Source organism: Microtus pennsylvanicus, chromosome 12 (assembly GCF_037038515.1).
Source record: "Microtus pennsylvanicus isolate mMicPen1 chromosome 12, mMicPen1.hap1, whole genome shotgun sequence".
In the NCBI taxonomy this organism is placed as follows: domain Eukaryota; kingdom Metazoa; phylum Chordata; class Mammalia; order Rodentia; family Cricetidae; genus Microtus; species Microtus pennsylvanicus.
Genome location: NC_134590.1, coordinates 16,831,803 through 16,899,100, shown reverse-complemented (window position 1 = coordinate 16,899,100; position 67,298 = coordinate 16,831,803). Strand labels below are relative to the sequence as shown.

At 37.4% G+C, this 67,298-nt stretch overlaps 2 protein-coding genes and 1 long non-coding RNA gene across 4 annotated transcripts; 2 read left to right on the top strand and 1 right to left on the bottom strand.

Moving 5' to 3' along the window:
• The first annotated feature begins 9,703 nt into the window (after positions 1-9,703).
• Positions 9,704-13,581, top strand: Csn3 (casein kappa). 2 transcript variants are annotated; one of them, XM_075944020.1, is made up of 3 exons: positions 9,704-9,760; positions 10,184-10,213; positions 13,129-13,581. In XM_075944020.1, exons 1-3 carry the CDS (start codon positions 9,704-9,706, stop codon positions 13,579-13,581), a joined length of 540 nt encoding a protein of 179 aa, XP_075800135.1. The 2 variants fall into 2 exon arrangements, with proteins under 2 accessions (XP_075800135.1, XP_075800137.1); XM_075944022.1 differs by lacking the exon at positions 10,184-10,213.
• A 7,331-nt stretch (positions 13,582-20,912) lies between these two features.
• LOC142833141 (uncharacterized) lies at positions 20,913-33,799 on the bottom strand. Its single transcript, XR_012907331.1, has 4 exons — positions 33,626-33,799; positions 26,354-26,478; positions 21,947-22,145; positions 20,913-21,279 (listed from the first exon to the last, which is right to left on the bottom strand). It is a non-coding gene; the product is annotated as an uncharacterized LOC142833141 (long non-coding RNA).
• Positions 33,800-62,124: 28,325 nt separating this feature from the next.
• Cabs1 (calcium binding protein, spermatid associated 1) lies at positions 62,125-63,303 on the top strand. The gene has a single exon (XM_075944413.1). It carries the CDS (start codon positions 62,125-62,127, stop codon positions 63,301-63,303), a length of 1,179 nt encoding a protein of 392 aa, XP_075800528.1.
• Positions 63,304-67,298: the final 3,995 nt, after the last annotated feature.

The window sequence follows — 67,298 nt, the reverse complement described above, 5'->3', positions numbered from 1 at the left end:
GTGTGTGTGTCTGTATATATGTATATGTGTGTGTGCGTGTGTCTGTATGTGTGTGTGTGTGTGTGCCTTTACCTTCCCTCATTGCCTTATAACTATAGAAAACTTTACTTTGAATTCTAAGATTTGGAAATACAGTTATCTCTAATTTTCTAAGCCGAGATAATCAAGTCAATCATAATTCTACAAATAAAAAGTGTAAGTAATTTAGACCTTTTAAGTTTTCTTCTTCATATAGAAAGGCCCCCTTGGAAAAGAGCTGCATCAAGCAAGGCCTTTCTTTTTTCTCAACAGGCCAGCAACAGTGATGAAGACTTCCCAAGAATAGATTTTCTCCCAAACTGGTATCCACCTGGTGCATACCCACAATATGGATATCCATTCTACCCATGGCCTTATCTCCCTTATCCCATCCCCTTCTCTCCCTTTGCAACTCCACCTACTAATGCGAAGTAAATGAGAGAGAAGTCACGGTGTGAGTGAAGATGAAGCGAGAGGTGAGTATGATGACACAACCACCTTGGTTGTTCGGGTGCCTACCTGTGCATGGGACTGCCTCGCTCAGCGGAAACAGATGTTACCCTGTCCCTAGACACTGGGATCCCATATGTTTCAGCATTTTCCCCTGGTAGAAATCAGTGGTAACAACAGTGGCGATACATCCTATGTCCCCTTAAGATTCAAAAATACAGCAGTTTATAAAGTCATTCAAGGTGATACAACGAAAGCAAGCCTATTATCATATTTTTGTTTGAACATTTTCTATTAATACAAGACCTAGGTAAAGCAAAATTTTAATATGAAGCTTAGACTGGATGAACTTATGAATCTACACCCTAAAGGAAGGTTCATCCTAGTTCCTAGAAAAATAACAAACTTTTTAATGCTAAAAACCCAAAACAATGTTGCAAATATAACAGTTAAAAAAAACCCTACAGCCTCGCACTTCAAACAGATATACTGTCATCTCAAGATACCAGAATTAAAATGGTGAGTCTGTAAGTCTTGGATGGATTGGAAAAGTATGTGCTATATTGAGGACTAAATACAGACCCATAAGATTATTTTAGTTTCTCATTATAATACATGTACACATATATAACAATGTGTGTATTTAACACATGTGTACACACACATACGGAAAGGCGCCAACATCTTCCTACTCAGCATTCATGGACCGAATGCTTTCCAACTCTTAACTATATATATTTTTATTACAACAGATATGCAATATATGTATATATGTAAATATGTTTTAAAAGCTCCCCTGAGAATAACACATGTGGATTAATAACTATATATCTACTATTTATTTCAGGCTACTTTGAAATTGAATGTGAGCCACTTCTTTGATGGATCAATGTTCCTGTTAAAAGAGAAAAATAAATGCAATTGAAATAGCATATGATGTTGTCTCTTTAGAATTCTTTTAACCAAGTATGAAGGGAAGGATCCTATGTCTTTAACACTTTTACATGACTTCTTTTTTAATTTTTCACTTAATTTGTTACATTAACAAAGTATAGCATTTTATTAATTTTTGCAAACTTTATACATGCATACAATATATTTTGATCATGTTCATCTTCCCCCCACTCCTCCTCACTTCTCCCATATCCATCTCCCAACTTTATATCCTCTTCAGTTTTTTAATAACCCACCAAGTTCAGTTTGTGTTATTCATAAACTCATGGGTATATAGCCATGCCCTGGAGCCACACCCTTAAAGAACAGTGAGTCTCCTCCTCCTAGAAGCCATCACCTGCCCATAGTGTCTTAGTTTATTACATTAATAAGCTAACATTTTTATTAATTTTTGTCTTATTTTGGTGTGAAGACTTGTGAGTCCCTTTCTTTCATGCTGGAATACTAAGTAAAAGAATACATTGTCTCTAAACTCAAGAAGCCAGTAATAGTTAATACCTAAATAGTGTTAATGTCATTCTCACAAGTTAAAAGAGCTTTCAAATTACCACAGAGTTGCATTTTCCCAAAGCTCTTTTTTATTTGGCAAAACTGAAGATTATAGAAGTCCTATGGACTTTTCATGCTCATGAACCTAGCATATGGCAGAAATGCAAAGTCAGATCCCAGGACTCCTTTGTGTTGGCTTCAGTAGCACTTATACTAAAATAAAGTCTGAGTCAGGGTTAGAGACTAGTTAAATCTATATTTTTTACTTCATTTCAGGAAGAAGTGACTTTTCAGAAGATAACTGATAGAATTAACACATCAGCTAGCTGTCACTTGGGCTCCAGTATTGCCTCCAAAGCACAAATTGAACTTCATTTCTGATCCGCTCAATGACCACTGAGAGTTCTTTATTGACTACAATGCAAAATCCATTTCCCCCACAGGCCCTCAGATCCTTCCACATGGTAACTAATAGTAACCCCAAGCTTCTTCCCAAAACCTTCTGCCACCACTTGGCTTCCATATAGCTCCAGCTCAGAAAATCCAGGAACAGCCAATTCCTATAATCAAGCTTCATCACACAGCTGTGCCTTCCCCATGGTGATTTCTCCTCAGGAAGTGTGCAGCCTCTATTTCAGCATTAAGATTTAATTTCTCTTTTATCTTTCAAGAATCGAGCTTCATTTTAATGAGCTTCATTTAAAAAAAAAACTCAGTCTGTCAAAAAAAATTCACCACTTTGACCTTGTCCCACAGTGTTTTATTTCTGCCCTTTATAAATCTGAACATGCTACACCTAGGAGAACATGCCACCTAGTTTTTTGTGTCCTATTTAAGCTGCTGGAAAATGACATCAGTGCAACTGTACACCAATGCTTAGCTGTTCAATGACTGGTAAATGGAATATATTGGCAAGAACCACCAATTCCTACTTTTCAAAAAAGTCCCTTTGCATCTCTGACATATATCAGTGTGGACGGTTGTAAAAGGTTCATTCTCTCAGGAAATGAAAATCTTAATCAGTATTTAAAAGTTGCCTATTTTCTTCTCAATTACATTGCCAGCACAGCCAACTTGGTAAATTCTTAGCTACCCATATTCTGCTGTAGAAACTCTAGGGACCATAAAATACTAATTCATAAATAAAATGTCGGTCTGAATACAATTTAAAAATATCATTAAATATATATGTACTAGAGATTCAAGTTCCTAAGGATCTTAGTTTAACGTGTTTATTTTTCTATAACAAAACTTTGTGAACTTTACAGAAAGACAACAATTTGTCCTGTTCCTTGTCACTTCCTACTAATCTCACGATGAACACTTGAAAAGCAATGCCCCCATTATTTCCATTACTACTTCATAACTGTAATTCTACTATTGTTATGAATCGTAATGTAAGATATCTGATATGCAACCTCTGTGCAAGGGTTGTTCATCGCCCAAAAGGGTCACTACTCACAGGTCGAGAACCATTTCTCTATATATTCTCTAAAGTGAGATAGTCTGTCTTTCCATTAGAGCCCTTGGGTCTTCTTTTAATAAGAACTACATGTGTGTAACTGCTGATTGAAATGAAGCAACTGCAGAACAGAGAACTTGATATTGAACTTCAGTCTTAGAGATTTAATTTCCGTGAGAATCGTGTCCTTATTTTTTATGATATTCACTTACAGTGAGGGTCTCTGAAGCATATACCTTTTATAGTAAAATGCCAATCATTCTGCTGTCATAAAAGTTGTACAACAGAAATCTGAAAGAGTCCTTTATAGTACAGCTGTTGTTTGAAACACTGTACTTAGAGAACACACTTTTTTGAGATCATTGCTGAGAATTCAAAAGTGCAGCAGTATTTTGAGAAGTCAAATTAAAAACAAAAAATAAAAATATATTAATATGACTAGCACTAAAAATAGAATAATTATAGTGGATATCAGATGTAAGACAAAACTAGCAAGAGGTTACCAACAAAAGTGCCTATGAGTAAAAATCATCTTTCCACTTACTTCAAATTGTTTTTTACATTGCTTGAAATATGATCCTTATAGCAGCCTCCTACCCAAGCCTGCTGAGAGAACAGTTATATGGATGGACAGTCACTATGAGATCAGGATCCAGATGAAAGAATGCTTTTTTTTTAATTTTTTGAGACAGGGTTTCTCTGTAGCTTTGGAGCCTGACATGAAACTAGCTCTTATAGACCAGGCTGGCCCTGAACTCACAAAGATCTACCTGTCTCTGCCTCCTGAGCACTGAGATTAAAGACATGCGCCGCCACCGCCCACCTTCAGATGAAAGAATTCTAAGTATAGACTAAGAAGCCCCTGGCTATCTTCTCATAGTATATGGTTGTTCTGCCTTCAGAATACAAAGATATCACATGACTGAGGGTGGTGAATTTGTTTCAGACTACTAAATAGCTGTAAATGGGGACTTATTCCTTGGAGATTTAAGGGTGTGAAAGTCTTATATTCTTTTTTGCTTTTCTTTGAAGACCACTCTAACATCAATATAGATACACATTTGAGTTTACTTAGTTCAACTCAAAACCTATCAAGGATCATGCAAAGCTCCTCCAACCTAGATTGCCTTTTGCAAGAATATCCAATGACCAAATGCCAATTGCCTTTGAATAAATATTGGACCATGCACTTCATAACAGCAGAAGTGATGGGTTTATTCAGTTAACATTTTGTTCAAAATGCCCAAAACATGACCTGGATAAGCATGAGAAACAGAGTATAATACCCAGCTTCGCAAGCCCCTCCTTGGGCTGGATTAGCATTTGAAGAGGATGGCTAATTCACTGCAAAAATGCTTTTCGGTGGAGAAGTATTCCCAGAACCTGGAGGTGTTCTTGACACATATTCCCCTACTGAAGTGATATTTCTATAAAACATCTGAGTCTTCGATATTTTTGAAACAAATAACAAACATCTTAAAACTAACATTGTTCTTGATGGCTGAGAAATGACAGAGTAGAATACAGTGTGATCAGAGTTTGAGGATGACAGAATTTGAGGCGCAAACACCCACTTTTATCACTTGACCGCATATATCCAAAGGAAAAAGGATATTTTAACCGTCTACATAGACAGGCTGGTGATATTTCATGAGCAACACCCTAAATAACACAAACCAACTTCTAAGAAATAGAAAGTCTGGACTTCCTATGTATAAGCTGCACACGTATTCTAGGGATCAGAACAATGTTCTCAACTCTCTAAGTCAAGTCATAGTTCCCTGAAACAGAAATACGTGAGAACTCTACAATGCTGACATTATGTCTTGCTTCCATTCTGGCAGTGCAACAAGGATTCTGGCAAGCACTTCTATCTAAGGAAGTTTCCACAAAGTGAAGTCGCTGTGAGTTACTACCCCCCCCCCAAAAAAAAAAAACAAAAAACAAAAAAAAACCCAGAACTAAAGAAAAATATTCTTTCCCGAGTTATTTAGGCAACAAAGTGCATGCTTAGCTACATTCTACCCAAGTATTAGTGGCATTGGCTGCTTTGCATCCCATGCTTTAAACCAGAATAACCTGTCCTTAGAACAGAGTAATTACTCCCGACACTTTTGTGGTCCAGTAAAAACAAGTTTCTTTTTTTTTTCACATGAATTAATTAATGAGTCTGCCAGTGCGCATTCAGTGGTTGAACCATGAGTGTTATGAGGAGTACATGCTGAACCCAAAGTGCAAATGATCAGCCTTCACGGTGATGAAAATGTTTCTTGAATGAATTTGAAGGCAAAATGACCAACATGGATCATACAAAATATAAAGTCACTTGAAATCAAAGTTCTTAGAGTACAAACACAATGTGAAAAATAACTCTTGAAATCAAAGTTCTTAGAGTACAAACACAATGTGAAAAATAACTGTGGCTATGCTTTATTTTAGCAATAGCTTTAGATTCTGCTAGATGAAATGAGTAGGCTAAGAATGCAATTAGTATATTTTTATACATTTTCTTATACTTTTGGGAGACACAAAGCATTCATTATTTTAGGGGTTTGCTTCATTTTGTTTTGTTTTCCTCCATCCTCATGACTAACAACCCTATTTCCCGCTCTGCAGTGCCCTGACTAGGACTGACCTGTAAATGACCCCGTTGACACAAAGTCTTTCCTTCTTGTCATCATCTCATTGGGTAAGAAGTAGGCGGGAAGAAGAGTATGGCTGCTGGTACTAATACCCTATAATTAGTCTCGGCTATTTATCTTGAGTCTTCTCTGCAGCTAAGAAGCCAAGCAAGACCTTCTACCAAGCAAGAGTTGAGTGCAGGTAAAGGTAATGGTCCTCAACTGCCCAGCGCAGTGATGTAGAGCATTTACTTGTGATAGCACCAGACTTATTTTGGAATCACACTTTTTCCCTATTAGCCCTGATTGCTAAGCTTAAATACATCTAGGTATCATTTCAATATTAATTCCTAACTTAGACATTAGACTTCAGTGTTATGATCATAAATTTTTAACTATACTTTAAGTCTGCGTTTGATACTGTCAAATTATACAAGGCACTGTATATATACTATATATATATACAAATATAAAAGATATTCATAAGAAACCTACCATTCCTGTTGGTAAATTTCTCAGGAAACTAAAACTATAATTAATTATCGAGATTTTTCCAATAATTATCTTTAAATCTTACTGATACTTAAAACTCATAATTTATTTTATTATAGTGTAATTATTATATTTTATTTTACTATAGTGTATTAAAACATGCCTTTCAATGCTGAATTGATCCATAATTTCACAAATGATATCTCCTTAGCAAGTGACAGAGACAAGCACAAGCTCTTAAAGCTTGTATCTTATACATACAATAGAGTCTTACCTTTCTACTGAAAAAAACTCTTATCATTTAATGTTAAATATATATAATGGTATATATGTGATATTATATATAATATTGTATTTATAATAGCATGTTAAATATAAAATAAATAATATATTTTTTCAATTTATTCATATTTATTTCTTATTGAATTTTATTGAGCTCTACATTTTTCTCTGCTCTCCTCCCCTTCAACCCTCTCCCAAGGTCTTCATGCTCCCAATTTACTCAGGAGATCTTGTCTGTTTCTCCTTCCCATGTAGATTAGATCTATGTATGTCTCTCACTGTTTTTTAGGTTCTCTGGGATTGTGATTAGTGGGCTGATTTTCTTTGCTTTATGTTTAAAAACCACTTATGAGTGAGTACATGTGATAATTGTCTTCTGGGTCTGGGTTATCTCACTCAAAATGATGTTTTCTAGCTCAATCCATTTTCCTGCGAAATTCAAGATGTCATTATTTTTTTTCTGCTGTGTAGTATTCCATTGTGTAAATGTACCATATTTTCCTTATCCATTCTTCGATTGAAGGGCATTTAAGTTGTTTCCAGGTTCTGGCTATGACAAACAGTGCTGCTCTGAACATAGTTGAGCACATGTCCTTATGGCACAATTGAGCATCCTTTGGGTATATACCCAAAAGTGGTATTGCTGGGTCTTGAGGAAGGTTGTTTCCTAGTTTTCTGAGAAATCACCATACTGATATCCAAAGCGGCTGTACCAGCTTGCACTCCCATCAGCAATGTAGGAGAGTTCCCTTTACCCCACAACCTCTCCAGCATAAATTGTCATCAGTGTTTTTTATCTTGGCTATTCTTACAGGTGTAAGATGGAATCTCAGAGTTGTTTTGATTTGCATTTCTCTGATGGCTAAGGATGTTGAACATTTCCTCAAGTGTCTTTTAGCCATTTTAGATTCCTCTGTTGAGAATTCTCTGTTTAGGTCTGTACTCTATTTGTTATTGTATTATTTGTTCTTTTGATGACCAATTTCTTGAGTAGAATATATTTTTAATTATTTAAAAGGAGTTAAAATGATTTTAACAAGAAAATATTCAGGTAATCATTTGAAAAAGTAGTCAGGAAATAAGGAATTTAATAAGGAATTTCATCCACTTAATAAACATTTTGCTTACTTAGGTTACACATGAGATGTTTACAATCCAGTGATCTCTTAGAGGTGGTTCTGAAGTCACTCTAGCAAGCAGCTTTTCGAATCCCCTGAGGCTTCTATCAGAAGCAGCAAATAGTCTTTCTTTTCCACTCTGCAGGGTGGGGCCATCCAAGTCTTGATTCTGTGACTCTTATAAAGATGTTTCCCATAACTCAAGTTTACACAAGTATAGCAAAAATAATAGATTCAGTAAGACACAGTATTCCTTTCACAAATACAATATAGAGTAACATACTAGAAGTTTGAAATGTTATTATCTAAGAACTATGAAAATTAAATGAGCAGATGGGCAATGTGACTCTTTTAGAAAAAGACTGATTTTTAAATAGCTCAAAGACATTAAAATTGTCATATATATATATGTATATATATACTTATTATATACTTATTAAAGAAGTAAAATTAATCATATCACTTTCATTACTGGAAAAGTGAATTTAGACTATGACAAATGCTCCCCCCAGTTCCATCCCATGTCTGATATATTAATTAACGGTCACAAAATGTTGGAAATAACCCAGCTTGATGTCCTATTTCTACAGGTAACAAATGCAAGGCCTAGAAAGAGGACACTGAAAGCCCACGGTTACTCAGGCAGGATAGCACCTAGGTTCAAACTCTGCCTGCTCCATACTGAACTGTTTTTTGCTCAGTCATGCCTCACTGTTTACCACAGAACACTGAGATCTTTACTTTTAAATTCTCGACTTTGTAACATTATTCCTCCTGTCACCTCAATCAAAATGTCTATGCATGTTCCCCAAGTTTGCCCTAAATTTGAGATGCTCTTTCCCTATCAAATTCTTTTTTTTTTTTTGGAATTTTATTTTATTTTTATTTATTTATTTATTTATTTATTTATTAAAGATTTCTGCCTCCTCCCGCCACAGCCTCCCATTTCCCTCCCCCTCACCCAATCAAGTCCCCCTCCCTCGTCAGCCCAAAGAGCAATCAGGGTTCCCTGCCCTGTGGGAAGTCCAAGGAACCCCCACCTCCATCCAGGTCTAGTAAGGTGAACACCCAAACTGCCTAGGCTCCCACAAAGCCAGTACGTGCAGTAGGATCAAAAACCCACTGCGATTGTTCTTGAGTTCTCAGTAGTCTTCATTGTCCGCTATGTTCAGCGAGTCCGGTTTTATCCCATGCTTTTTCAGACCCAGGCCAGCTGGCCTTGGTGAGTTCCCGATAGGACATCTCCATTGTCTCAGTGTGTGGGTGCACCCCTCGCGGTCCTGAGTTCCTTGCTCGTGCTCTCTCTCCTTCTGCTCCTGATTTGGACCTTGAGATTTCAGTCCGGTGCTCCAATGTGGGTCTCTGTCTCTGTCTCCTTACATCGCCTGATGAAGGTTCTGAGCAAGTCTTGCCTCAGAGACTCTGATAAGCATCTGAAATGGAGATTGCTGCTGATAACAGCTCACCTCTGCGGCATTTCCACCCACTCCATTTCTCACGGCTTGTGCTGATAGGCGCATCCCTAAGACCCACGCTGCTCATAGTCAGGGCCTAGCTCGACTTCCATAATCTCAGTGTTGGGCAGAGCACTTCCCAGCAGATTACACTTTAATGATAGCTTCATTAACAGTCAAAAATTAAACGAATTTTACTTCAAGTTTGCTGTTTCTTTACTTCTGTGAAGATGTACTGGCTAAAACTATCTATAATTCAGAGGGTTTTTTTTTTCTCCCTTAAGGAAAACATTACATGCAATCACTTCTAACTTGATAGCAATAGAGTCTTAATTTAATTTTTTTAATTTATTTTTAGGTGCAATGATGAGGAACTTTATCGCAGTTATGAATATTCTGGCATTAACTCTGCCCTTTTTGGTAAGTTAATTTCATTTAAATTCTGTTAGTAAGATGTTAAGTAAATTTTATTTGAGAGTTTCAGTTCTATGAATATCAAAATGTAGGCACTTCAAGGATCATAACAACTGGTTCATAGCTTTTCTAGGTTTACTTGTTTCATAAAAATAAATACTCTTTTAGATAATTAGTTACCATAACACATACTTCATTGTTCATAGAATGTTTTCCATACTCTTATACTGTAAAAATATATTTCTAATTTAGAAAGTACAGTAAATATAATTTATAAACAGTAAGTATAGGAATCCTAGTCCAGGGTAAGAGATCCTTGTTATGAAGTTTCTATCTCTCTCATCCTCCAGCCTCCTTATGGACTAAATATTTAAAGATTTTAAAATATTTAACTTATTTCTCATGATTTCTCTTTTGGTAATTCCTCAGGCTGCCGAGGTGCAAAACCCGGATCCAACAGTAAGTTGATATTATCGATTAGAGACATGAATTTCAAACACAATATTCTGAAACGTTCAATCATAGTAAAATGCCAATAAACCAAGTACTTAAATGTTTCCACAAGTTTAACCAACCTTCAACCTTTTAGTATTTAAATGACTATCTTTTGTGACACTTTACTATGTGGGCTAACCAAGTCCTTCCCTGGTACCCGTGTACATAATTAGCTCTCAGGCTGGTAGACACAGAAATAAGGGAATCATGTAAGAGGGTCTGTTTCTTTGAAATTGTTAACTAATTGTCATTGGAGTTTGGGCTACTTTTAGGCTTTATTTTCACACTCATTCTGCAATTCCAAAAGCTCATCTGCCAGCAGCCAAAGGAGGGTGAGGAGGAGGCAATAGTATGTGCCCTCTTGATAAGATTACAAAGGTTTTAGATGATGGAGCATCTGATTAAATTATTAAATGGGAACAGGTATCTACTAAACAATACTTCTGAGTGAATTCTTGGGATAAAAATTACCTTTAAAGTTTTACTGTGCGTGTAACATTTAGTTACTTTCATTTAATTGTTGAAATTATGTTTGGGTTTTCTCTTTTGAGTAATAGGAGGTAATTTTAAATCATAAAATGAGTCCCTTCCTGCTCTACAGCAATTCATGAATCATTGAGCCTACTTTATAACCGGCTCTCCTTCCCGTTTTCTTTATTAAGGATTTTTAATTAGTAAATATTAGTTATACATAATGTGATTTATCATGACATTGATATACATATACAAAATGTATTTTGTTCACACTTGCTCTCATTGATGCGCCTGCCACTACTACTGAGTCCCTTCCTCTTCTCAACAAGTCCCTCTTCTAATTTCTTTTTTTATTTTAATTTTTTATTCTTAATATTTTGTACATGTAAACAACACATAATTGAGATCATCCAGAGATATGTATAAAGAGGCATTTACATGAGTGTGGGCAACTTGCCAGTGCCTATACCATGAAGACAAAGCCTCATCTAAGGAGGTTCCATTGCGTAATGATTCACACTCTGAAAACACTACTTTCTCTACCAGCAACTATTAACTCTCAACAGCTGCTCAGGGAGGGAGGGACCATGTGAGCCCCCTTGATGCTCTGTGATGGAATTTGGACAGGCTGCATCTTGTGTCGTTAATCATAGCCACGGGGACTTCAGAGTACAAAAGCCACATTCTTTCCGGAAGATAGATTCATGAAGGCTTCAAGTCACAAGAACATAGTGAAATAATTTTAAAAAAAGAAGTTTATAGAGTTTATGTTTCATATTTATGAGCTTTCCAAAGCATCTAAAATTTGCAATGTGATACTTTCTTTTATGTGTCAATGAAATGCTCTTATTAATATAAAATGAGTATAATATTCATTTTGCTTTTAATACAAAAGTGAAATATAAAACAAACAAAAGACTTTCTGTTTAGATTTTTCTCCCTTGTTATTTATCATTATTTTTATTCTAATCTCACAGGTTGCAGAGGTGCAAAATCAGGAACAAGTGACTGTAAGTCTATTTTCAATTCTTTATATAACCTAAGAATAATTTATATGATAGTCTGCAAAGAGGAATGCCTTCTGATTAAAACTAAACATTTGATCTCTATGGAATAAATTAAATAAAAATAATGTATATGATAGTCTACAAAGAAGAATACCTTCTTATTAAAACTAAATAAACATTTTATCTCTACAGAATAAATTAAATAAAAATAATTTATATGATAGTCTACAAAGAGGAATACCTTCTGATTAAAACTAAATAAACATTTTATCTCTACAGAATAAATTAAATAAAAATAATTTATATGATAGTCTTCAAAGAGGAATACCTTCTGATTAAAACTAAATAAACATTTTATCTCTACAGAATAAATTAAATAAAAATAATTTATATGATAGTCTGCAAAGAGGAATACCTTCTGATTAAAACTAAAATCTTTGATCTCTACAGGATAAATTAGTTATCTTTTAATAAGTAAAAACACCACTTAAACAAAGATACCACGAACCAATCTGGGTGTTTGTCTGAAAGTCTTAGTTTCTTTGGTTAGCCCACATTGCGAGGGCCCAATCAAATGCTTCCTTAGCTCATGAGGCCACTCTCAATATGGAATACTTAAAGGGAAAGGAACAAAAGTAGAGCTTTTATCTCTCCTGTCCTCTTCATAAAGTTCAGTAGGAGAAAACGTCTTACCTGACTCATCTATAAGTCCATCTCATTTCCTCATATTAATGTCTCCTTTTGTTTCAAAATGTGTTTGACAGAATATATTAGTTGTTTCTTTTTACAGGAAAACTTGCTATGCTGTATGACTTTGTTGGTTCAATACATGGTGGCAGAAATAAGTAAAAACAGAAAAATCCTTAGTGGAGAAAATTAAACAAAAATGTTTAAATCCAAAGTTTAAATTAAAAAATCTTCCCATACTTACAATTCTGTTATAAAATATGCCATTTCTCGGGCTGATAACATTTGTGAACAATTAATATTTATGAGATGAGAATACACCCACATGTGTTTGTAAACATTGTGTGTGTTTGCATATAATGGGTAAAGTTCTCTATGAGACTTTTTAGGTACTGGAACTAAATATGTAAAGTCTAATTAGTACTTTCCATATATACTGGACTTCCATAAGAAAAAATATATTTTACATTATTAAATACCTAATTTGTTCAAAACAAATATTATGTTGTCACAAGTAATGTTTCACAATATCAAAATCATAAATGGAATGGAAATGTGTATATTAAAAACTAAGAAAATAATGATTTAGGATTACATACTTTCAATACTCTATTTGCTCAACATAAAATCTGCATTATTTCAAAAGCCGCTGGTTTCCTTTGCATTTTGATCTACAATTAGAACCTTTCTGCACATTTTTCCTTTCTGCAGTGCCCTGAAAAGGATGAAATATTGTATGATCAGAGAAGAGTCCTGAGTATACCAGTTCGCTATATGCTGAGCAGAAATCTTCGTTACGAACCTAATTATTACCCCTATAGGCCATTTGTAACTATTGACCCATATATGTATTACTCCTTGATTACAAGATTGCTTCTGCTTAGATCACCAGCCCAAATCTTCCAGTGGCAAACAATGCCAAATCTCCCCCAGCCTACTGAGGTACCGCATCCTATTCCAAGCCCATCCTTTCTTGCCATTCCTACAAATCAAAATGACGATACCACTGCCATGCCAAATGTTGACACCAATACTCCTGTTGAGTCTACACCAGTTCCTATCATTGAACCAGTGGAAATTACTGTGTCCAATCCAGAAGCTTCCACAGTGCCAGTTAATAATCCTGAGACTGCCACAGTCTCAGTACTTTCAAGTGTAGCATAGAAACGTCAAGAATCCATCAAAGAAGACAATGAAGGTAAGTGAGCAAGATTAAAATGAACAATCCAGACAACATGCAATGACTTATTCAGACAATCACAAGTTCTAAACTAGTAAAAGAGGATAAATTATTTTAAGGGAGCAAGCAGAATAGCTAACTAGGATTGTAATTTGGTATAACTATACACGGGATGGGGAATGTGTATATCTAAACCTGCATTGACAGTATAACATCGACAAATTGGTCTTTGTTTCAATAAGAAATGCAAACAGTATGTTTTTGAAAAATGAAGAAAACTTGTATTTGTACTTTTATCAACCATTTTCCTGAAGGTTACAATTCTCCTTTAGTCTGTTAATTTTAATTCATCCATACTTAAGCAGTGAAGCAAATACTTTGTACAATCTCACGTTTTGACTCTAAAGTTGCCTGAGTGACATTTCTTCTATCGTGTTGTACACTAGAGTCCCATGTAGCGTTGGGCCTATAATCTCGGATGGCTAGGGAAATGGAAGCTGGAAGATCACAAGTTCAAAAACAGCCTAGTCTAGATAGAGACTAGACCAGCCCCAGAAGCAGGCAAGATCTCGTCTCAAACTTTAAAAATGAAAAAGAGGCCTGAGAATATAATTCAGTGTAAAGTTGTTGCCTAAAATGTGTTAGGCCCTAAGTTCAATTCCATGTATATAGAGAAAAATATAAGAAAGGAAGAGACAGACAGACAGAAAGACACAGCAAGAGAAAGGAAAAATGAGCCTGTAATAGCAATATTTACACTCTAACTTTCATATTAATAGGGCAAAAGAAATTATCTATTTTTCATGAAGCCCTTTACTTCAGACATAACTCCTGGAAAGAGTTGAACCTCCTTACTCTCTTTTCAGATAAATCATGAAAGAAGTAAAATGCTTACCTTTTTAAATACATGAATATTAAATGTAATCTAGTTAATTAATTATCTATTAAATCTCAGAATATTAAACATAAGGAAAAATACCATTAATTATTTGAATAAATAGATGGCTAAAGTTTAAAATAATTGGGAAATTCTAGGAAGTTAAATAATGATAAATATTAATGGTATTTTTAAAAACTCACAGAGGGTGAAATTATTTGGAGAGAAAAGTATGAATGCTGAGATTAGTTATAATAGAAGTTTATTATCTATCAAACTGGATGCATGTTATATCGTCTAAGATGCCATGCAAGGGTCTGTGATCTGAGGGAGGGCTACAGGCCAGAAAAAAAAATCAACCATCTCATCAATAACCTCGGGCTGGTTATCATTTTCTCTGGATTTGCTTTGTGTCATAACTTTGAGCTCACAACTCAAGTAGAAATGTGGGTAAAATGTACAAGGTGAGAGCCTGTTCAGTTTCAAATGTGGGCACCTAATTCTATACCATGTTTCCACAGGGACTAATTTAAGAGAACTCGAAACCACCTGTGACTACACTATAAATTGTAGTTTTGAGATGTTATTTAATATATACTAAGAAAGGGAAGAACTGGGTAAATATTCAACACAGAGCGTTTTAGAGACTAAAATATAAAATAGGATGAAAAAATTATTTAACATAAGGTTATATATTTTATTGATCTGAAATCATTGCTTTATTATGCTTACAAGTAATCATTGTTCAGTAGTATGTATGTTCATAACTCATGAGTCTAGAATCCTGAATTAAAATCACGATGCATCATTTATAAAGACACTTGAGTAAAGGAGAGTGTCTTTTTGTACAACTTAAATGAAGTGTGTACCACAGCACAGGTCAGTTTTTTGTATTTGAATTCAAACACTTAATTTGATAAAGTTCTTGGTTACAGTCAGAGAAGAACTCTTTGAATCTAAAGGAAACCTCTAATGTGAAAATTGCCAACATGCTATGCACAGAATTTCAAACTATCTTATTTTTTACAGGTCTTACAGAATCCAAATTCCAACATTATACTCTTCTTCAGGCATTTGTCTTCCATCATTTAAGAGAAGATGCAATTTTCACAGATCCAGATCTTTGCTTCTTCCCTTTCATCTTACATTGGTGCCACATTTAACTGGTTTATGATTCATGCAGAATAAAGTCAATGAAAAGCAGACAATACCTTTTTAAACAGTGTGTGTGTGTGTGTGTGTGTGTGTGTGTGTGTGTGTGTGTGTGTGTGTGTGATGCATGCTATAGCACAGGTGTGGAAGTCAGAGAACAGCTTGCAAGCAACCATTCTTTCCTTCCACAATGTAAGGCCCAGGGATTGAACCTGGATGTCAGGCTAAGCAGAATGTGCCTTTACTCACTGAGCCATCTCGCCAGTCAATAACTGAATGTCATACGTGGGATCTATGGCAATGCCCCAGGAAGCAATATAGACTTAATATTTAGTGTGATTTGGGGTATACAGTTCACCTGTGGGCAGAGATCACAGTCCATGATTTGACACTAACAACTGCCACATTCAGATGACATTTGAAGTACGGTGCTGGGAACAGAGAAGATATGTCATAGTGTTGCAATCCAGAGGAATACACAAAGTGACTCTTGTGGTCATTAAATATACTTATTTATATAAAAGTCCAGAGCATGCCGCAGAGCACAAGTATACTGTAGGCAAGCACAGCTACGAACACCGCTAATCACAAGATTCCAGGACTTGATGGAGAGTACAAATGCAAAAGTAGTCTCACAACAATGCATCTAAAAAGTTTGTGGCCAAATACAACACACACACACACACACTACACTAGATTGCTTTAGGATTTCAGATTCTTCTGTCTATTTGGTGAATAACCAGAGTTTTAACATATAATATAGGTTTTCCCCTAAATAAATAGTGCTAAGCAATAGCTAGTCAGCAACTTACTTGTGGTACAAGCATGTGGACCTGAGTTCAGTTTCCAAACCTATACAAGCCAGGCAAGATGGTGGTAACTTTTAATCTAAGCACTAGAATGACAGAAATGGAAAGATCCCTGGAGCTCACCAGGCAGACTATGTAGCCTAATTAGTGATTTTCAGACCAATGGAAAACTGTCTCAAAAGCATCAAACGAAATTTCTAAGCATGATTCCTGAGATTATCCTCAGGCTTCTGCACACACATTCATATGAACTAAGCACATACACAATTTTTAATTATAAGGAAAGTTAGCGGGTCACTTATATCATTGGTTTATATTTATAACACCATACTAGGAAAACATGAGTTGTCTAGCAGAGTTATCACTGGTTACCAACCTACTCTAAACCTACAATGTTTTCACAAATGTGGTGTGATCCATGATGACTTATGAAGGGACCAATACGTGGTACAAGATACCCCAAGACCAAGTTCTCAGCACACACACACACAAAGATTTTCCACACAGGGACACAGAGCAGGGAATAAAAGACAAGACAGGAGATAGAGGATGAGGGAGAAAGTGAAAGGAACAAGAGAAAGGGGAAAGGGATGTTTGTACCAGAGGAACAAAGAACTGCCTCTGAATAGATAGGAGACAGATTAGGCCCATAGACAAATGGCAGTGTAGAAAGGTAAAGGGGGAAAGCCTGTGTTAGGATGAATCCACAGCCTCTCATTTCCTGTGGAAACAAAAGCAAAACCTCTTCTCCTAAGTAACATATCTTTTGCCTTAAATTTTGAAGTCAAGGCATTTTCAAAATATATATGTTGAATTAATCCAGTAGCATTTATAATTAAATACCTTTTAGCAGCATTGTTTCTCTCTCTGCCATCAAAAACAATAACATACTGTATTCAGATTCTCTGTGTATTTTCCATCTTTACATGGCTTTATTTTAAACTCTATTTCTTTTATTTTTATTTATTTATGTATTTGAGACAGGGTTTCTCTCTGTATCTTTGGCTGTCCTGGAATTCAATCTGTAGATGAGGCTGTTCTTGAACTCAAAGAGATCTGTCTGCCTCTACCTCTTAAGTGCTGTGATTAAATGTGTGTTCTACCATACCCAACTGCTATATTATTTGTGAGACAAAAGAGTGAAAACAGATGAAATTTATTACCTAACAGAGTTGAAAAAGAAGTGGAAAGCATGATATATGCTTCCTAAAACTGATGAACCAACACAGAAAACAGTCTGATAGACTGAAAAGCCAGGGCAATATTTAGTTGTGAAAGGGGCAATATTTAGCAAGAAAAGTGTTGTGAAAAGGGCAATATTTGAATAACAAATGGAATTTTTACTTTCTACACTTCGTGGTTTGAACCACACAATTAGTTACCTAATTTGCATTCCACTTTAATAACTAAATAATATTTCTCCTGGTCAGTCCTGAGAAGTCCTAAGTGCAAGTGCTCCCTCTTTAGGCAATTTTTTTATTGAGAAAAGGAGAAAAAAAACAAGTTTCCACCTCCTCCCAGCCTCCCATTTCCCTCCCCCTCCTCCCACCCTTCTCCCCCTCCTCCCACCCTTCTCCCCCTCCTCCCACCCTTCTCCCCCTCCTCCCACCCTTCTCCCCCTCCTCCCACCCTTCTCCCCCTCCTCCCAGCCTCCCATTTCCCTCCCCCTCCTCGCATCCTTCTCCCCCTCCCCCCACTACTTTCCCCCTCCCTCTCCAGTCCAAAGAGCAGTCAGGGTTCCCTGCCCTGTGGTAAGTCCTAGGTCCTCCCCCCTCGGAGGGAGAACATGAGCAAAGAAGTCGGGACCACAAGGGGTGCACCCACCCACTGAGACAGTGGAGCTGATCTATTGGGAGCTCACTAAGGCCAGCTGGACTGTGACTCTTTAGGCAATTTTAAGCATAAAGATGACTGCCTAGCTTTGAGGTTTGGATTGTTGTGATGGTTTCAGACTGCCATGGTTGGCATTCATGCCATACTTATGAAGTTACTTTACAGATGATTCTACACAGAAGTAAGAGGGGAAAAATCACAGTGACATTATAAGTAATACATGATAATCATGGTAAGATGACAAGGAAGAAAATGAAACATACATAGAGTATTGACTTAACACAATGAGAAATTAGAAACAATATGATAACTAAATAATGGACAGACTGTCACCAAAATTATTTTTATAAACTTAATGTGTACCATAGTTGAATACTTAAGTAAAATTTTAAGTGTGAAAAACATCCATAATCATAATTAAAGAGAATGCAACTAACTTATTCCACTTTAAGGAAATATCAAGTTTATATACAATAGGTAGTTTTTACATATTTTAATAGTTTGTTTTCTAATTCTCTATCACAATCATGAAGTTCTATAAAGAGCAGGTGAGCCAACATGTAATAAATTCATTGCTTAATAAAATCTATCATTGAAAATAGCTATAAACAGGCCCCTCAAGTGAGTTTTAAAAAATAGTCCATGCATTTTCAATAATGCTCTACCTGTTACAATAATAACTACGTCCACTAACAGTAGGTTAAGTTAGTTAAGTTACTGCAATAACGCATTTAAGCCATGTTGAGCCCATTTATTTTTAATCTATAGATCAGAGCATTTTTTTTTTAATTTTCGAGACAGGGTTTCTCCGTAGCTTTTTGGTTCCTGTCCTGGAACTAGATCTTCTAGACCAGGCTGGCCTCGAACTCACAGAGATCTGCCTGCCTCTGCCTCCTGAGTGCTGGGATTAAAGGCGTGCGCCACCACTGCCCGGCCAGAGCATTTCTTGAAAACATATTACGGTTCGTTTGCTGGTCTCTGCCCTATGAAGCCTCATATCAAGGATGTGATGATTTTAGATTCAATTACTTCATGACCTACATTTTTATTCTCCATTTATGGTTATATATTATGCATAATATATGTGCATCATAATATTATATAGAGAATCATAATTATATGATTATAGAACTATATAAATAGATATATTATCATAAATTACTATATAATCATAGTTATATTATCATATATAACTATATAATAATTATATATAATCACCATATCTCTCTCTATATATACATAGTATGTATATGTTTCAGAATAAGAGTCACATTTTCCAAAGGAATAATGTTATTATTCACACTTTCAATAAAGAATTCAGCACCAATGAACCTAAAAGTAAAGGCAGAATAGACAAGTTCAGTGTTTATGATTGGTCTACGTTCAGTTCACAGCATCTACATTGCATGCCATTTACACAGCTGCCAGGAACGCTGCCTGTGGGGGATCCTGTCTTCCTTGGGCATCCACGTATGCATGCTCATGTCCCCACAAACACACACACACACACACACACACACACACACACGTACACAACATTAAAACAAAATAAAACTAAATATACTTTTAAGTAATAAATGGCAATCATAAAATCTTTTTTGAGAAATTCAGTTAGTTTGATAACATTCAGGAAATTAGGAAAAATTCAGTAAAGAATAACTGCCAATAAATTAAAAAAAATGGATTTGTATTGAGGTAGGCAAGATAGAATGTTCATAGAGTTTGGAAATGACAAATCATTTTTAATGTTGGATGTAAATCATTAACTAACAAAGCTGTCTGTCTACAAACTTGGAGATATTGATAACAGTTTTCAAAACAAATTTTTCTATTTTTCCATATTATCTGAAAACTGAGATTTTGTCGGGTGTACTTTTGGCTTATTTAAAATAAACAAACATGCTTACTTATTAGAAATACTCAGTATCAATTATTTATTTAAAAAGTCAAAACAAAACTATTAAACAAATCTAATTATGGCATAGAGTTTATAAAAAATACCATATACAATACTGCTGTTAACTCAAAAGTCCTTTATCTTTGCTTTCATGCCTTACTCAAACACACCTGAGCATTTCTGACATTTGATAAGTATTTCTCAGAAACTCAAGTTGCTTCCCTCAGAAGGCTGTTAAACTAAACACTATTTTTTTCTGATGTCATAGAACAAGGAACCGTTCATCCCTTCTTGGCTATGTCCCCTTATCTAAGAAAGCAGTGATTTCAAATGTCACGGCGGAGCAAATAGAGACCATTGTGATTAAGTGAGTGGAAAACTTCTCGGAAGAAAACAAATCATGGAGCGAGTGGAACCAATGTGACATGCTGAAGTACACGTGGCCTTTCTGGTTTGAAACTGATGACCTCAAATCTCATGAAGAGGTGGCATTATGTATTGTTGTGTTACGGGCACACCTATCTTATCCCTGACAACCCAACTTAAGCCAGTAATGAAGTTCGTGATTGAAGTATGAAGGCGCTTTAAGGAGTCCACAGAAAACAAAACAGAGCCCCTAAAATAATTGCTAAATGTCTTTAATAAAAATGGTAAAGGGAATTTACAATGTAAAGTTATATGGACATCTTCCATACAAATCAGTTAAGGTAAATAGTTAATGCCTTTCAGTGCATAAGTGAGCTAGCCTTTAAGTTGTTAATCACTTTTACAAACTTCTTAATATATTGCATGTATTAATAAGCCTTCTCAATTAAAACTAATAATATCCCAATTCTCAACTGAGACACTGCTGTCCATTTTTTAAATATAAGAGTAAATGAATTCCAAACAGACTAGGCTCCCACAAGACCAGTACATGCAGTAGGATCACAACCCAGTGCCATTGTCCTTGGCTTCTCATCAGCCCTCATTGTCCGCCACGTTCAGAGCGTCCGGTTTGATCCCATGCTTTTTCAGTCCCAGTCCAGCTGGCCTGCTTACCTTCCTAGACCTGGAGGGAGGGGGAAGGACCTTGGACTTCCCACAGGGCAGGGAACCCTGACTGCTCTTTGGACTGGAGAGAGAGGGGGGAGGAGGGGGGGGAGGGAAATGGGAGGCGGGGAGGAGGCAGAAATTTTTAATAAATAAATAAGTAAAAGAGTAAATGAAGTCAAATAGCCACAAAGTAGCAGGACTTAAACACAGGTTTAATTCCTAGAAAAAATAGTTTCTTGTGTCATAATTTTCTTATTGTGATAAATTTTCAAAAACAGTGATAAATGCTTACATATTCATTTCCTCAACACACATTCTTTATCATCTGCCCTGGCTTATGACTAAAGATATATTTATATGCCAAAATGGTAAATGACATTGAATATAATTTTAATCACACAAAGGAAGCTTCATATAATGTTTTTATTCCCAATCTCTAAAGCAAGAACAACTAATTCTGATATTCAATTTCAAATAATAAGAAGAATGATGTTTTTAAATTTTTCTAAATAAAACTATTGTGTTTCTATTTAAGCATTAGACAAATTTTTATTTTAATATTTTTGAAAATCTCATACAAAGAGTATCAATTCTACGAAAATTTAAGAAAATGGAATGAATCAAAAATAGAGATCATTAACATGCTAAACTCATAGGATATGTTATAAGAATTACTTTTCAATAAGTCTGGTTACTAAATGATACTTTTCATTAATAAGATTTTTCAAATAAGAGCAAAGACATACCAATCACAGAGCTATTTTAACAGTAGCAATAAACGGTCATGTTCTACTATGGACAATGTAAAGATTCACATGGACAATGACTGCAAAGGAAATTCTTTTCTTCTGGAAACATCTGTTTACTTCCTCTGTTGCGACCTTTCTCAGGTCAGCCTGGAGCAATCCCATCCACACACTTGCTTTCCTGCACCCGAGGCTTTCTCTGATCATAGAAAAATAGAATATATAAGAGCACAATTCACTTATTAAGTTGATGAGTCATTTGTATATAAACCACACACACACGCGCGCGCGCATGGCATCTGGATACTTGAGCACACTGTTCCATGACAGACAACAGAGAAATGTCCTCTAATCTAGTGCCCATCAAATTCTGCTGCTGGAAAATGTGTGGAATAAGACGGAGGTTGATACCAGTATATTTAGTTCATTCTTATCATTATTAAGAACAATTAATAGGTTTCCACCCAGCCCATCAGGATGCAAATAAATTATTCAAGTAGGTTCCAGAACCAGATTATTTGCTTTGCTGATTCTGGACCCTCAGTTTTAAGCACTATATTTTGTATTCTAACATTTTTGAGAGACTTGTTAAATAATTTTGGAAGTTTTCATTTTAATTATACATGATTCACCAGCATAATTTTTTTTTGAGACAGAGTCCCTCTACAGACAACTGTCGCAATCCTGGAGCTCACTGTGTAACTAGGCTGCCGTGGAAAGCACAGAGATCCACATGCCTCTACCTCCCGAGTGCTGAAATTAAAATCTATAGATTCACTTAGCCTCCCACTATATGCAACAATGTCATTGAACATCCTACTCTTTTAAGTTTTTTTTCTCTTCTTTCTTATTTCATAGAAAATTTATTTTCACATTTTAGACCTAGGGTAAGAATTTTAATCAATAGAATGAAATAAATACTTGCTTTAAAAACAGATTAGTCACAACTAACTTCTAAAGAAGCTACTTTTGATGACATTAGAGTATGGTCAAAATATTATCTTTCACAGTCACAGAGCCAAGTACCTTGTTATAAAAGCCTCATTGCCACTCTGCTTACTCTATCGTAGGCACAGAGTGTAAGCACCTGTACTCAGTTCACAATGCAAATAGCAATAAGCAACTAAAGGTCTCATATACAGCAAGAAAACTTCACCACCTCAATCTGATTTTGAAAATAAATCCAAGTTTAATTTTTTCCAAATTAAATTTTAAATAAGTGCTGAATTATTTGGTAAATTTAGTAGCTATTCAACAATCAGCACAAATTTTTTTAGCTTATTAGTCTAAATTTTCTATTTAATTGCAAAACTTGCAAAATCTCCTTAAAAGTTGTTTTAATTATTAAAATCTTCTTTATTCAAAGATGGCGATAGCCACAATAATAATAGATATCATCTTATGTAACTACTTAAAAAGCATGACATGATAATTGTGCAGGCGCTTTACTCAAGAACAGCTTTCTTTAGTCGTTAGAGGCAGCAGTCACATCAGACTGCATCAGACAGCAGGAAAGACAACCATCAGTTGACTAAGCCAAAACTTCATCAGCATCAAGTTTTCTCTATCCTCTCAGCTCAGTGGAAGTCCTGTTTGCCTCATCACTCTAAATATTGACAAAGGGCTCTCTCTTCCCTTCTGAGCATCCACCATCAAAGCCTGTGTCTGCCAGATCCATGTCATAGTTCACTATAAAAAGACAACTGCTCATCTGCAAATCACAGCTGAGAGATGACATCAGTTATCCCACAGCCAACATCTGCAATCCAGGCAAAGAAAGGCTACAGGGTCGTTGGCTTACCCATTCCTATTGATAAATGACAGTCTCTCAAACATGCAGCTTTCTATAAATCACACTCAAAGAAAACAAAGCTTCTGACAAGACCCACGGGCATCCAGCTGATACCATTTTGGGTAAGCACCACCATCCCTGGCCCTTTTAAATCTTTTCAGCAGTGTTGTGGCATTGGCCACAACCAAATCAATGGCTACTGCAGCTCGGGATTCTAATGCTATGACCAAGGCACCAGAAAGAGTATAACCAATAATTGCCAACACGATTCTAGTGACATAGGCCACTAATTTAATGGTAAAGGCTCTATCCCCAAAGTCTGTTTCTACTGTACCTGCAGTAGAATCTGTGCACCAAGGAACTGCTATGCTTCCTGGTCAAATGCAGGGATTAGCTCTCCATGTTCCTAACCTCTGCTTCTACCACTTCCTTTGATTTGAACACTGAGGACCTAGAAACTGGCCTTCACTGTCTTTTGATTTGGCTTTATGCTTTTCTAAACTGTCCAAGTCACTATGAATCTCTGCTTCAAGCAGTCTATAGGTTTCCTAACCTACTTCTCCATATTTCCCAACCTTTCTTGCAAGCCTGTTCCAAAGGCCTAAAACTCATGTAGCATATTGAGCACAGAACTACAGAAGACTAAGGCATGCTGAGAGCAGCAGAAATAGTCTTCCCCAGGGAAGCACATAACAATTGGCTACCCAATGTCAAATGAAAGAATACTTACAAGTAACACCATACAAACTAAGCAGTTTATATTTAGGAATACATATATATACACATACATGAATGTAATAATAATTAATTAATTAAAAGGTCATGAATATTAAAAAGTGAGGAGTACATGGAAGGAGTTGGGGGAAGAAGAGAAGGGAGAGAAATGTTGTAATTATAATATAATCTCAAAGGTAAAGATTACTTTTTAAAATGTTGAGAGGGCACTAAGCAGGGGTCCCTGAGTACTTTAGGCTTTAACAGATTGTTATTCAAATACAGTGGAAAAGACAGCCCCAGAACCTGGAGCTCCACATTTTTAAGAATTACCTAGAAATTATAGGTCTCACACTTGCTGCATCTGAATGACTCCGGGCTTCTAGGCAGATGACAGCTAGAGTCTAGGAAAGGTGGTGGGGAGTAAGAGAAGGTGAAAGAATGGCCAATGGACTCTTCGTTAGAGAGAAGCAAGAAGTTCCGGTGGGCTGCCATGAAGGAGCAAGCACAGCTACAGACGAGCACACTACGTCCACAAATACTTCTACAGCAGAAATAGAGTATGAGCGTTTCCAAGATAAAAGCCTGGTTATAGCTCGATGGTAGAATAATGGCATGCCATGTTCAAGGCCCTGGGTTCAATCTTGAACACTTACAAAAGGAAAAAACAAGCAGGATAAATTAAGAAGTAATTAGGTTTAACCTGATAAGCCTTGTATAATAGATACGTGTATCAGCGGTCGCCTGGGACCAAATTGACATATATAGTTCTTATAGTAACAGTTCTGTCTTCTATTCTCATCACTAGACACATTATGAAAACATAAAGATTATAGTAAAATAATAGATGACTTTTATTTTGCTAAATGTAAATTTTCTACCTCAGGATAAAATTTAATTGGCAATAATTAAGAAACTAAATAGTTCTAATATCTACAGCCCAAATACTGTGTTTTAGTACTTCAGGAAAAAAACTGAGAAATTTACATATTTAAATTCTGATTTATTTACTAATTCTGTATAAAATGACATATTAGAAACTGCCAGGAGAATTTTTTTGTTTAAATCTCAGAAATATATTCTAAAGATTGTAGCATAATGGTGAGTTCAGAATGATGAGCTGAGAAACAAGATTATCAGATAACAGAGAAAGCAAAAGGAATTTTTTTTGGTTTGGAATTTAATCTGTGTTGGTATTGAAATAAAAATATTTTCTAGTATTTTTTTATGTGTTTATGTAGTTATATGAATGAAATGTGTCTAGTTATTTGACACATTTTTTTATTCTTTTTATTCAACTGACTCTAAACCAACAGATTCTTCTCTATCTCTAAATTGCTCATCTGCTCTTCAAAGTTCATCTAAAATTGTAGGTTCAAGTTCTCCAACCATTTTCATTCCTTCTTCAACAATACATGTCATAGCTTTGTTTGTCCTTTAAATTCTCTGCTGTTCGGTTGTTTTCAAGAGCCTGTGTTTCTGAACATGGTATTTAGGTATAGATGGGCAAGTTGTTCTGAACTGTTCTTCTCTGGTTACCAGATAGGAAGAATATATCAGCAATGCTCCTATTTTTTAAAGCAATATGATAGAAGTACAATTAATGAAATATCAAACTATACAATAATTTAATAGGAATATTTGAAGATATTTAATTTTTCATATAATCTTGACTGATCCCAGATTTTAGCTAGTATTTTTCCAAAGTCCTTAGCTTCCAACCTCATTTCCCCTATTCCAATGTTCAATCAAAATAAGAACCACACACCTAAAATAATATTGATTTTATAAAAGATAAAGTCCTAATATGTGTAAGAGAGGAAAGAAGTAAATCTCATTATGAGCTAAATCAGTGGAACAGTTATAATTATATGTAATTTTTTTTACTTTAAAGTGCTTACCTCAATTCTGAGAAAAAAACAACACAGTATATTGTTTTTACACTTGCTTTATTATGATATTGATTATCAAGCTCATATCCAGTGATTCAAGGACCGCCAAACTCTGTCTTCCAATCCACATGGTTCTTGGAAGAAAAATAGATGGAGAAATTTTATCCAAGAGAAACAGCTGAATGGAAGCACACACAGTAGCTTTGTAAAGTGGAAATGTCCTTGTTTGTATTCTGCTGTTCTGCCTCCCCATCAAATCCATAGCCACCCAATGCAGGAACTGAGTCCTGTTTCTCACCTAATCCCTAATGGAGAATTCAACAAATACCTTCAGGAAAAATTGAAAATCCAATAAATAATTACTTAATAAACATTGAATAACTAAGAGATGTCATTCTAAGTCTAATAATGATGTAGTTGAAAGCTATGTTTAAAATATATAGATATAATAAGCTACTAGGAAAACTGAATGTGCAAATAAAATTTTAAAGTAATAATTATATTAATGGTATTTAATTTAAAAACATATTTCCATAGCTACTTTCTTTTGGTTTTGATAACTTACTCAGGTAACTTACACCAGGGTGAAAAGAAAAATATTATTTACAAATGGGTTCAAGCTATATAATAGTAACCCAGTAGGTGTTAGGGCCAGGACAAGGCTTTCTGACTCCAGAATACATGTTCTTTTTATTAATATAATATTGTTTTACAATTACTTATTTCCCAGTTGCAGATGATAATCACCTGTATTTATTATATACATAGGAACAGCGACTGAACAATGATTCAGAAAGCAAATTAGAAACTACTTAATGTATACTCTTAAAGTTTGGAAGAACTGTAAGTCCTAAGAGTTAGTATAAGGAAATGGTTGGGGGTACAATGGGAGAGATGGATCTCATAAATTTCTCTAACACAGACATTTTGAATTTAAAAGCTTAAAGGTATTTTTGTTCCAGTAGAGGAAAGACTGCAGACTCTGGGGATGCTATCTCTAGCCCTGATCTCACTATTTGCATCCCACTTCAGAAAACGGGGGGGGGGGGGGGGGGGAGGACAATATAAATGTAATTGATAAAATTTCAAAACATTTTGGAATCTTTAACTACATATGAATTTTCTAGGGCAATAAGAAATTAAACTACAGTTTTCAAAATTGAGGGATGAACATAAAAGCCTTTGTGCTAATTTGTGATGTTTGCTAATAATCAGGCTTTATTCTTATTACCTCCAACACAAACAAAGATAAGCGAGTGAGTGGTGTTTCTAGAAGAAAGAAAGTAAAACAAGCGCTTCAGTACTACACTGAAGTAATGGACACACACGCATTATTTTTTCCTAGACTCTCCTCGGAAGCACAACCAATAGCGGGAAGGTAGGAGGGACATAGAGACAGCAGGCTTGCTTTATTAGAGGGAACACTCTGATAGGTAGTTCTTTATCTGCAGACATCCCATCTTAGAAGCTCCGGGTCAACTGAAAGCAAACCACGGAGGTGCGGCACCAAGGTAATGAGATGGATGGTTCTAGTTCTTCTAGAACACCATCAGTGCAGAATATGTTTTCCTTAGCTAGTATCTATTTTTAATCAAGAGGAAGTTGGGGACATTAATGAGTTCAACGCCAGACAGTCTTAATTAAAGGTACAATGGCACAATCAAATGCCTACAAAAGTCTTGGACAAACTAATCATGATCAATTAGAAACTCTTTAAACCCATCAACATAAGTTCGTGCTGGGGTATTGTCATAGAGAACATTCCCCAGAACGAGAAGAAAAAGAAAATCCATGAAAGAAGCTAAAGATTTTAAAAATACATAAAGTCAGAATGGGGAATAGAGGCACTAATGCTGAATACTAGGGAAAATTTCGTCCCTTAAGATTCTCTTTGACAGCCGTCGGTGGTGGCGCACGCCTTTAATCCCAGCACTCAGAAGGCAGAGGCAGGCAGATCTCTGGGAGTTCGAGGCCAGCCTGGTCTACAAGAGCTAGTTCCAGGACAGGCACCAAAGCTACAGAGAAACCCTGTCTCAAAAAAAAAATAGATTCTCTTTGACAGCAAACATACTTAGCTAACTTTGAGTCTGTTCCAATATGTAGGCAAAGCCTTATTGAAGTGATTGTAACAAAATGCCTAAAAGAGAGGAAGAAAATATCACAAACACACACACGCATGCAAAACACACAGTGAGTTGTAGTTAATATTAGTGTTTAAAATTACAAAATGTTTTGAAAGCCATTTGTCAATTTGTTTATTTTTATTTTTTGTCTACGGAATAAACATCAGTGGGAAGCAACAAAAACTTAAATAGAAAACGAGAATAATCAGATCTGTATTTTCTATTGTATTACATTATTAATTGCACACAATAATAGGATTTGCCATGACATTTTCATATATTTATGTGTATGTGATGTACTTTGATAATGTCCCTTTCCTCCATTACTTTCTCTTATTATTCCTCCTGACCCTATTGGTCCCCTTGCTATTCCAAAGAATTTTTCTTATATTTTCATGTCATTTATTTCAATCCAAATTACTCTTGTGAGCGAAACCTTATTTATCTTTTTGAATCTGACTTACGTAACGTGCTTCTCTCTAATTCCAGCATAAGTTCATTCTTCTTCTTTGCTGAGTAAACACCTGCTGTGTATCCAAATCACATTTTCTTTAACTAAATTGGCATTTAGGCTGATTCCATAACAGAATAGTATCTCTAGTAAACAGGACTATGTAGGTGTATCTAATACATACTAACTCTGGTCCAAAAGCATTATAGCTGAACCATATCGATAGGAATGTAAATTAGATCAGGGATTACAAAAATCAGTATGGAGAGTGCTCAAAAAATTAAAATCAACTGTCCAATGCATAAAATTTATCATAACAATCATGACAGTTGAAATCAGGATTCTGGATGGATTAAGAAACAATTTTGTTAATCACGAGACTAAAGGGGCCCCTGGAATGAAAGGACATTGTATTGTTTTTCCTGACACCTCTGTCTTCCATGATATTGCCTAGTAAATCTTAGGTAATCAAAGTATTCACTGAATTAAGTAGTGGCCCACGTGAGTTAAAAACAAAAAATATTGTACATCCAATAAATTGGAGGCATGAAGACATTGTTTTGTAGGGAAAAGCGGCAGGAGTTGGACTAGCTTAATTCAGACCCAGATTGAAGCATCAAGTGTTTCAGAGACTTTCTGGCGATGTTTCATATAGTTCATCTGCTTACACAGAAAGCAAGGATGCTGAGGGTCCAACAACTGTGCTCACAATCCCGGCGCTGTCTGAGTCTGTGCTAACGCTACTCCAAGATAGACATAGAAACAGACTGCTTTCATTTTCCATTTTCTGTTTTCCACCCACTAAATTCTGATGCCAACTCTTCTGTACATACATTCAAGTAACCTGGAACTGTGGAGAGAGACGCTGTAGTACTGTGTCCTTTCTACCATACTCCTGTCTAGTGTCAGGAAAAACTGAGTTCTCAGGAACTAGACTGGCATAAGTCAGAAACAGATTTGATTACTCAATACCTTTAAATGTAAATTGTATTACATTCAGCAGGACTTTTCAAAAATATTGTATAATAATATTTTATAAAAATGTTTTCAGGAAATCACATAGTAAATCTGGTAGAAAAAAAATTGCTGAGAAGAAGAGCAAAAGGCCAAATAACATAAAATAATTTCTTAATTTCCTTAATCTGTCCTGGCATAATATATGGTATATTATGTCACACACCACACGTAGAGGAGCTAAGCTCAAAAAGCTGAACTCAGAGGTTAATAGCATATTAGAATAGAGTTTCCCTTGAGCTCATTGAAAAGTATAGCAGTACCTTTAAGAGATATGTGTGAAACAAACTCAACAGTTATTTGTAGACTTTCTGTCTCATTTTGCTTTTGTTTTTGTTCTGTTGTATTGATTTTTTTCTCATATATTTTGGTACCTATTTTGGTCTTTCTGTGGGATTTTGTGTGTATTTCTTGTTTCTTGTTTGTTTTATTATTCTTTTGGTTGTTGTTTTAATAAAAGAAAAAGAACAAAAAGGTTGTCTACATAGTAAAGTAAGAATCTGAGAAGAATTGGGGAAGAAGAAAAATATATTGCATGATATGGGAGAGTCTTCTGTTTTGTGTTGATTTAATTGGTTAAATAAAGAAACTGCCTTGGCCATTTAATAGGACAGAAAATTAGGTAGGCGGAGTAAACAGAACAGGATGCTGGGAAGAAGGCAGTGAGATCAGTTGCCATAGCTCTCCTCTCCGAGATGGAAGTAGGCTAGAATCCTTCCTGGTAAGTATTAATAGAAATGGGTTAAGCAAGATGTGAGAGTTAGCCAGTAAGAGGCTAGAGATTATGGGCCACGCAGTGTTTAAAAGAATATAATTTGTGTGTTATTATTTCCGGGGCTAAGCTAGCCATGTGGGATCTGGGTGGGAACATAGCCTGCTGCTCCTTACTACAATTGCATAAAAAATATTTTAATAAAAGAACCATATGTATAATCAAATTCCAAAACTGCCTTTATAACTCAACCTAAAGAGAAAATATTACCTTGTTCTTAAAAATGTCTTTTCTTTATTGTATCAATGGGCAATTGGTTTAAAGTCATCATCTCATTATCAAGCACTTAGCAGGTCATTTTTCTGGTTTCCTTTACTAAGGTGATAAAAGGACAGAATGAAGGCTTCCGTCTTACAAGGACTCATTTTGACCTTCGCCATTTGCTTCCAGGTAAGCTTCAAGCCCAATGGAAAACCAAAAGAACTGCCAAAAACTAAAGACTATGTAATATTATGGTTGGGCTAAAAGAGAGTTCAGAGCATTGTGGTTTGAAGCCAGGATAGACGAAAACAAGATAAAAAAGCACAGAAATGAATTTTTCTTCCAACATTCATGGGAATAAGTCTATTTGAAATCATGTGGTTGTGTTCTCCTGCAATCCAAGACAGTGGAGGAATTATAAGTTTGAGACATGCCTGAAAAAATAAATAAATAATCACCTGGAATTTGGAAGAGCCAAATAAAGGGAGATGTAGAAAGAAAATAAACAAGTTAAGAGTGACAGAAAAGCAGACTATTGTATAAGGAGAATAAGGTATGAGAAAAGTTCCTAGTGAACCTAGAGGATATGGAACTAAATTTACAAAGAAAGTAACAAGGCTTCCTTTCCTTAATGTCCATGCCCTGCCCCTGAGTGGCCAGGCCCTGCTCCTTAGTGGTCATGCCCACCCACCACAGCCAGGTGAAGAAAGTTCCCTTCTGAAGTGAAAAGCAGAGGCCAAGATGCCCAGCTCCAACCTGAGTGCAGCAATTGGAACCTGTTATTTGCATCCTGGGGATCAAAAGCTGCAGTGTGCTCCCGTTTAAGTAAAGTCATTTAGGAAAAAGGAAGACAGTCCCTTTGGGCAACATCTACACTTGACAAGAAGCAATGATGATTAAAGTCTAAGATAAATATAAACTCACACTTTCATTCTACTCTTCTGGAACATGACTTGTAAAACTAGATTTCGATACACTTTCTGAGTGAAACTCTTTTTGAATTTTATGCCTTTTTTTTGTTCACCTGATATTCTTTCATAGGGTTAAAAGAAACCTTTCTGTCCACCTGGTTTAATTATGAAATATTAATTTATTCATTATGTTTCCCTTTGGACAGAGGATGCCGTATCCACCATTTTTAGAATTAGAGTTGCTCTGCACAAGTTGTCAGTCTTGTGCAACTAGAAATTTATTGCAAAATTGTCTCCTTTTTCCCACCATGCTAATGTCTTCATAAAATTCCTTGCATAGCAATCAATACTCCCAGAGAAAGCTGTTATAAGAAATAGAATTTGAATGATTAGGTTTTTGGTTTTGGGTATTTTTCCTTTTGCTTGAAAATAATTTTCCTCATATTATATCCTGATTAAGGTTTCCACTCCTATTTTTCCTAGTCCCTCTTACCTCCGCTCTCATCTGAATCCAATGCCTTTCTCTTTCTCACTAGAAAACAAACAGCCTTCTAAGGGTTAGCAATACGTCAGAATAGGAAAAAATAAGCAGAAAGAAAAAAGCCTAGGAAAAGGCACAAGAGACAGGTAGAGATGCAGAGACCAACTCATTCATACCCACAGAAATCTCATAACAATGCTAAACTGGAAGCCATAATATAAATGCAAAAGGACCTGGAGAGTGAAACAGAGAAAATGTCTGCATAAATTAAATAAAAAAATAGATAACTCAGTCTCTGTGAATTCATATGGATGTCAACCCTCTTGTGTCTAGAAGGCCTTGTTTCCTTGGTATCCTCCATCTACTCTTTTACAGTCTTCCCACTCCTCTTCTGCAGGAATCCCTGAGCCAAGCCCTGAGAGGAGGGATTTGATGGAGAAGTCCTGTTTAAGGCTGAGTTTCCCAAGGTCTCTACCTCTTTGCATAATATCTGGCCAAGGGTCTCTCTATTTTGTAGTAATAAGAGTGGCGGGCTACACTCCTGGCGCCCGGCCGCCCACACGGCTAGCTTATGCCCCGAAATAATTACACGGAAACTGTATTCTTTTAAACACTGCTTGGCCCATTAGTTCCAGCCTCTTATTGGCTAGCTCTTACATATTGATCTAACCCATTTTTAATAATCTGTGTAGCCCACGAGATGGCTTACCAGGGAAGATCTTAACCTGCATCTGTCTGGAGTGGGAGAATCATGGTGACTCACTGAATCTGCTTCTTTCTCCCAGCATTCTGTTCTGTTTACTCCGCCTATCTAAATTCTGTCCTATCAGAGGCCAAGCAGTTTCTTTATTACTTAACCAATGAAACAACAGAGAGAAAGATGACCCTCCTCCATCATTTCCCCTTTTTCTGTTTAAACAAAGAAGAAAGGCTTTAACTTTAACATAGTAAAATTATATATAGCAAAACAGTTATTAAGCAAGAACTATAGTTACAATATTTATATCTATTTTATCTTTATCATAATAATGGAAAACTATAACTATCCATTCTTTAACTCCATCAAAGACTCCAGAAGGATATAATATTACCTAAGCAGATAAGAAATTCAAACTCGAGAAACCACAGAGACATCTCGCTCCTGGACAGTTACCCAAAGTTCCTCTGTACCATTGGGGCATTTATCTTTGGCCTACAGGCCCATAGTATCCAGAAGACATTTCCATCAAGCAGGAAATTCCAAAGACAGTTTAATCACTTTCTGCTGTGTCCTGCAAAATGTTTCGCAGACTCTTTCATGAATCAGGAACCCCAAAGAATCATCTCACCTTTAGGCAAGTTCAGCAGTCCTCTCTCTGTGGGTTCTTTGTGTCCAGTTTATGCATCAGTCCAAGCAAGAGTAGTTTCTTGCCCAAATGGCCATCAAACTCCATAAGGAGCCTCTTTGATGCCCATCTTCCTCTCGAAGTAGATTGGTGCTGCCAGGAGCAGATGTGTCTCATTGTCATGAAAAACCCTAAGTTATTAAAACATTAAAGCCATATTCTGCAGTCTTTGAAAGATATGAAGAATTCCTATCTAACTAAAATATATCTATGTACATCTAGAGAATCTAACTAACATGACTACAAACTTGACTATTATTGATGATTATCCATCAATAACCTATATTTTCTAATTATACATTACATTTTTAAATGAATTACACAATCACAATACCTTAATCAAGATTAGAAATATGCATATACATTTAACAAAGTTTCTGTTTCTTACTGTGGCAACATGGGGAAGGGTAAAAACTGAAATCATTATTCTAACACTTCTAATTCTATGTTCATTGGTTTCTATGAACCACTCAAATGTGTTAAGCTTGTTTTAGAAGTTTTCATAAAGGTTTTCTGAACTACTGGCAGTTGCCATTTGTACTCTATAAGGAGAGTGGGTGAGCAGTAAAGCCTGGCATCCCCTGTTCTATCATGCTACTCAATGTGTATCATTATATTTCAGACCACTCCAAGGTTAAAAAGCCATACTTCCTCCTAAGCAAAAGAATAGGTCAATTTCTGAAACAAGAACTGACATATAGGAATAGATGATTCATTTTTTTCATTTGATAATATCTTCTCTTTGCCTGTAGTTCAGTGAGAGTAAGAAGTCATGGCAACAGGTAACAGAAAAGACAATCAACCTTGGATCTGAGATAGAAAAGGAAACTAATAGTCAGTCTGCCCAAAGCTCCATCTTGAAGGCATCAAGAAGCAGATCTCCATCCAGACAGCTCCGTAAACAACGTGCAATATTTGCTCATGACTCTGCCTCACCTGCCAACAGATTCTCCCAAAGGGCTTCAGCATTACCATCTAAGCCCCAAAAGAAAAGACCAAATCTCAAGGAAAACCTATCACGTGCTACAAAGGCTGTAAAAAAGCATCCCACAAAAATTAAGCCTATAGGATCACCTAAAAGAATGCAGGCCTCATCTCCTCCACAACAGCGATCTGAACCCAGAAAGAACAGACGAACACAAAACAAAAAGCATAGACCTACTGCCATTGATAAGAAAAGACATCTTATGGAGATTAAGTCTAGAGGGTCACTTCTGAAAAGGCAAACTTTGTCCATAATAAATAACAGGTTAGACAAATCCAAAACCAGACACAAGAAACATAAGAAGAACCAACTCAAAAACCTTGAAGAAATGAAAAAACAACTTTCCTTAGCAGAGAAATTGTGCAATACATCTATTGGAGGAGAATCAACACCTGCTAAAAACTGGTCAACATCACCTAAGCCAACGATTTCCAGTACCAGTGCGAGTGCCAGTGCCACTGATAGGTCAAACACAGCCCCAGTGATTGCCACGACCACCGTAATGACATCAGCCCCCACCAGTGCATCTGGTTCTGTCACCGAGGACTTAGAAGTTGAAGCAAGCACCGAAGACGATGCCACCATCCCAGACACAGATGTTTCTACCACTCAAGGCACCTCTACAGCTTTAACAACCATAAGTACCACATCGCCCACCACTGCTGCCATCACACCTACAGCCACCACCTCTGTGCCTACTACCGAGACACGTTTCACTACTGTAGGGATTGATGCCACTACCAGTGATAGCATATTGCCGTCAACCCACACAGCATCAGCAACACCTCCTGCTTCTGCCACTACAGAAAGACCTGGAACTTCTACCTCTGTTTCTGTTGATTCTGCCACAACCGCATCACAAGGCACAACAACTGTATCAAGTTCTACTAGTAGTGCATCTATCACTGCTAGAACTGTTTCCAACGCTACTAGCGCATCAGTGGCTTCAGCTGTCACTCACACAGCAAACAACACAAACACTGTTGCTACAACCCAAGTGGGTGTGGGAATCACCAATCGGTAACTGGCACAACTGCTGAAGCTTTAACTCCACAGGAGGAGGCTTCTCCATGAACCAGCAGAAAAGGAAACCTCTAAACATGCCACAGCTCCAGGCAGAGATCCCACGGCTTCACTCACTGATGTCCCAATTTCTCCAGATGATTCTACAACCTTAGAAATAAGCACTCCATCTATGGCTAGCAACACATCCGTGTAACTCACAGGCACCACACTTGTGACTACTTTATTTCCAGCCACAATCCCCAAAGCAGTCACCACTGCTCCTGCAGCCTCTATGTCTTCAGTAACAGATGTCACAGCTACTGCCCATCATCCCACAGTGTGCCCATCATCCCACCACACGTCCAGTTACTCCATTTCTGAAATGATTCTGCAGCTGCTGAAACCACAGCTCCAATGGAATGGACCGACACTCTAGCCATTGCAAACACAGCCTCAGCTTAAGCTACCTCTGCTCCTAGCAGCATATGCCACCGCCACTACTACCATGACAAACATCCTACAAGTGGCATTAAGCCTGCCTGCCTCATGGTGAACTCAATGCAAATGCTTTTTACAAACAGCTGAGTAAGCACAAATTGGCTCATGCAAAAAAAAAAAAAATAGGTGAAGAAATTCAATGGTGTTTTATGTGTCCCCAAACACCTTGAATCACTTCCAGTTACTTCTAATCAGATTATATTTTGGCTTTGCATTTCATAAAATTGATTACTCAAATTTTACATACAATGATGTCAAGGTGTAGGGTATGTTTGATTGCAGAACAGGTGGCGATCAAACCAAGACTAGAATCCACAGGTCTTAATACTTAAGCCCACTTTCAAGATTTAAGAAAGATGATCCCAGTAATGGTGAATAGATTGCAGAAAGAAATCAATTACTTGATTTCTTCTTAAAATAATTACCACTGAGCGCTAACTACAATTTCAGAAACTGTGGTTTGAGAGCTGAGGAGATGGATCTGCAAGGAAAATATATATCACACATGCACAAGGACTAACATTTAGATCTCCAGAACTCACATACATGCTGGGCAGGTCTGATGGCCCACCAATAATCCCAGCACCATGGGATCCCTGTAGCATGCTGGCTCAAGCTCTGAGATCAGTCGAGAGATCCCACCTCAATATAACTGGCAGAAAGAAATCAAGAAAGATGACACCCGATGTCAACACTAGGTCTACACACGCATGTACATTTTGCAGTCCCACAGAAGTGAGCATACATACATACATGAACATACATGTCTCTCTTTCCCTCTCTCTCTCTCTCTCTCTCTCTCTCTCTCTCTCTCTCTCTCTCACACACACACACACACATATACACATGCCCTATACTTTTCAACAAGATTCCAGTTAATGTACAGGTATATATAAAATGATGAACTGATAAATATAATATAAGCATTGGCCTCTGGATATTTCAGACAGATAAATTGTCCTGTGTATATAAGCCCAAACACAAGAATGAGTAAATTACAATAAAGAAATTATAAGTAGTTATTCTAGACAACTTTAATTAGAACAAAGCTAATGTCTTATAGAAATGTTGATGTATTATTATTTACAAGAAATTCCATGTGGAAAAAAACACAATTTAGAAAGTTTTGAAGAATCAAGATACAATATAATGAAGATCTAGTTATTATAGACCCATACGTAAAACTCTGAGATAGGACCACAGATGTGGTTCAGTAGTCAAGCACTTCCCAGGCAGGCATGAGGCTTACATTTCAATACCTAACATTGAAAATTAAAAGAAAACTGTTACTATCAGGTTAGCAGATCTAGGACTATCTCAAAAAAGCACTGTCATAGCATGTATTTGACAGTTTTATTTAAGACTTTGTAGTTGTTACTACTAAGCAGACGAAGACATTCAAAATAGCAGTCATAATGGGCAGGGCCTTTGGTGTAGTGAAATGATGACATGATTTATTCTAAACATAAAACATGAGACAGAATGATTTACTCTAACAGAATTATCAGGTTCCAGGAAGCTGGAAGGTCTCTGGGGACTATACAGACAGAATAGATGAGAATTAGAAATAGAAGAAATAGAAATCCTGAAACACACAATGGTTATGGTACTATGCTCTAATATAGTCATCTTATGTCCTAATATTTCTCTGTATTAAACGGCCCACCGTAATATCTGCCAATATCGCTTCAAGCACTTATCGTCCTCTCTCCACAGAAATGAAGTCGTCCTAGAAATTATGCTCATCTCAGTCTCTCGCTTTCTAAATGTGCTCGCTCTTACTGCTTCAGCTCTTCTTCAATAAATCATTTTAGAACATGTTACTTGCATTACATTTATTTGTGTTGTGGGGCGTGTGTGTGTGTGTGCACAAGTATGGCCCATATTGCAGGAGAGGTCAAAAGGTCAGAGGACTCATACCATGGAAGACATCTTCCTAAACTTCTTCCTTGCAGCTTTCTCCCACCCCACCCCCAACAATACAGAAGCTTTAGCAGACGGGCACTCCAGCATTGTTGGACACCTGCCCAGAGAACATCCAGATGGCTCAGGTGCCCTGGCATTGAACGGTGCTGAGGGGCTTTTTCTCTGGTCCTCGTCCTGGTGTAGAAGGCTGTTTGGTGAGGCAAGAAGCTAGAATTACTTTCTCCCAGGCAGTATTTAAATGTGTGTGTGTGTGTGTGTGTGTGTGTGTGTGTGTGTGTGTGTGTGTACAGATATATATAAATATAGGTAGAAAGGGGGGAGAGAAAGTACATATACCCTTGGAGACAACCATCTTTTCCACCATGCTCAAACTTTCAAACTTAGACCATCAAAGATTTCGGACTCAGTGTTTCAAATATGTATTCCCAGGACCCATAGCTGAAAATTCAGAGTTTGAAATATAAAATTTTTTGAACTCAGAATGTCTCTTTATTTAGTGAGATGATGTTGAGTTGGATATGTGGTGCAATCAGAACTAGCTGATGGTCAAGGTGAATTGAAGCCATGACTGTTGTTGGCTGATTGATGGCTATGGTGTTCATTGCAACAACAACAACAACAACAAAATTACTCCTGAACTTTTGGGAACTTCTGGGAGCCAGCGGAGTCCGGCTCTCCTGGCTTCTTTCCAAGGTTCAGGTTAGTTGCCTCAGCATAGGGAAAGGGACTCAGAAAACTCCTAGTCTGAGAAATGAGCTCACGTGATTGCAGCTCTAGTCACGTTTCTTTATTGTTCTGTTTCAATTCTAATTTCTTTGTCCTAATTGTCTACAATTTCCTAGCTATAATTCTCCATCTCAAATCTAATTCTAATTCCATTTTCAATCTGTTACAAATCTCTGTTCCAATTTATTTTTAAAAAAAATTTATTGATTTTATTAAGCTATCTATACATTTTTCTCTGCTCCCCTCCCTTTCTCTCCCCTTCCCTTCTACCCTCTTGCAAGGTCCCCATGATCCCAATTTACTCAGAAGATCTCGTCTTTTTCTACTTCCTATGTAGATCAGATCCATGTATGTCTCTCTTAGGGTCCTCATTGTTGTCTAGGTTCTCTGGGATTGTGAACTGTAGGCTAGTTTTTCTTTGCTTTATGTCTAAAAGACACTTATGAGTGAATACATATAATATTTGTCTTCCTAGGTCTGGGTTGCCTCACTAAATATGATGTTTTCTAGCTCTACCCATCTGCCGCCAAATCTCCAGATGTCACTGTTTTCTTCTGCTGTGTAGTATTTCCATTGTGTAAATGTACATTTTACTTCTTCATTCTTTGGTCGAGAGACATTTAGGTTGTTTCCGGGTTCTGGAGATATGAGATTTGACCCCAGTGTTGGGGAGTCCCACAATTTCTCTCAGAAACCACAGTGGCTGTACAAACCATGGTCTGCTCAGCTTCCCACACCCCGCTTTCCTAAAGTGGTTCATATGTCCTAAAGGTTCATATTGCCTTTCTATTTGTTCTTCCTGAGTTTCCAGGCCCAGGAGGAGGAATGTGGCAATGGGTTGAGACTGGTGCTGTTTGAACCTGTCCATCAAGGTCCTCTAAGGCCCTATACCTCTTAACATTCTCTCAGTTCTTAAGGCCCACCCCCACCACACACACCTTGTTAACCAATGTTTCTAACCCAGTACTTGGCAGGGGAAGACCCTATTCCATTCCCCAGGAGCCTCGGGTAGCCTCTACGTGCCAATTGCAGAGCCTTGTACTTAGTTTGTTATTATTAAAGATGTCCAAGGAGCGAAGGATCCATGACATCAAAAGCAATTATTCGCCTGGACACAGTGTGATCCTTAGTAACTGTATATGTTAAGTCCACTGTGCTCGTTGCTTGTCTCCTGTATGGGAAAAGGTGACTTCTCTATCTTGAACGACAAAAGGATAAGGAAAGGGAAGTTCATGATTAAGATAAATGCAAAGAGAAGAGGCCAATTGAGTCTGCTCCCCTACTTTCACCCTGCAACTGTATTTCAATGTGAACTGTGCAATCTCTGCCAATTTTTCAGAAGAAGGATATCATGCAAACTATGTCTGAATTTCTGAAATATACTTATAGCCCTTGTTCACTGGAACATTAAAGGAGGAGATTAATCCTAAATATATAATCTTAACAGTTTTTAAAAGTGAGTATGCCATGTCAGGAGCTACCCCTCAGAGGAAAAACCAGACAAATCATGTAAGCATTCCAGAAGGTTCCTCTATGCTTCCTTCCAGTAATGGCCCTACATGCAAAACAAACAGCACTGTGACATGTATCACTTCAATCTTGACCTCCAGAGGTCCATTTCTAACTAACGTGTAAGCTAAGCATACTTGTGTAGACAGTACCGTAGGATCGCAAGTGCTACTTTAGGAGGAGCTAGTTCTTCTCCCCACCCCCCCGCATGCCATCCACAGCTCCAAACACTGCAAATCTCAGAGCTTTCCTGACATCATCTTCTTTACCCTTATTGCATTGTTGCTTCTCTTTTAGTTATTTTATTTTGGCTTTAATATTGTTTTCTTTTTGCTTTTTAAAGACATTTTCTGTCTTTTCATCCTATACAGAGCTATATAAAAACTGAGATTAATCTAATTATAGCATTCCTCCTTCCCTTTCCTTCCTAAACTCTCCTATATATGTCTCCTTGATCTCTTTCAAATTCAGTCTCTTTTTTCACTAATTGTTATTGTATGCATATGCATACATCACACATACATATATAATACACACATTATATACATACATATGTAGGTATATATATATATATTCCTAAAAATAACTTGCTCAATCCATATAATGTTATTTGTATGTATGTTTCCAGGGCTCATCATTTGGCACTGGGCAGCCAACTAGTATGCTCTTCCCTGGAGAGGACCATCTCTCCCACTCCCATCTTTCCTTAATTAATTGTAATTCTTTGTGCAGAGTTCAGGCCTCATTGGCTTTTCTTCCTCCAGTTTTGCATGTCCATTGGTGTCTTATTTGTCCGGCTTATGTTTGGATAGTCATGTTGGTGTTACTTCATAGGTATAGCTTCCAACATTGCTAGGAGACAAACTCTTAGAGCAGCTCCCAAATCCTTTTGCTCTTACCATCTCTCTGTCTCCTCTTCCACAATGTTCCCTGACTACTGAAGAACCCAAATATTGCCCAAGATAATCTGGGCAATTATATGCATATATTTGCATGTATAACATATGCAACCCTCAACAACTGTAGAGGGACTAATCAGGCCGTCAGCTTCTTATAATCTTTAATAAGAACTATTCTTAATTCATTTCACATTATTCCCAATTATTTATTAAGTCTTTGACAAAGGCACTGCTGAAAATACAAAAACCGAAAATGTAATACTCATTTTCAAAGAACTGACAGTTTATTTTGGGAGCAAAGTGCTCACTTCCCTTATTTTTCAAATATTAATGGAGAGTTTAATTATTTTTCAGCTCCAGGCGTGGAGTAATCAAGCTGGGACAAAATGGGAGAAATCTGAGCAACACATTAAGTAATCAAAACAATATAAATTCATAGCTTCAACAACGAAGAAATCACTGGAAATGTTCTCGGATTTGCAATTTGGGTAAAATTTTAAGAGCTGAGTTAAGACGAACTTTCCAGGCATAATAAAAGGCATGAACAATTTCATAAAAATAAAATTTTACGATTCTATTGAGGCAATGTCTGATTCTACACGTCCCCTTAGTATCTACATCTTCAGGCCCAGAGAAAGAGCAGCAGAGCTTGAAAAAGCCCCAGCTCCTCTCACTCAAATAAGTTTCCCTCTTTCAAGTCTCTATAATCACAATAGAGTCTATGGCACTTAGTCAAGACTGACTGTTATTAGTCCTTCAAATCTCACTATGTACGGGACACAATTAGGTTCTAAGATTTCCATCTGTTCCTAGCCCCACACTCAACAGCAATATCTGCCTCACTTCCACCGACTTAACAGCTAAGGATCCATCAGACAACATCTGAGAACACCAGCACAAATGTTCCCACTTTTCTAAAGCCTGTCTTTAGGTGATTAAAGCACGGATGTATTTGAAAGTGATTTTTCTTTTGTTCTATAGCTATAAAAATTTTTCATGAAACAGCCGCATTGTAGAAGCATGATATTTGGGGCAGCCTGAATCCGTATTTCTAGGCTGTGGTCATTGCTATTTGCATCCAGAATAAACTATCTCTTATGTGAAAGCTGTGCTTTCACACCAACAATAGGTATTTTACTCATGAAATGTGTGCTGCCAACAAGGTTAGCGTTTTAGTGCAGTTAAACAACTGTTCTGTGAAAATCATTTTGAGCTAAAAAGGACCATGTTCTCTGTTTCCTAATTCATACCTCCTCCTTCGACATGATCCTTTTGATGAAAAGGTGGAAATGTCTTGTTGGAGCCTCCACGGACGTTAGTGAAAACAAATTCTGGAAACTGAGTATTATTATCAACTGAAAAACAAAATTGAACTATTCACCTCAATGAAAGGGGGGGCAATGAATTAAGACTTCTTAGACTACTAAAGAAAAGAGAGAGGAAAAAAATAGAATTTCAAGATGAAGTTTCTTGATATACAAAGCTTCGGTTTCATTGTCCGAGATTCAACTTTTAAAAGCGGTAGGCGGAAATCTTTAGATCTTAAAAGATGAGTTTGTGCCAGCTAAGGATTCTGCGTCTGAGGCTATTGACTTCCTTGAAATGAAAAACCTGTATATATAATCTCTAATTGAATCAACTTTCCATCCTTAAGTACATTTTACTGCACTACATTTCCAAATAATTGCTTCAATTCCCTTGAAGAGCGATACTGATGTCATGGAAATGGTACTGCCAAGCTCCTAAGTGATAACATTACAATTGTTCTTATTGAGGCATTGACTATAACTGGGTATTTGGCACTTGTTCAAATGTGTAATGAAATAGTATTAAGGTGAGCCAGAACATAAGAAAAATTGAGAAAGCTTCCCCAAAATATTGCTAAAGAGGTTGAATTAACTAGTTTTTCCAGCTCTTTTTATCACAATCAATATGGGATTGTATGTGTTATATGAAAATATATATGAGTAAAAATGTATAATTACAAATTTGGAAATTTCAGAATGCCTAGATTGGGCAAGAATATGGCCACCCAGAAAGTCCAGGCTGAAGCGCTATCCCATCTGGTAACCCATTCTTGCAGCACCGCCTGAAGTAAAGTGACCGAAATTCAAGAGACATTTAGACTCATGTTTTTAATGGAGGTTTTAGAACACATACCAATAAATAGCTCCAGCAAGCAGCATGGTAGGAGTGTTCTATTTTTGTCCACTATATACATGAAACAGTTTCAGAAACTAGATGTAACTACTTTCAAGCTTACTAAAGGAAACAAATGTTCAAGAGATTGGCATGCTATTTACATGCTTTAAGAGAGAAAATATACGCTGTTATATGGTACTTAATTTCTTTGTATTTTAACTGTATTTTTTCAGATATTGAGCATATCACAATCCTGTCTTTAAAAAAATAACAGCCTATAAGGCAGCAATCTACTAAAGCGTGTAAGCTAGTAAATGATCATATTCCTAAAATGCTACTGTAGTGTATTGAATTTTTGCAAGGATACAGAAAGGAACACTTTTAAAGAAGAATGTGGCATTAGAAGCTTAGGAGTTAGTATTTTAAAGACTTTTTAGTCTTTAAGATATGAGCCTTGCCTCTTTAAATTTGGCCATAAACTTCACTGCCTGTCTGAAAATACAATTAGGAAAGTCAGAAGACACTCCCTCTCTTCTCTTTTGTCTTAGGATTAGCTCAGAAGCAATCTCTTAGATGTGGCTCCACCCCATCCACCCAAACTCGTCCCACTTCTGCTGCCAAATAATAAAGGAGGAAGATCAGGAACCTCTGTTTGTTCCTCAGATTTATGGTTTCTCAGTCCAAATTTATCCTGATGTGTTGATGAAAATCTGAAGCCAGAAGGCAGAAGAGAAACTAAAGAATCCTTATAAGGTAAATACTGAATAAATCAGAACTTTTAGAGGAATTTTTTCTTCGAATATCCACTTTTTCTGATAATTCTTTTGTTTGGACTTCAACTGTGACTGAATGTAGATGCCTTAATTAAGAAAATGCAACAAATAGATAAAAAAATCTTAACATGAAAATGAAAATAAATTTATAAAATGAGATCTTTGCTGTAGTATTCGGGGGAAAATGTGTTTGCAAGCTACACGGCTGACTCCTTCCTATTTCTGACTATAAGATATAGAAAGAGACAAACACTGTCTTGCTCTGCCTGGTTAAAAACTGTTGATGTTAGCAAAGAGAGAACTTTATTCACACATTATCATTTCTGACAATGGACCAAAAGGAGCTAAGTATTTTCTATTACTAGTTAAACAGATATCTTACCTTAATGTCAATACTAGTGGAACATACATAAATTATTTCCAATACTAGTAGAACATAAATTATTTCTGCTTTTTTTTTGTTTTGGTTGGTTGGTTGATTGGTTGGTTGGTTTTTATTTATTTATTTATTCTTCTTTGTTGTTGTTGCTGCTGTTTGGGTTTCTCTAGACAGAGTTTCTCTGTGTAGCCCTGGGTGTCCTGGAACTTACTATGTAGACCAGGCTGCCTCTCCCTCCTGAGTGCTGGGGTTAAACTTATGTACCACCACCTCCTGGCATATTTCTGCTATTTTTTAAGTTCGCATCTATTGCAATTCAATGGACAAAAAACAGAAAAATTCTGTACCTTTCCTTACAGGGAATTCCTACAAGACAAGATGAAGATCTTGATCCTGGCTGTGACCACCTTGAATTTTGTGACTTACTTTCCAGTAAGTTTTTTGTGTATTTAAGATAACACTATTTTTAAAGAACTAAATATTGAGGGGAGGAAATAAACCTAGATTATAAATTATCTAAGAAACAGCTATTTGTGAATAAAACATCATTGCATTTTATATTCTATTTATGGAATAGAAATGTACTTTTATAAGGGATACCAAAGATTACTGGATATCCCTCAGAAGGAAACTACTTAGAGATGATTTGTGCTGATGTGAATAACTGCCGTCTATCTGCTAATGATATGAAACATAGATTATTAACTAATTGAACTTCAGTTGGCTTTGCTTATGCCAAAGGGACAATAGGTAATCCTACTGAGGAAGACTCTCCAAAGAAAAAACCTTCACCTTTCTCTGATAGAAGTTTATTTTTTTTAATTACTTCTATAAGCTAGCCCTGGAGATGCACACCTGCACCAGAGCTACTCAGGATGCCAAGATCTAAAGATAACTGGTTCAAAGCCTGCCTGGGCTACAGAGTGAGTTTAAGGTCACCCTAGGCAACTTGGCAAGATCCTACCTCAAAAATTAAAGGTCAAACAAGAATTAAGGATACAATTAGGGGTAACTTTCTTGCCTAGCAATGTAAGGTCTTGGGTTTAATTCCTAGTGTCACAATTAATTATTTAATCATAAAGTTAAACAGACCATGCCTGGTAATATAAAATTTGAAAGGTTCTCTGTACACATTTTTTACTCTATAATAGATTGCTTACTGGGACTTAAGCATGGAGGGTACTTGATTCTAACACCAGCTTCTCCTCACAGTGATATTGTGAATTTCTAACTTAATTAAGGAGAAATTTATTAAGACAAAAGTAAAGACCTTCTGAATGCTGTTTTATTTAATAGATTTGGTTCTATGTGTTGATGTGTGGTTTGTTTTCATGAAATATCTACAAGGAAAATGTCATACAAAAGACTTGTACTTCTTTCCCTTTAGTATAATGGGAGTCAGGAAATACACAGTAAGAGAAAGCAACATTTTTCTGCCAATCCACCTTTATCCAACTATACAGCAAGTAACACATCATCCATCCTAAAAACCGAAGAAAATTCACCCACAGAAGATTTAAGTAGCTATTCAGCACCTTTAAAAGAGATAGTAAAGATTACTGGATCTCCCTCAGAAGGAAACCGCTTAGAGATGATTCGAGAAAACTTGCATAACTTCCCTCCATCGGGTAATGATGTACTACATAGATTATTGACTAATTGGACTTTAGTTGGCTTTGCTTATGCCAAAGGGACAGTAGACAATCCTACTATGGAAGACTCTCCAAAGAGCAATGCTTCACCCTCCTATGATGCTATCCAGGATAAATCTTCTATTTCCAGCTTTGCAGCTAGTTCCCAAATAACACAGAGAAGGAGAAGGAAGTCACTTTCTAGGGAAAGCAGCATCTCATTACCTGCGTCACTAACCCACTACCAGGTCAGGATGGAATTGCCTGATGTTGCTGACTTAGATACAGACTCAGAAATAACTGAGAGTCATGAACACTTCCCATCATGGTTTGCTTCTGATTCTGCTACAAATATGCAAAATTCTATGGAGAAGTTCATTGCCTTGGCAGATGAGGGTCCTATTGACACATCAAGTGAAAACAGTTTTCTTACAACTGGTACCACTACTAATGACGAAGCAGAACAAGAAGATGTAATTTTTATTGACTCTACAGCCCCTATAGAAAAAGGTATATTTACTCCAAGAAGACACTTTGGAAGTTTGATAGACAGGGAAATATCCAGTGAAGAAAAATCAACATTTTATACAGAAGTAGAGTCTGAATCAGAGGAAGATGTTTTTCAAGAAACAGAAGATATTCCATCTTCAGATAATTTAAATCACTTTGAATTAGGATATAATAGCTTTGAAATGGATGGCTTTCTAGATAGCAACATTGCAAATTCCCTTTCCAAATTAATTATTATACCTTGTACTGAAATAACAATAAGTGACAGAGACCTTTATGTTCCTGAGGAAGAAAATGTTGATACCCTATATGTCACTAGCCCTATAAACAAGAAAATAAACTTTAAGCCTATGGCCACCAAAACAAAATTTAATAGTTTAGATGTAAGTTCAGGTATTAAGAAAAACATAGGTATAGGTGATGTTGAAGTCTCTACACCCAGTAATTCTGTTCACCAAATTGAAAGAATGGGTTACTCTAGACCACTTAATACATACTATGATGATATCTCTAAACCAATTATTATTGCTATGAAAGACCTAAAAGACCCATATGTTACCTGGGAAACAGTCAAAAATAAGCAACTGTCTTCCACAATGGACAATGGAGACATTATTGATCTCAGAAATGGCTATCAAATGCATACTGACATCAGTGCAAAAAACACTAACAGACCAGCCAACAAAAGAACAACAGCAAGAAATGAAGCAGGCAATAGCTTCCATGTCAATACTGGTATAATAAACAATAACTTGAATAATGAGAAAGAGAAAGTTAAATTAGACTTCCCTTCAATAATTTCTGACTCACCAATAAAGAAATACAACATAAAAATCAATGACTTTGAAACTCTAAAAAGAAAACTGAGTGACCTAGTGACTGCTTCCGGCGGCCAATCAATGAAGAACGAGGAAGAGACTGTATTCATTGCTGACTCCAGTGATCCTTTCGGTCCTCCTCAAGCAACAAACTCTGTGAAGAAACTTTACTGGGCAGCCATTATGGCACAGAAAACTTACTCACCTAATAACATTACCACGGCAGCATCAAATATAGGCATGATTTCAGGCTCTCATGATGATGAAAACATGCTTAATAGCCAAAGACACGAAACGGAAAACTCTTTTGAGGAAGGTGCAACAATGAACTATGAGGCTGATCTCCAGAATGAGGAAAGCATTGAATCAGAGGAGGATGGTACACTTGAGAAAGAAAACATTAACTATTACATTTATGTTCTACCCATGGAAGAAGACTATATTCTTAAAGAAGACAGGCGGGCCACTACACATTACTCAATAAACCCTGATGCATCTGGTACTACAACATTCAGATGGACTAGTCAACCGAGAGCTGGCCAACCAGGATTTCAACATACTGAAAATGCGGTCTCAAAAACTCTCTTTGGAAAACTTAATCCAGAAGTTCAAAGAAAAATGATTGCAACAGACACTACTAGTGACTCTAACCATGATGAACTTTCTAGTGACACCCATTACAGAATGATACAGGAAAATGTCCCAAGCATTTATACCTTTACCCGAGAAACTGTACCTGAGTCTATAAAAAGTGATTCTAGTATTCCAATGAGAGGTGATGTAAATCCTGACAAAGCCATGAAGGGTAGGAGAAGAACAAATTTCATTGCTTCCTTTAATCTGGTTAATGTCACCAAAATGCCTCCAAGTGACACCATCCTTTTCCCTTTCCCTTCTGCCTTGGAATCTAAGGAAGGCAGTGACAACAATGGCACCTCTGCTCCCTCTGTAGAAGATGTCCGTCCCGTGGGACTAAAGTCCCTGTTAATCCCCAATCAGAAAATATCTAGAACTGCTTCTGCTCTTGGTGGCAATGACAGGACATCTTATTCAGCAGTGATGTCACAGGTATCAGAACCAAAGGAAGAACACTGGACTTCCATTGACCACGACTGGAAAGTCATTGATGACCCAAGTGCCGCTAAGCCCTTCTCCCAGGGCTCCGCTGTTCCTCTAGAGGATCTTATGTTTCTTCCAGAGAATATCATAAATGTAGCTGACATACACACCAGTGAATATGGAGACAATAGCAGTGACCCTGACAGCATGGCCTTCTCATCTGATTCAGCCACCCAAGCAGCCACTCACAGTAAAAGAGGGATAAATCAAGATGCTGAGTTTGTAAGTCACCATGTCCAACAGACAGCTGCCAGTCCACCTGCAGAAGAAAGAGCCACCTCGGGAAATGAGGGTAGAACATTTTCCAGTAACGACAAGAGTGTTGTGGAGGAGAAATTCTACATTTCTGGAGACAATATTCCAGTAAATTTAAAAGAGTTAAATGCAATGAAAGCTACCCCACTCCTTTTTAAGCCTGTAGTTGCTTCTACTGAAGAGGAAGGACTTGGAAATCCAGGAGAAACATTTTATCCTGGCTCCACAGGGAGCACAGCACAGCTAAGACAGGTTCAGGCTCGAGATTCACTTCCTCTTGGGAGCCTGGATCAGCAGAGCACAGACTCTTCCACTAACGATTCTCACTTGCCCAGCAAAGTGGCCTTTTCTCTTCTTGGCTTCACTAAAAACAAAAACTCTAAATCTGATCCAGCACTCATTATAGAAGAGGCAACAACAAAAATGAGTGATAACTCTTTTATACCTGATGATTTACTTGCTCTATCAGATACTGAAGTCCCTTCAAATGATGATGCAACCTTTATAGAAGACCTAAATAATATCCTAGATGGGGAAAAGGGTATAGTTTCTGTCAAATGGAATGATATGATTCAATACGGTGCAATTCCTTTCATGGAAAACTCGTCAGCAGAGTTACATATGGAGCCTGAGGTGAGGGAAAATAAAGGAAATTATATAGACCTCACTACCTTTGGTCTTGATGAAAATACCCTTGAATTTCCATCAAATGAAAATACATTCTATGCTCTAGAAGAAGAAAGGAGCCCTACAATAAGGAAACCTACCATCATGCAAGGAGTTCTTCATAGAAGAATTGGATCTCCTGTCCCCTTTCCCTCAACACATGTCACTGAGAATCCATCAAAAGAAAATGTTGTAGAGTCCAAGTCTGAACAAAAGTACAATGTATGGTTTTTACGAGGAGCAAATTCTGATTCTAGCAATAATGGTACTTCTGTCCAATATTTGCCTGCCCCATTCTATAATAAGCCATCAAGACTCATGACTACCCACTTCCTCACTAACCAGAATGGCAAATTTTCCACCAAGATCTCAGATGGTTTCACTCTAAAGGGGGGCAGCATAAGCAGAAGAGAAGGAGAGGACACTGAGAACATCAATACTTCTGATGCAGAACCAGTGACAGCCGAGATAGAAAGAAGGGAATTCCCAAGCAAAATCTCTGTTCCCACCATGAAGTTAACTAAAGTAATAGGCAGAGAACAGCTCCCCAGAAAAGGGCTCCCAGCCACAGCTTTCAATGCCCTTTGGGCAGCCAATGGCACAATGCCACCAAAGTCAAAATATAATGAAAACAAAGCTTCAAGGGAAGAGAGTTACAATTCTAGAGCCATTCCTTCATATCCAGGAAGCATCAACACAGAAAGTGAATTTCCCTTTGTTTATGGAGATTCTGAGGCAAAATTCCTTAAAAAGTCATCTGCTTTATCACATATAAAGAAAACTAATACTTCACCTCATATAACTAGTCTTACATCAGCGGAAACCAATGAATGGAGAGGTGTTATGAACCATGAAGAAAATGCTAGATCTGGAGAACCCCTAATTCTACCAACAACTGAAAACATCAACCTCATTCCTGAAGACATAGCCAAGCATTCTGTCCTCATGAGTGATAAACCCTTGTCTGATTACTCTGAGTTAGAATCTGTGCCCACAGACATCATTGAATACATTGATCACATTGGTGAAACAAATAATCAATATAACCAAGTCATCAGACGCCAAAAAGGCTTAAATCGCCTTACATTTACCTCAACTTTTCCTCATCAAGCTTCAGCAAATGTTATCAGAAATTCTATAAATAGTGATGCAGACTCATCATCTACTACGAAGAGTGAAAATACGTCAGAGATGACACATTCACAGGACAGCAGCATTCCTTTGGCTGAGTTTGCTGTCATCACTAATGATGGATTTTCCTTCCTCAATGATTCTGAAGATCTAAGTGACATGGCTATCCTCCCTATCTCTCCAGTGAATACAATGAATGTTATGGAAGATGCGCTCATTCTGGACACTGACAGCAGTTACGAAGGAGATTCTGTGCTGTCTGAAGAAGATAATAATAGGACCAGAGGGTCTCAAGCTCAACAGAGCTCTGAAAAGCATGGAGACATTCCTGATGTCTCTACTGAGTATCTTGAAACCTCGGGCCAAATGACAAGTGACTTTTTGACTAATATTCCAGCTGCATGGTCAGATATTCTTGAAACAAAGACTGATTACATTAACTTTATTAATGATGAGAATGTGTTTACTGCTGATTCCAATGTCCGTTTCAGTCCTACTCAAGCAAAAAACCCTGTGAAGGAACATTCCTGGGCAGCCATTATGGCACGGAAAACTTACTTACCTAGTAACACTACCACAACAAAAGTAGGCATGACTGCAGGTTCTCATGATGCTGAAAACACACTTAAAAACCCAAGATATAAAATGGGAAACTCTATAGAGGATGATACAATGCTGAATTACGATGCTGCTCTCCAGCATGAAGAAACCATTGAATCAGAGAAGGACAAGACACTTGAGAAAGAAAACATCAAGGATTATATTGCTGTTGTACCCATGGAATATGATTATATTCTTAAAGATGATAGGCTGACTACTACACATTATTCAACTAATCCTAATGTGTATGAAACTTCAACATTCAGAGGAACTATGCCACCAAGAGCTGGCCAACCAGGATTTGAAAATGTGGTCTCAAAACATTGGCTTGGAAAACTTAATCCTGAAGTTCAAAGAAAAATGATTGCAAGAAACACTACTAGTGACTCTAATTATGATAAACTCTTTAGTGATACTACTTACAGAGCAATACAGAAAAATGCACCAAACATTTATGCCTTTACCCCAGAAACTGTGCCTGAGTTCATAAGAAGTGATTCCAGTATTCCAATACGGAATAAAATAAATCCTGGCAAAGCTGTGAAGGATAGCAGCAAAGAAACTTTAATAGCTTCTTTCAATCTGGTTAATGTCACCAAAATACCTCCAAGTGACACCATCCTTTTCCCTTCCCCTTCTGCCTTGGAATCTAAGGAAGGCAGTGACAACAGTGGCACCTCTGCTCCCTCTGTAGAAGATGTCCGTCCTGTAGGACTAAAGTCCCTGTTAATCCCCAATCAGAAAAGATCTAGAACTGCTGCTGCTCTTGGTGGCAATGACAGGACATCTTATTCAGCAGTGATGTCACAGGTATCAGAACCAACAGAAGAACACTGGACTTCCATTGACCAGGACTGGAAAGTCATTGAGGACCCAAGTGCCGCTGAGCCCTTCTCCCAGGGCTCCGCTGTTCCTCTAGAGGATCTTATGTTTCTTCCAGAGAAAAACATAAATGTAGCTGACATACACACCAGTGAATATGGAGACAACAGCGGGGACCCTGACAGCATGGCCTTCTCATCTGATACAGCCCCCCAAGCAGCCACTCACAGTAAAAGAGGGATAAATCAAGCGGCTGGGTTTGAAAGTCACCATGTCCAACAAACAGGTGCCAGTCAATCTGCAGAAGAAAGAACCACCTTGGGAAATGAGGGTAGACCATTTTCCAGTAATGACAAGGCTGTTGTGGAAGAGAAAAACTTCACTTCTGCAGACAATATTCCAGTAAATTTAGAAGAGTTAAATGCAACAAAAGCTACTTCACTCCTTCCTAATCCTATAGTAGCTTCTGCTCAACAAAAAGGAATTTGTATTGAAAATCCAGGAGAAAAATTTCATCTCGGCTCCACACTGAGCACAAAAAAGCTGACACGGGTTCAGGCTCGAGATTCACTTCTTCTTGGGAACCTGGATCAGACAAGCATAGACTCTTCCACTAAAGGTTCTCACTTACGCATGAAAATGGTCTTTTCCCCTCCTGGCTTTATGGAAAATAAAAGTTCTAAACTGCTAACAACTGAAAGCATCATCTTTATTCCTGAAGATTTAATCAAGAATTTTGTCATCATGGGTGATCAACCATTGTCTGATGCCTCAGAGTTAGAACCTGAAGCTTCTGGTACAACTGTGTTCATGGATCTCGTTAACGAACCTGATAATCAGGCTAACCAAGACGTCAGATTTCAAATAGGCTTGAAACACCTTATGTTAAATTCAAGATTTCCCCATACAGCTTCAGTAAATGTTATCAGAAATTCTATAAATAATGCAGAGTCATCGTCTACTATAGAGAATGAAAATATGTCAGAGATGACACATTCACAGGACAGCAGCATTCCTTTGGCTGAGTTTGATGTCATTAATAATGATGGATTTTCCTTTGCTGATGATTCTGAAGATGTAGGTGACATGGCTTCCCTCCCTTTCTCTCCAATAAATACAATGCAAACTATGGAAGATGCGATCACTCTTGATACTGGAAGCAGTAATGAAGGGGAGTCCGTGCTGCCTGGAGAAGTTAGTAATCAGTTCAAAGGATCTCTAGCTCTAAAAAGCTCTGCAAAGCGTGGAATCATATCTGATGCCTTCGCTAGGTATTATGAAAGCTCTAGCCCTCTAACAAGTGAAAGTTTGACTTATACTTCACCGCCATGGTCAGACACATTGGAAACAAAGACTGATTACATTGACGTCATTAATGATGAAGAGACTGTGTTTAATGCTGATTCCTTTGTCCCTTTCAATCTTCCTCAAGCAAGGAACCCTGTAAAGAAACTCTCTTTGGCATCTATTGTGGCACAGAAACCTTATCTTCCTAATAAGACTACCATAAGAGCATCAAAAATAAGCACAAAGGCAGTCTTAAATGATGCTGAAAACACACGTAATAGCCCAAGGTATGAATCAGAAAACTCTGCTGATGAAGCTACAGAACTGAACTATGATCTCCAAAATAAGGAAAGCTTTAAATCAGAAGAAGACAAGATACTTGAGGAAGAAAACATCAAAGATGACATTTATGTTGTGCCCATGAAAGATGATTATATACTTAAAGAAGACAGGCTGGCTACTACACATCATTCAAATAACCCTGGTGCATATGATACTACAAATTTCAGAGAAACTCTTCAACCCACAGGTGATCAAGCAGTATTTGAAAATACTGAAAATGTGGTCTCAAAACCTCAGCTTGGAAAACTTAATCCTCAAGTTCAGAGAAAAATGATTGCTACAAACAGGAGAGGTGACTCTAACCATGATGAACTCTCTAGTGATAACACTTACAGAACGATAGAGGAAAACATCCCGAGCATTTATACCTTTATCCCAGAAAATGTTCAATTTTTAAGAAGTGATTACAGCATTCCAAAGAGAGGTAATGTAAATGCTGACAAAGCTATGAAGAATAGGAGCAAAGAAACCTTAATAGCTTCTTTCAATCTGGTTAATGTCACCAAAATGCCTCCAAGTGACACCATCCTTTTCCCTTACCCTTCTGCCTTGGAATCTAAGGAAGGCAATGACAACAGTGGCACCTCTGCTCCCTCTGTAGAAGATGTCCGTCCTGTAGGACTAAAGTCCCTGTTAATCCCCAATCAGAAAAGATCTAGAACTGCTGCTGCTCTTGGTGGCAATGACAGGACATCTTATTCAGCAGTGATGTCACAGGTATCAGAACCAACAGAAGAACACTGGACTTCCATTGACCAGGACTGGAAAGTCATTGAGGACCCAAGTGCTGCTGAGCCCTTCTCCCAGGGCTCCGCTGTTCCTCTAGAGGATCTTATGTTTCTTCCAGAGAATATCATAAATGTAGCTAACATACACACCAGTGAATATGGAGACAACAGCGGGGACCCTGACAGCATGGCCTTCTCATCTGATACAGCCCCCCAAGCAGCCACTCACAGTAAAAGGATAAATCAAGCTGCTGAGTTTATAAGTCACCATGTCCAACAGACAGCTGCCAGTCCACCTGCAGAAGAAAGAGCCACCTCGGGAAATGAGGGTAGACCATTTTCCAGTAATGACAAGGCTGTTGTAGAAGAGAAAGTTTATATTTCTGCAGACAATATTCCAGTAAATTTAGAAGAGTTAAATGCAATGAAAGCTACTTCACTCCTTCCTAATCCTGTAGTTGCTTCTGCTCAACAAAAAGGAATTTGTATTGAAAATTCAGGAGAATCATTTTATCCTGATTCCACAGAAAGCACAGAACAGCTAAGACTGGTTCAGGCTCGAGATTCACTTCCTCTTGGGAACCCTGGTCAGATGAGCACAGAATCTTCTAGTAAAATCTCTCAGTTCCCCATGAAAATGGCCCTTTCTTCTCCTGGCATTATGGAAAATAAAAGTTCTAAACTGCTAACAACTGAAAGCATCATCTTTATTCCTGAAGATTTAATCAAGAATTTTGTCATCATGGGTGATCAACCATTGTCTGATGCCTCAGAGTTAGAACCTGAAGCATCAGGAACCACTGTCTTCATGGATCTCATTAACGAACCTGATAATCAGGCTAACCAAGACGTCAGATTTCAAATAGGCTTGAAACACCTTATGTTAAAATCAAGATTTCCGCATAAAGATTCAGCAAATGTTATCAGAGATTCTATAAATAATAATATGGACTCATCATCTACTATAGAGAATGAAAATATGTCAGAGATGACACATTCACAGGACAGCAGCATTCCTTTGACTGAGTTTGATGTCATCACTAATGATGGATTTTTCTTCCTTGATGATTCTGAAGATTTAGGCGATATGGCTTCTCTCCCTTTCTCTCTAATGAATACAATGCACACTATGGAAGATGTGCACATTCTTGACACTGACGGCAGTTATGAAGGAGAGTCTCTGCTGCCTGAAGAAGATAATAATAGGACCAAGGTATCTCGCGCTCTAAAAAGCTCTGCAGAGGAGGGGATCTTTTCTGATGCCTCCACTGGTTATCATGTAACCTCTGACCCACTAACAAGTGACTTTTTGACTAATAATCCAGCTCCATGGTCAGACACATTTGAAACTAAGACTGATTACATTGATGTCATTAATGATGAAGAGGCTGTGTTTAATGCTGATTCCTTTGTCGCTTTCAATCTTCCTCCATCAGGAAACTCTGTGAAGAAATTCTCCTCAGCATCTTTTATGGCACAGAAAACCTACCTTCCTAATAAGACTACCATAAGAGCAACAAATTTAAGCACAGCTGCAACCTCAAATGATGCTGAAAACACACTTCATAGGCCAAGATACGAATCTGAAAATGCTGTTGTTGAAGATGCAAAACTGAACTATGAGGCCAATCTCCAAAATAAGGAAAGCATTAAATCAGAAGAGGATGATACAGTTGAAGATAAAAACGTCAATTACTATTTTTATATTGTACCCATGGAAGATGGTTATATTCTTAAGGAAAACAGGCTGGCTACTACACATTATTCAATTAACCCTGATGCATATGATACTAAAACTTTCAGAGAGACTCTTCAACCCAGAGCTGGCCAACCAGGACTTAAAAATACTGAAAATATGGTCTCAAGACCTCAGCTTGGAAAACTTAATCCTCAAGTTCAAAGAAAAATGATTGCAAGAAACACTAATAGTGACTCTAATCATAATGAACGCTTTAGTGATACTACTTACAGAGCAATACAGGAAAAAATCCCAAACATTTACACCTTGACCCCAGAAACTGTGCCTGAGTTCATAAGAAGTGATTCCAGTTTTCCAGTGAGAGGTGATGTAAAACCTCACAAAACTGTGAAGGATAGCACCAAAGAAACTTTAATAGCTTCTTTCAATCTGGTTAATGTCACCAAAATGCCTCCAAGTGACACCATCCTTTTCCCTTACCCTTCTGCCTTGGAATCTCAGGAAGGCAATGACAACAGTGGCACCTCTGCTCCCTCTGTAGAAGATGTCCGTCCTGTAGGACTAAAGTCCCTGTTAATCCCCAATCAGAAAAGATCTAGAACTGCTGCTGCTCTTGGTGGCAATGACAGGACATCTTATTCAGCAGTGATGTCACAGGTATCAGAACCAACGGAAGAACACTGGACTTCCATTGACCACGACTGGAAAGTCACTGAGGACCCAAGTGCCGCTGAGCCCTTCTCCCAGGGCTCCGCTGTTCCTCTAGAGGATCTTATGTTTCTTCCAGAGAATATCATAAATGTAGCTGACATACACACCAGTGAATATGGAGACAACAGCGGGAACCCTGACAGCATGGCCTTCTCATCTGATACAGCCACCCAAGCAGCCACTCACAGTAAAAGAGGGATAAATCAAGATGCTGAGTTTGTAAGTCACCATGTCCAACAGACAGCTGCCAGTCCACCTGCAGAAGAAAGAGCCACCTCGGGAAATGAGGGTAGACCATTTTCCAGTAATGACAAGGCTGTTGTAGAAGAGAAAGTTTACATTTCTGCAGACAATATTCCAGTAAATTTAGAAGATTTAAATGCAATGAAAGCTACTTCACTACTTCCTAATCCTGTAGTTGTTTCTACTCAAGAGGAAGGACTTGAAAATCCAGGAGAAACATTTTATCCTGATTCCACAGGGAGAACAGAACAGCTGACACGGCTTCAGGCTCGAGATTCACTTGCTTTTCTGAACCTGGATCAGCCAAGCACAGACTCTTCCACTAAAGGTTCTCATTTACCTATGAAAATGGCCTTTTCTTCTCCTGGCTTTATGGAAAATAAAAGTTCTAAACTGCTAACAACTGAAAGCATCATCTTTATTCCTGAAGATTTAATCAAGAATTTTGTCATCATGGGTGATAAACCATTGTCTGATGCCTCAGAATTAGAACCTGAATTATCGGATATCATTGCGTTCATGAATCTCATTAACGAAGCTTTTAATCAAGATAGCCAAGTCATCCGCCTTCAAACAGGCTGAATCTCATTACCTTGAGCTCAAGTTTTCCTTGTCAAATAGCATCAGAAATTCTGTAAATAATGATGCAGGCTCAATACTATGGAGAGAAAAAAAGATTATACCAGAGATGCTACATTCACAGGACAGAAGTATTCCTTTGACTGAATTTGGTATCGTGGCTAATGCCGGATTTTTCTTACTTGATGATTCTGAAGATTTTGTCATCATGGCTTCCCTCTCTTTCTCTCTAATGAATACAATGCACACTATGGAAGATAAGCTCATTCTTGCACTGACCGCAGTTGTGAAGGTGAATCTGTGCTGCCTGGAGAAGACAATAATAGGATCACCGAGTATCAAGCTCAACAGGGCTCTGAAAAACGTGGTGACATTCCTGATGTCTCTACTGACTATCGTGAAACCTCTGGCCAAATAACAAGTGGCTTTTTGACAAATATTCCAGCTGCATGGTCAGATATCTTTGAAACAAAGATTGATTATACCTATTCCATTAACAATTATGCTTCTTCGAGATTAAAAATGATCTTATATTGGACTCCCTGGGCATAATTTCTCTTCCCTTTCATTTTGACATAGATTTCGATGAACATAGATGACATTTTTTTTCCTTGGGATAAACTACGCCTAGTATATTGTACTACATAGATATTATATCTGAGATTAGTGATTGTGAGCATGTTTCAGATAATTATGTCTTTGAGTTAGTAAATAAAGCAAAAAATGCCCCTATTACAATGAACATATTCTGATCTATCCCAAAGACAAGTGCATATCATACATAACATACCACAATTAATGCTTTATATGGTCTATCTAAAGCAATACCTTCAGAGGTACAAACAGAAGAAAGTTAGTAATCTGTGGCCCCTAGAGAGGAAAACGAGAACATTGATACTGGTAGCATTGTCTTCCAAGATGCTGATGACTGTGAGTGTGACAAAGCTCGTATATTCGTAGCTTATATCCTATCTGATGGAAGTCCGAATTTATCTTCTATTTTTCTAATAAAACATATTTTGGAGAAAATACAACAAATGTTAATGATGACAATGCGGTTCTCTCTGAAAACTCTGACTTAGGAAATAATCACCACTCATTTTCTTTTCAGACACAGAATCACAATGGATACTGCTGCCATGCTATCAAAAATAGTCAAATGTTTTCTTAGGAAATACCAAGTGCCTATTGCTTATAAGATATTTATGTCCTTAGAAGCAAAAACTACCACCTCCAATATAGCTGCTTTCACTGAAAATGGAGCAGATGTATTACGATATCTGATTCAAGGCTTGGTGCTTCTCGGTTAGTTCTACTTTTCACTGATTTCTACAAAAATAAAGAATTTTTAATCAGTACAGGTATTAATTCTTTTTTCTGAAAGTTGTCTTCTATTAAGCCAAAATGTCTACTCTCTCATTTAGGACAATGGTAACAAAGAGAAACATGCACAGGTCTAATCTACATGGGAAGTAGAAAGTAGAAAAAGACAAGATCTCCTGAATAAATTGGGAGCATGGGGATCTTGAAGGGGTTGAAGTAGAAGGGGAGAGGCAGGGAGGGGAGCAGAGAAAAATGTAGAGCTCAATAAAAAATCAATAAAAAAAGGAAAGAAGAGAAAGTGTCATGTGAGAAATAATAACTTTTTTTATTTACTAACTCAGAAATATGTAGATATATAAAATCTTTCTAAATAGAAATTCTGGTGTCCGGTTGTTGTCTAGTTGATTCTTTGAAAATTGTACATGCCATATTTCCTGACCCCTCTCTGCACAAATGAAGTGTCAACAATGAACATCATTTTGATGTCAGCATTTATGGTTTCTAAGTATGTTATCCCAGAAAATCATAAATGTGCCTTCCTGTGAACTTATTAAAAATATCCCTGTTTTTACTAAGAGATTCCACTTTTCATATAAGACTTTTACCATAATCCAGAAGAAGTTACTACTTAGAAGAATGCATAAGCACCGGGGCAAATTCCTCAAGTTTCAAGCAAATGAAATACACACATGAATCAAGCAAGGTTTTGTTAACACTGCCAAAATAAGACTTGACAGTAGGTGTAACTTGGAAACCTTACTAAGCAAGGATAAAGTGTACCAAATAATAGGATCTGGTTTCTGACTATGAAGAGGTTGTTATGCATATTAGATAAAATTTACATATGGTAATTAGGACTGTTAAGTCAAGAAATATCTGGGTTGGCAGTGATCTTTAAAGGGATACAGTTCTTCACACTATATTCCCTGAAAGAGACAGTCTATTTCATTTCAAGACTTAAAATTCAGCACATACTTTGTAAACTTTAATGGATTGTATACAAAATAAAGTGTATCTTTCAAAAATGAAGGGCTTGAAAAGCAGAGATGGTAAGAACACTTGCCTTTCAGAAGAAATAAGAGGACTATCTATACTCAATGGGATTCTATCTCACAGTAAAACTAATAATAAAAGGGTTGATATGACCACAAAAACAACCCTGAAAATTAAATGTTATTTTGAACTTGCCGTCAATGAAGATGGAACTCTCTCTTCATCTGGCATAGCCTGCTGGAGATCACAGGCTCATGAAAGAATATGTTCTTCATGGTTCTAATTCTGTTCAACACACAAATATCCTATCATATACAATAGCTGATTTGAGAATGACTATTATGTGTCTTCCTTTATTAATTTGTGATATTTCTATCTAAAACTAAATAACCTGGACCTATCTTACAATTTCCTTTTCTGTGACACACACGACATTCCCTAGATCAGCAAAGACACTGGGGGAATGGTGTGGTGAGGTGAGCCACAGTCCTCACGTTACATAGTCAAGGCAGGAGAATCCCAAATTCCAGGACAGCCTAGGCTATGTAGCTAGACTCCGTCTCAAACAGTCAACAAACAAAGCAAGAAAAAGGAAAATGAACTATTGTAAAAATCAGTAGTGACAACCTTCTAGTACAAAAACATTTCTGGAGAAAGTATTCTTGATTTTTTAACTGTGTGCCTTAAATCTGTTCTTGTATGTCTACAAAGACTGGTATCATATCTTGGACATTCCATAGCTAAAAGGAAGCTGTGATCTCTGTGTCCATAGTTAAGAAATGTTTTTGTACCTGAGGTGGAGACTGTCACTCAAGTCATGATGCTCCCAACTTTCTGCGCAATTGATGTGTATGAGTGAAAATTCCATTACCTGGTTCATGGGGTAAGAGACTGGCTTTAAACATTTGACACGGAATTTCTTTCCCCTTAATGTAATCATCTAAGCCTTCAAGTCAGCTGTGCAATGGTTGCCTGCTAAAATATTATTATGAAACTTCCATCTGAAATGGATATCTTGTAGAGCAGCTACTGTGACTTCAACTCTGGTTCTTGCTGCTTCATGAATTTAGATAGATGACACCAACTTCCTGTCACAAACTCCTGTCTTCTGAGGTTGAAATAACTTGGGGAGGAGAGAATCCATGAAAACCTAAATCTACAAAACTTGGCCTACTGTTTCTCAAGTTAACTGAAGAAAAGTTTTTCCAATCTATTAACAGTATTGTTATTATTCCTGCTTAAAAATGTAATTTCTCAAAAAAATGACTGAAGTTTTGCTGCACAGTTATCTTCTCTATTTTTATTTCACTATGAAAGTGTTTTTTCAATTTTAGACATTTAAGCATCATGAATCTCAGAGATGTATCTGCACTCGGTGCGCTTGAATCCAGTTACTGAGCTTCGGGCAAGGGGCTGGAGGTTAAAATACACAGACAAACACAGACAAAGAGACAGCGACACAGGTCATCCTTGAATTCCCCAAGAATGCCCCCTTTATTGTGTTCAGGGGCAGATTATATAGAGATAGCCACACCCCAGCCAAACCCACCAGAAACCACTCTCCTGCCATCAGGAACTCCTGAAGGTCTCGTGCTCAGAGCAGCTGTAGGCACTCAGATCAGGGGATTACAAGAAATTCAGGATCTGGGGTCTCACTGCTCCCAACAATGTGGCTCTGCCTTCCAAAGTACACTGTCACTTGATTGTAAAATGGTTGATCTCACACAGATGCTGATAGCCCAGGCATCCAGAGTTTCCATTACTGGTAAGCCACAAAGTACCTACCAAGCTTGTGTGTGTCAGTGTCAAGCGACACCAGCACCGTATCAGAAGGCATATGCCTGTAAGCAGAAATATGGTAAATCCTAGGTTCTCTAAAAATGAAGTATTTAGTGTGGATTTTTATGTTGTAAGCATAATTCCATAATCTTTTCTTCTAATATTAATAGTCATTCTAGTAAATGTCTAATCACAGCCAAGAAACAGCCTCCAAGGGGAGCCTTTGTCATAAGCTGGGTGGCTGATGTAACAATCCCCATGATGACCTGTGCTTCAGTCACTGTACTGATCACTACTCACCTGCCCAGGAAGCCAGTAAGCTCAGAGGAAACACCTGTAAGAGTACTCGGTGCTCCTGTGCCTCATGGCTGAAAATGAATCACCCAAAATTTGTTCTCATCCTCCAAGAGAGAGCAGTAAAACACCAACGGAAGCAGCCATTTTCTTTGGGACTGACAACACCATGCCGAAATCAGAAACTACTATTACCTCTGAAGGAGACCACATTACTTCAGTGAATGAGTGCACACCAGATGGTGATTTTTCTACTACAGCCAACAAGCTCACACCTACAAAGGAAAAAATCAAGGTAGAAGATGATCTTGAGGCCACCCTGAAGTCAACAGCTCTTCCAGAGAAAGAAATTACTACTCCGACTGAAACTACCATCTCTAAAGCTAAGGAGTCAATTACTGAAAATTTCATTCCGGGGAAAATGGGAAGCATCTCACCCCCAGTTGGTACTGTTTCCTTAATAGATCTCTCCAGTAGCGTGGCAAAAGAAGACATCCTCTTAGCCACCATTGACACAGGAGACGAAGAAGACCTACCTACTACCGAGCTCTCTGACACTCTGCAGGACAGCACTGCCCAATCGGAGGACACCGCTGCACTTCCAGATGAAAACCCAGAAACTGATGGTAGCTCCTCCATCAATTCCAATGATCCTGATGATGGAGCTGTCCAGGTCACGGACTCCTTGAGTCCCGAGGCTGAGCTACCTCCCTCTACTGAGAACGAGGTCACCACCACTCCAGACACAACCAACGTTGCAGAAGAGAACATACCTGAAATTGACCTGATTGTTTCAGGGGATAACCCCAAAGCTGTGAGAAAATTAACTGATTCGGATGAGGAAAAATTTATCACTGTTTTTGAACTCACCAACACTGCTGAAAAAGCCAAAGATAACTCAGAAGATACTTTTACTGATGAGGAATCGGCTGATGGAGTCAATGCTTGGGTGGAGAAAGAGACTGGGAATGAAGCTGAGACCCATTCAGTTTTGCTAACTGCCGTTGAATCCAGGTATGACTTCATTGTCCCTGCCTCAGGAACTACCAACATGGTGGAGGAACTGACCGCGAACACAACAGAAGACCTGTCTGAAAATGAAACAGAGGAATCTGAAACTAAGGTCACAGAGGAGTCTCCTGTAGTGACCTCTATAGTAGATACCCCTCTACACAAGGAAGACTCTTCTACCCATGACTCGGGTATTTTCAAATTGCTGAAAGAAGATCCTGATGAGCTAATGATGTAGAAGCAGCAACAGAAGAGAGGCAACATAGAAGTACACAACGAATTAAAAGACAGTCTTATTGTCTAAGTAGTTACTTAACAGGAAAAATCTTGAAAAGAAAAAAGAAAAAACAATGTGGGCATTTAAGGCAAGTACTATTGGACTTAGAAAAGACAGATGTTTATGGACAGAGGTCATGTAGCAGAATATATTTAAGGACAATTTTAAAACCAACAATCTCAATACTTTTCTGGGTATCATGGCTTGTAATGTAACAACTTACCTTAATGTAAAATAAACCATACAAGATTTTAAAGATATGAAGGGGACAGGGGTGAAGAGCCCATCTCTTAAAACAATGAATGTTAGGTACTATTTCAGAAAATTCTGTTATAATTTAGTGAAATTATGGCAAAAAAATCACATAATATGTAAAAATTACTGAAACATATAAAAGTTTTATGAAAATTTTATTCTAAAATTTTTCTTTTTAATACCACAAATATGATTCTCTTCTATTAAAATATATATTTGAAACCCTAACTAATGTCAGAATTAAAACTTCCTTGTAATTGCTTAACACCCATGTGTAACATAAGAAATCAGACATACTTCTTGGTTCATATTTGAGGCTAATTAAAACAAAATATTAGTTTACATATGTGTTCATTTGAAAAATAATGTATAAACATGAGTTGATTTAATGTTCTTACTGTTAAGATTTATATCCTGAATTTTTGTCAATTTTTTTTCAGATCATAAATGAATATCGTACTCTCCTTAGGCAGTTGGCTAGCAATTCAAGGACACGTATCTTCATCTTTTTTTCCTGATACAGACTTTCCAAATAAGTCTGTTGTCATTGTGCTGATTCTCCTCAATAAATCATTCTGGAAGCAACTGGTTAACCATGTGTGATGTGTTTGATATTCTGGTATAAACTCTTAAGAGTCATACAGAAAAAAATTAAAAGTCTTGCTTAAAAAACAGAAATAGCATTATTCTATAAAGATCCATAATTTCCTTTTCTTAAAACTGAAGAAATTAAAACATGCCAAAACACAGAGTAAATAGCAAATATCATGTATGAGAGAGGATGTTTAAGTAGACTCTGGACTAGGATAAGTGTGGTACTGTGTTTAATTCCAGAAACACGTTATTATACAAACATTTGAGATGTATCAGATCATGGATATCACAGCTCATCTCTCAACAATGAAGTACTTGGAAAAAAATAAATTGGAATACTGATTAAACTATATGCTAAAGCCTAAAAAATAAAAATGATAATTTCATCTAAGCAAGTAACAAAAGACAAAGATTAACATACATGACACAATGAATAATCAAAATTATATACAAAATATGAGTAATATATAATTCAAAAGCAAATAACTGGAAGAAAAGTACATTATACTGTACACCGGAAAGACTATTACCCTTGTTACATATATACTTCCCAAAGAGAAATGCCTGGAAAGTCTCACAAACATGACATGACTGCCAAAACATGAGCTGAACAGGGACAACAGGAAGACATACCAAATTGGACAGAAAAGGCCTGCCCACAACATGGCCTCAACCCTCTTCAAGGAATCACAGGTAGCTAAGAAATGCTAAGAATAGGAGAAATAAGATTCCCCAGGGGAGAGCACACCAATTGGTCCAATACAAAATTACTACCCCTGTAAACATGCGTACAAGTATCATTATACAGACTGAGCAGATTGTATTTAGGAATATGTATGTGTATGTAGATATACATGGAGTCATGTAACAATGATTCATGGGAAAAGGGGGCTGAGAGAGGAAAAGTCTATGGGAAGCCTCCTTTATCTCATTTCTCATACCCAGGAAATTCAAAGTTGTCATAATAAAAATCTTTACATTTTAAAGAAAATAGGAATCAGACTGCCTCCATTCCTATAACGTTTTCTTAATCCCAAGATTAAGTAAGTGACATTTTAAAATGCAGTTTGATTATATCCCATACATGTCTGTGCTCAAGTAATCTCCCTAGAGAAACAACATACTAGGATACGGGGGGGGGGGGGGGGGCAGAGACAGACAGACAGAGGAAGAGACACTGACTGGAAATCCAGGTAAGAGCTGTTTCTGCAGAACAGAGGCTCAAGTTCATGGGACTTGCCAAAAGATAAACTCTGCCAGGGTTCCGTGATACAGTCATCTAGAAACCGTTTTCATCCTTAGTCCCATCCACTCTACGGAGCTCATCCTAGTTAAACTCAATGTAAGCAATAATCATATTTTTAAATCATCATAATAACTTATAGGTTAGTACTTAGCAAAACAACAGACAACGTGACACATAAAATTAACCCCACACAGTATATAGATAAGTTAAAATGTTATATATAGCTACTGGATCATTTCATACTAAGCTAATTTCACTGTTATTAATGCACTAACTATCTTATAATGATAGTCTACAGTTTATTCTAGACAAAAATTAATAATTCCCCCAACAGAAGTTAAACATACTTAAAATATCGTGGTGCAAGAGAAAGCTAGAATTGTAGACGCCAACAGATTCAAAGGCCAGATCCTGAAACTATCAGGTCTCTATTTTCCCATGTCTTGCTTACTTCATAGGCCAAATATCTATGTGGGTGACACTTATGCAGCTTCATCTCCTGGGGGGGTGGGGGGGCAGGCCCTAGCAGTGGGACCAAGACCTATCCCTGGTGTGTGAACTGACTTTTTGGAGCCTGTTTCCTTGTCCAGCCTTGATACAGGGTGGGGGGATGACTGGTACACGGCCTCAACTTTGTATACCAGACTTTATTGACTCCCCAAAGGAGGCTTTACCCCTCTGAGGAGTGGATGGGGGTTGGCAAGGAGGAGGTAGAGGGGCAGGAAAAGGGGAGGAAGGGAATACTGGGGTTGAAATGTAAAATGAAAAAAAAATAAATAAAAATATCCATACAGACCTGAGACCTCCTCTCAGTTTAGAACTAGCCTAGCATGTTCCAATCCTAGTGACCTTGGCTTTAAAACGTGTTTCAAAGCTATGCATAAATTGAAAAGACCGACAGTCAAGGAAACACTGTGTCTAGTGGCCTCCAGCTCAGGTTTCAGATAGACAGTATGGTGACCCTTCCCTATGCTCTAATTCTTTACAGTGTGGACTGATACCAAGTGGATTTGCCCTTCTTGAATAAAAGGCATTGCAAATCTGATTATCCACCAGTAGACCTTCTAGGAAAATGCTTCTGCTAATGATTGACATTGCCGTGAAATTAAAGTTTGCTGATATCACAGCAAATGTCAAACTATAAAAGGCTCATGTTTTGCATTATTTAATACTTAGCACATGCTTGTGAGCAAGATATAAAAATCTATTACAAGGGATAATTATGAATCAAGTGGTGAAGAGGGTACTGAGTAAAGAACCAAGTTCTCCCATTTTGTCCTCCGCCTCCATCTATGCCTTGTGTAAGCTATTTCCCGTAAAACATTCCAGCCCTCAGAAATGGCTAGGGGCAAAAGTAACAGGGTAGCCATCTGGAAAGTACAGATAATTGCAGATTGTCCCCACCTGGAGCCGATAAGAAAACTTGACAAGCAACAGGCAAGGTTCAAAAATAAAATTTCTGAAAAGTCCGTAGGCATGAGCCAATCAGGATTGAACCCGTCACCCCACACTCTGCTAATGTAACTTTTCTGGGTTTTGCCTTTAGATAATGCTCTCTACCAGGGTGGGGTACCTCCTCTAGCTCCTGTGCTGAGGAGGTCCCTGCCAGCTTCTATCATGCACACAATAAACCTTGTTTTTGCATTTCCGTGAGTCAGTCTTCCTGGTGGTTTTTTTTGGGTCCCCATGAACTGGGCATACCCATTGCTATGACTGCTATCATTTTTTTCTCATTTTATTGTCCAGGAAGAAAGCCAATGCCCTGGAATGCCAATGTTGTTAAGGTTGAGATAATTTTATAACCATTTAAAATGAATTCTCCAAAATTGTTTTACTTTCATAAGCTAAAGACGCACACAAA

Coding starts and splice junctions, on each gene's coding strand:
- Cabs1 (XM_075944413.1), top strand. CDS start 62,125: ATGGCTGAAAATGAATCACCCAAAATTTGTTCTCATCCTCCAAGAGAG.
- Csn3 (XM_075944020.1), top strand. CDS start 9,704: ATGATGAGGAACTTTATCGCAGTTATGAATATTCTGGCATTAACTCTG. Junction 9,761..10,183: donor CATTAACTCTGCCCTTTTTG/GTAAGTTAATTT, acceptor GTAATTCCTCAG/GCTGCCGAGGTGCAAAACCC. Junction 10,214..13,128: donor TGCAAAACCCGGATCCAACA/GTAAGTTGATAT, acceptor TCCTTTCTGCAG/TGCCCTGAAAAGGATGAAAT.